Here is a 72,089-nt window from a genome sequence, read left to right on the forward strand (position 1 = left end):
ATTCATATAAGAGAATACAAGAGATCCATGTAACCTGACTTTCTAAAATTTAGGTGCCTGTATTTATTGTGTTTGTCTTTCATTTCTAAAGATCTTTTACAATTTAGTATATTATAAAAGTAACTCTCAGAGCAGTGCATAAAAGTGACGTAGTGTTTAACTCCCTAGAAAATATATGCAGTATTTTGCATTACATGACTTAAGAGTCAGAAAATGTTTTGTTGTGGTGGTTTTTACTGTTTTTTTCTGTGAAGGGCCAAATAGTAAATATTTTTGGTTTTGCAGGTTTCTATCACTATTCAATTCTGCTGTTACAGTGTGAAAGCAGCTGTAGACAGCATGAATAATTGATTTGGCTAGATTTGGCTCATTGTGAACCATGTTTGGCTCATGGGGTATAGTTTTCTAACCCCTTCCTTGGACCATAAAAATTTCAAGAAATATCAAAGATTTAAATGTAAAGTAATAAAACCATAAAATTATTGAAAAGTAAACTATACAGAAAAACCTTCTAATCTGGATGTCAAAATGTACTTTTCAATATTATCCCAAACCCAGAATTTAAAAAGAGTAATAAACTTGACCACATAAAATTAAAGAAAGACAATAAACATGGCAAAACCCGAAAAAAGATGACAAGTAATGGTCCATAGAAAAACATATTTGCAACTCATGTCAGACAATAGACTAATATCTTACTATATAAAAATTCTTCCTCTAAAAACAAAAAGGGCAAAAGATGAGGAGACAGCACACACAGAATATAAATATAAATGAATCGTAAACATATACCTCATATGCTCAGTATAATTCATATTAAGAAAGTTTGAAGTTAAAATGGTCAAGAGTTACCATTTTTCAGGTCTATGATTGGCAAAGATCAAGACATTTGATAAAACATTATGTTCAGGGGAATGTGTAGAAATAGGACCACTGAAACATTGCTGGAATTGATGGATATCAATCTATTTTCTATGGAGGGCAATCAATGTTGTACTTAATTTTACATGACAAGGTTTCAAAATAATGAAAAGTTGACTTTTCCATTGATATTTTAAAGTTTGTTTTGATTGAAGTTTAACATTTGTTGAATAAAAATCTAATGAAGCCTTAAAAGTCTTTACACTGATTAGTGCATCAAGCAGCTGCAAGCAATGAAACTATCCTCATTTTAATTCTTCAAAAGTCATTACAGTTTCATGCAGATAAAGATTTTTAAAGTATTGTAAAACTCATTATTTGGACGTCTTCCAGCCTGGATTGTAAATGACAGCTTTGCAGAACTCTTTGACATCACCTAAAGACATCACCTGTTTCATGTAGTTGTCAGTTAATTCATAAAGAATTCCTAATTTTCAAAGTATGTTTGATTATGAAATGCTCTGGTGACAGGTTTCTATATTTGAATTTCATGGCCCTTCAACTTTTTTTCAATAAGTCTTAATTTTTGATAATCCTGCTGTGACTCACTACCTATAAAAAGTCCCCTTAACCACTTTTACCTCAGAGTGATCATCCAGCCTTGGGTGGTGTTCCTCAGGAGTATTGGTACACTTAACCTTTACCTACTACCTTCATATTGTTGGAGGAATCGTGAAGTGAAGAAAATTACCTTCAGAATCTTTAGATACTGAAGACTGGAGAAGGCTGGAGCTAAAAATAAGGGTTCTTGATTTTCGTATAAAAAAAAACGTGGGATCGTATCAGGCAATCAAGCCTCCACAGGAAGTGTTTAGCACTGAAACGATCAGATAAGATACATGACTCAGAAACAACTCAGATGTGTGGAAGCTGGATTTAATGACAGAAATCACAGGTAGAACATTCAATTGGATGGCTGTTATACTAGCCCATGTAAAAGGAAGGAAGATGATGATTGAAAACAGAAACTGACAATCGGGAAATTGTTAAATTAACTTTTAAGTACATGTGTGTGTTTTGGAAGGAGTATTTCCTTATGTGGGGTTTCATTTTGCCCACTCACTCTAATACCTGTGATAAAACGGCATACTTACTGCTGCTAGGTAACTATTCGCTTTCTGGAGAAGAGATTTAAGAAAAGACACATTCTCCATTCAGTTTGAATAACATAGCTGCCATCTGCTTGGCATCAAGGCCCTTTTCTAGGATTAAGAAAAAGCGTTACTGGCACATGCTTCTCTACAGATAGCACCACATTCCCGTTAATTCATAAGTTACCTCATATTTCAGATAGGTTTTGAAACCTTATCATTTATTCTTTCCCTACGAAAATCAGAGTTTTCACCTAGTCTTTTAACCAAGGTATTGTTTCCCATGGCACAAATACCACTTGGAGCACATGGGAGCATTGTGCAGCCTTGGAGAATAAAGTTTTCAGCAAATAATGAAACAAAACCTTTCAGCTGGATGAGAAGTGCTGCATGAATGCAGCCATTTAATTGGATAGCACGTTGCTGGAATCTTTCACTTCATTTAAAAGAACAGACACCAGCTACCAGTCCACTGGTAAAAATTTTTTCCACTTAAAATTTAAGTCCACTTAAAATTTTTTTCCAAGTCTAAAATGTCCAGATTTACAAGACAATGGATATGTCATCTCTGGAGATGCTGTATGCTTAGTGGGATTAATGCAGACATAATTCAAGCACTAGTTAGCATATTGACATTGATGATTTATACATTTCTATGATTCTTCGCCCTGATTATCATATTCAGTCTGATCAAACAGAGCTATCGCCACAGAGAAGTTACAGGTGAGGACTCTGGGCTAGGCTCCCAGGCTTGTATCTAACTTCATCACTTAGGATTTCATTAACTGCGGATAAATTATTTAGTCTCTCAATACCTCAGTTTTCCCATATGTAAATTGTAGATGACAATATTAGTTATTTCATATGGTGTTTTGTGAGTATTCAGTAAGTAAATACATGTAATGCGCTCAAATATGTCATAGCACATAGTAAGTGTTTAATAAATGTAGTAATTATTGTTTTTAGTTCTTCCATATGTGGACAGAATTGGCTCAGGCCATTAGACAGATTGCTGACTTTTGAGATGAATCTAAATTGCTTTAAGAAAAATGCCAGTCTCTGAAAATTTCTAATTCAGATAGCCTAAGAAGTTGATCTTATTAGGACATCTTGGTTAAAACTTAAAACTTCCCTCTAGGAATAGTACAGACAGGTTTATAAGGTAAGGACCACCTTGGGAGAAAAAGCATCTGCTTCAGGAACAATGACGTCCACACCCTCTAAGGTATTTTTCATTCTACTTGACAAAAGCTTTTTGTTCTTATTTTGTTACGTGAACCCTAAAGAAAGAATTTTCCCTGTGTTATAACTGTACTCAGCTGGTCATGCCACCAGCTCAAACCAAAGGGGGATTCTGACTGGTCAGGAAAGCACAGAAGACATGTCACAAAGACTGAAACTAATAGGATTAAATAGGGAGAGCAGAAACCAAATTATATTTTGGCCCTTTCCCTCACATAATTCACTGTAATAAGAAGCTCATTCGTTTCTTGAAAAACTTCCACAAATCTTGCCCTTCTCATTTGGTCAGAAGGGAAAAGAAACTTCTATTTCAATACCTTTTTTGTAGGTCAAACGGCACCATAAAGAATAGAAGGAAGTTTAGGAAATAATTTAATAACGAACAGAAAAAGTGCTCTCTGCACAGAGCATCTATAGGAATCCCCAGAGGTCACTCAAGGGACCACAGTTGCCTGACATATATTTTTTCTTTAGAAGATTTCTCATTTCCCAATAAGAATATTGGTATTCATTATTCCATGAACTTTGCTACTGTTCTGTCTTTTGTAACTTCAAGTACATTCCTTTTGTGAGTTCATGAGTTTTACAGTTAACTTTGAATAGCCATGCTAGTTGAGAGAGAAGAGAATATGGAAAATGAGTATCTTCAAATCTCATTGCAGATACTGAAGTCTTCTTCCACCATGAGCAAGTGCTGCAGCTAGTTCATTTGATAACTTTTTGGGAATTAAAAATGGAACCTCTCCGGGTATAGCCCTGCACTAAGACAAATGGCAGAGCAAACAGAATTAACACTTGACTCTCGGGTGACCTTGTGCAGTGCACGATCTATGCAACCACATGTGGCATCTTGAACTTTGAAGAAAATAAAATTTCACTTGACAGTTCTATTTTGTAAATTGACAGTAAGGTCAAACATTGTGCTGGTAGGAAACTAATCAGCATTTTAATTTAATCAATTAAATTATTCATATATAAATTAATTGAACATCTAGTATCCATAATCCTAGCTAGCATCTTTTCATAATTATAACTGTTTTATACATTAAATATTTATCATACTTATTTATACTTTCTACCAAGTACATATATTCGTTTTATTTTCCTTGACATTATCCATAAATATGTGCATACCTCATTTTATTGTGGTTTGCTTTCTTGTAGTTTTCAGATATTACATTTTTTACAAATTGAACTTTTGTGTCAACCCCACCTTAAGCAAGTCTATCAGCACCATTTTTCCAACATTTGCTCACTTCATGTCTATATGTCACATTTTGGTATTGTCTGCAATATTTCAGACTTCTTCATTATTATATTTGTAATGGTAATCTGTGATCAGTGATTATGAGTCACTTAAAGCTCAGAGGATGATTAGCATTTTCAGCATAAAATGTTTTTTAATTATGTACATATTTTAGACATATGCTATTGAGCACTTAATGGACTACAGGTTAGTGTAAACACAATTTTTATATGCTCTGGAAAACTAAAACATTAATTTGACTCACTTTATTGTGATATTCACTTTATTGCAGTGGTCTGGAACAAAAACCTGTAATAACTGCCAGGTATGTCTGTATGTCTATTTCATATAAACTTTTTAATTATCCATTTGATTAATTAATAACATTTCATTTTAGGTAATTTTGGTATTTTTTTACTTTATTCTTTCTTAGTTTTTTATCATCTCATTTCTCAACAATCACCTTTTATGCTGTGATAAATTGTTGGTATTTCAGTACAATTATCAAGATTTCTGTCTCTGAAATATTACGTGTTATTCGGTCTGAAAATTTTTTCCTCATTTTGTCCCTTTGATCCCCATATTTTTCTAGCTAATCCTAATCAGCCACCATGGCTTAGCTTATAGGTTATTTCTTATGGTAGATACTGTCAATTACCCACTCGCCAAATCCTACTTGATCTTGGTTAAGGGTGGACGTTCCCTGGTCTCAGAACGGATATGGCTCCTCCACCAGTACCAGACTATGAATCATTATGAAATTAATTATGGAAATCCCATTCTCTTGCATCAGAGCCTCACTTTATGACCTTCTCACTAATGAGGCCTATGACATCATTTTGGCAAATTCTCTAGTCTATACTCCTGATGAAAAGGCAGAACTTCTTGAGGAGGAAACCTATGGGTCTACTCCATTGCTTTTTCCTCGAATGTGATGGCATTGACCTGTAGGAAACATCCTTACCCAGGATTGAAAGGCCAGCATGCTGAAGGTAGCAGAGCAGGAGAAAGAGAATGACACATGTGATGATATCACTGGGTCCTTGATGATAAAATTGAGCTTTTGTTCCAAATCTAGTATTGCTTAGCTCTTATTTTGTGATTAAATTGTTGTTGATCTAATAACGATTTTTATTTGTAAACCACTACTAATAAGATATGTAGTTATTTATAGTCAACTCTAGTTGGATCTCTTCATTTGTATAAACTACTCTGGACTCAGGTCTGGGCTCAGTGCCAGTACTATGTGACTCAATGGCAAAGTGTTCATCCCTTATCAAGGAACTTATCATAGAACATCCCTGATCTAGGAAGTTATCATAAAGCATCTCTGTTTTCAATTTTTTAAAATTTTTATAAGCTTTTTTATTTGTTTTGAGAGACTGAGAGAGTGAGCAGTGGAGGGGCAGAGAGAGTGGGAGAGAGAAAATCCCAAGCAGGCTCTGCACTGTCAGCACAGAGCCTGATTCGGGGCTCAAACTCACAAACTGTGAGATCATGTCCTGAGCCAAAACCAAGAGTCAGACACTTAACCAACAGAGCCACCCAGGTGCCCCATCATAGAACATCTCTTATCAAGGAAGTTATCATAGAATATTAAAATTTTCTATCCATCTAAATGAATAAACTACTATTCCATATATTATTGTTACACAATAGGGTAGTATGTCTATCTTTTTCAATATTTTATCTTTGGTATCTAACCCAGTGGCCAAGTCATAATAAATACCATATAAAATGTTGATGAGAGAAAGAGTTGAACTATTCAGTTATTTTTGTCATTATTTTATTATTGTATTTTATTTTATAACTATGGTTATATACCACTACCCTAGGACAAATTTTTAACATTAACATTACTGTATAAAAGGTTATGTATATTTTTTGTGCATTTTTATTAGAGGAATGTTATTTTGATAAGATTTGCTACACAGAGTTAGACCAAACTCAAGATTAAGGGTACAGTCCTCCAGACTGCCAAGTCTACCCAAGAATTTAGACATCATTCACAAGTTTAGGGGTTTCAAGCATGAATTCAGATCAGCTGGCTAAAAACGTGGGGGTTCCTATGACCATCCTCACATTTAATAATTTCCCTCACAGTACTCAGGAAAGCACTATCTTACTCTTAGTTTCATTATAGGAAAAAGACATGATGTAGAAACACCCATGAGGCACAGTGTAAGACTGGGAAGAGGGTTTCAAATACAAAGTTTCTGTGTCCCAAGGGTATGTTACCCTCCTGGCACTGAAGTGTAACAATATGTGCATGAAATACTGCCAAACTAGGATGCTCACTCCAGCTTTGCTGTCCCAAGATTTTATGGAGGCTTCATTAGGTTGACAAGAATGATTTACTGCCTGCATGTTGAATTCAGTCTCTAGTCCCAGCCCTGGAAATCTGACTGATTTCACATAGCCTAACTCTGATCACAGGGTTGGTATTTCTGGATCTTGGTCAGCCCCTACAGTGGGGTCATCTCTTTAGCAAAATAATCAGTTGGGGTCTGAGGAGCTTAGCCTACTACCAATTATCTTGTTAGCATAAACTATCAGCTGTGGTCCCAGAGGTCCACTATGAATAACAAAGACATTCCATTCTCTGGGGAATTCCATGGGTTTAGAAATTACCTCCCAGGAGCCAGAACTAAGGCTAAACCTCTCTGGGTAAAGTTCTTTCTTCACTACATATCTGCCTAAAAATTCTTTTCTTTCTCTCTCTCTCTCTCTCTCTCTTCCTTCCTTCCTTCTGTCTGTCTTTTCTTTCTGTCTTCTTTCTTTCTTTCTTTCTTTCTTTCTATTGGATGCTGGACCTGTGTAAGTTAAAATTTCTCATTCTAATAGTGATAGAGAAACACTGAAGACTTGTCAAAAACATCATTCAAAAAAGAGCAGAAACAAAAGAAACAGGAAATTTAGATAACCCACAAGTTGAATCCAAGCTGGTAACCATTTCTTTCTTTCTGTCTGATGACATGTTCAATGAATAGACGTCCTGTCCATGCCCAACAACATTACACATACCTGTGGATGAGAAAACAGCTTACTAATGCTGCAAGAAGAAATGTATTCCCTTTGTGACTGAGAGGTCATAATGCAGGAAGTTTCTTGGCTTCACAGCTTGACTTCACAGCTTGACTCAGAGCACAGAGTTTGGGTCCAGAAGTATGAGTGTCTCTTTCCAGCTGGCTTAAAGTTTGTAAGTGCATCAGCTTGCTGTGGGCTGATCCAACCATGCTAATGCCTTGCCATTGGGACAATAAACCAGGACATTAGAATCTGGGTACCCTGAGATGATATTGAGAGAAAGGTCAGCCATCTGGCTGCTACATCAGGTCTTACTAGTTTTAATTGACCCTTTTTTCTGTCCTATCTGTTTTCCTATTCATAAGCCCACAACTGACATTTCAACTGGTATAATGTGAACTAAATGTCTGAGAACTCACTGTCCCAAGAGCTGAAGTGGGGATTGACAAAGGCTTAGTTCTTTCAGAGGCATATTTTGTTTCTCATTAACACATTTATTTTATAGTCAATATTCTTCGCATGCCTGAATAATACAGAAAACAGATTTTATTTCATCTAAAAGATTAATAGGGATGGTATGAAAAAAATGGTAAAGATCTTGGGCTTGTCAGAAGAACTAGTTCTAAATATTTCTCTGAATATCTTCTAAAATTTTTATTTATTTTTGAGAGAGAGAGAGAGAGAGAGAGATCACGTGTGAGAGCAAGTGGGGGAGGGGCAGAGACCTGGAGACACAGAATTCAAAGCAGGCTCCAGGCTCTGAGCTGTCATCACAGAGCCCAACGCGGTGCTCAAATTCACAAACCGTGAGATCATGACCTGAGCTGAATTTGGATACTTAACTGACTGAGCCACCCAGGCACCCCTCTCTGAATATCTTTAATTCCCAGATTTACCAGTTATAAAACAGTAACAAGAAAAGGCTATATCTCAAAAGATCATTATAAGAATTGTTAGAGAGTACAGATAAATTGTTTAGGTATGCACCTATTTGACTCATAGTAAATGCAGAATAAATAATAGTGCTATTTTATGGGCATCACATTTTTACTGGGTAATGTTCAGATACGGGAAGAATATGATAACCTTTACTCAGTTTTTTTTTTCCTTTTACATAGAACAGGAGAACCTCACCAACTGGTAGTCAAATGAAGCCCACAGATCTTCAGTCAACTTCTAAACTGTAAATCCACCTGTGTTGGTGAAAGTAGGGAGGTCGTCATATTAAACAAAGAAATCGAGGAGAAAAGTGACTTGTTAACACCACTTTACTTCCCTCATTACCAAACCAAAGAACAGATACACTCTAAAGAGTAATATAGACTACCAGTATCTCAACGATTGCTGTAATCCTTATGTAATAACTGCATTAAAGCACATTATCTCCTTTACAACGTGCAGTGATAAACTCTGTTAATCAATTATCTTGGTTCTTATATACTTAGACCCTTTGAGGCAATTTGTTTTTACTGGAATGGTTAGCAGTTTGTCTTTTATCCCATACAAGTGTGTGTATGTGGTGCCCAGGTGGCATAGTCAGTTAAGTTTCCAACTCTTGATTTTGGCTGTGGTCATGATCTTATAGTTTCTGAGATCAATAAATAAATAAATAAACATTTAAAAACACAACTGATGCATTACACTGATGGCAGGATGAGTGAGCATGGCTGAGAATGGAACGAGTGGAAAGCATAGGCTTTCAGCTTGTGTAATCATGTAAAGGGCTGTAGATGAACTCGTGGATCACTAGCTTAAATAAAATCATTGTTGGGACAATCAACATTGAAGTCCTTAGATATCAGTGAATGGGGTTATTTGGAGTCATTTCCAAGGTCAGAGATAATCTTAGGCCATTCCACCAAGCAATAGGTGTAATAAAAAATGACTACCTCGACTACTTGGAAAGGATCATATTTTGGTATATTCTCACCGGTAGCAATAAAAAATAGAATCTGTCAGAAACTTGATGCAGAGATTATTCAGTGAATAGAAGGTTTAAGAATAGTTAACCTTTCTTCTTGGTCCTTATTCATTAGTTAATAAGGTCCATAGCTAATATGGATTTATTTGGGCACTTCCCAAAGTGGAACAACTCAACATAGTGTTGGTTTTCTGGAATAAAGCACCGCCACAATCTATTCCGCTGTATCTTTTAAAAGGAAAGTAATGACCTCTCCTTCGTCTCTGATAAGGTATGAGAGTCTGACTATGTCACTGTAGAAACTTAGACTCAGAGCTCGAAATTGAAGCCAATCACCTATTTGTTCTAACACCCTTTCATGTGCATATTGTTTATGCCTTTGTCTTTTGCCCTACAATTACAAAGTTGAGTATAGTGACCAAGGTCATATGTATCACATAGTCTAAAATATTTACTATCTTGCTCATCATAGAAATGTTTGTCAACTCCTTGTCTGAATGAAGCAAACCCCTCATTACAAGTTCTGAGAAGGATCCATAGAGACTATTTTGTCTATCAGAAAGACTACCAAAATGAGAATACATAGAAGAGATGGAGTTTATGCACAGTTCAGGCACCATGGGAAGCTGTGAAGGAAATACCTTTTTCACCATAGGTTGAAAACCATAGGTTTTCAATTTTTGTTTGTTTGTTTTGTTAATATTTGCTTATTTTGAGACAAAGCAGGAGAGGGACGGAGAGAGAGTGAGAGAGAATCCCAAGCAGGCTCCACACCGCCCACACAGAGCCCAATACAGGGCTTGCAAATTGTGAGATCATGACCTGAGCCAAACTCAAGAGCCAGATGCTTAACTGACCGAACCACCCAGGCACCCTTCAGTTCTTGTTTTGAATGTCCTATGCTATTTGTTTTTTGTTTTTCTTTTTGATGGAACAATGATCTTTCTACAGCCAATGCTCTGTACTTATCAAAATATTTATATTAATTTACATGTGTAAATATTTTAGTAATGGGATTATTGCATATTTATCTTGTAAAATCAATTCATAACACATATGGACTAGGTCTAACTATTACCAAAAAAAGACTTGCATAATTAAGTGAAACTGTAGTTTTAAGAGCTATAGAAGCTTTTGCTAAAAATTGAATAATGAAGGGAATTAAAAATAAGAGCCTGGGAAATGCAGAGTTCTTTGTGAAAAAGTAAATTAACACTATAATCTATTTAATTACCAAGTATCTCAAGCATTAATAAAAAGATAGAGAATAGTCCAGCAATGCTTATATACACTTGTACATCATTTTCTTTAGGTCTATTTTTTAATAAAATAAAATATTCCAATTACAGATGAATTCCCATGCATGATTTTTTACTTTCATAATACATGAACATATTTCCTAAGTATTTACAGTGTTGTTTTCAAGTTTTAGTTTTATGTAAATGGTATTATGCTTTATGTATCCTTTAAAAATGTCTTAAATGCAATTTGATGAAATCCATTCACATTGATAGATACAGTTTATTCATTTTATCTGTTGTGCGGTCTATTGTCATATGACTAATATTAATAATAACTGATCAAAATTACTATATGCTATGTCTCTTACTCTACTCTGAAGTCTATTTATATAAAACATCCTACAAAAAATAAGAAGCTGGCATAATTTTTACCTCCATTTTACAAATGAAGAAGCTGAAGCATAGAGCTACATTTTGCCCAAAGTTGATAGAGCTGGATTCCACACACTGGCAGTGTGACTCAAAAAAAAAAAAAATCATTCTAAATCACTATGCCAAAACTGCCTGGCTTAAGCACAATTTAAATATTTGTTCTGCTTTTAGTGGGAATTTTGGTTGATTATGATATTTGCTATTATAGACAATGCTATAATAAACATGTTGGAGCTGGTCTTCTTATGCTACTGTGAAAATTTCTCTATGTATATATAAGAAAATATATTTGGTCTTTGTAGACTTAAATATTTTTCACCAAATCAGATAAATTTAAAGGGATATCTGGCTTTGCAAATAGTTATTCCTTTAAATACTAGTATGTTTCAGCCATTCTTCTTATGTTTATTGATAATTCATATTTATGCTTCTAAGAATTCTTTGGTCTCTTCATTTGCACATGTTCCTATTTCTTTTTCTATTTATTTGTTTTTTAGTAATCTGTACACCCAACGTGGGGCTCAAACTCACAACCTCAAGATCAAGAATCATATGCTCTTCTGAGTGGGCCAGCCAGGCACCTCTCCTATTACTTTTTCTTAAACTTTCGAAATTGTGGGGCTTTAAAAATACACTATAAGGGGCGCCTGGGTGGCGCAGTCGGTTAAGCGTCCGACTTCAGCCAGGTCACGATCTCACGGTCCCTGAGTTCGAGCCCCGCATCAGGCTCTGGGCTGATGGCTCAGAGCCTGGAGCCTGTTTCCGATTCTGTGTCTCCCTCTCTCTCTGCCCCTCCCCCGTTCATGCTCTGTCTCTCTCTGTCCCAAAAATAAATAAACGTTGAAAAAAAATTAAAAAAAAATACACTATAAATAGTTTTTAGCTTGTCAAATTTATAAATGGTTTCTCTGTTATTTGCTTTTAGTTTTATTGCATGTTTAGTTCAACAGAAGTTTGTAATTTCAGTGTAGTCAAATTTATCTACTTTTTATGGCTATGTTGTTTTTCTCATGTAAAAAAAAATAGTTCTTCCTTCCAATCATAAGATATTATTTTGTATTTTCTTCAAAAACTTCAAACTGATATTTTCCATGTTAGATTTTCATCCTCCTGTATTTGATTTTTCCATTTTATTGAAAAATAACTGACACACATCACTGTATAGGTTTAAGCATTATGGTTTGAATTACATTATTATGAAATGATTATAACAGTTCAGTTAACGTTCATCTCATCTAGTTACAATGAAGAAAGGAAAAAATGCCCTTGTGATCTTAGGCTTTACCCTTTTACACTTCTCTATGTATCATACAGCAGTGTTATCTATAGTCATCATATTGTACATTCATCCCTATGCTTATTTGTTATATAACTGGAAGATTGTTGCTTTTGATCACCTTTTTCAAGTTCTCCCTCCCATCACCCCATTGCCTTCTGCTAACTTGGGGTTCAGTTTGTTATTCTTTCTCTAGTTCCTTAAGACATAAAGTGAGGTTGTTTATTTGGGATCTTTCTTGCTTCTTGATGTAGATATTCATTGCTATGAATTTCTCTCTTAAAACTGCTTTCACCGTAGCCCATGAGGTCTGGTATGTTGTGTTTCCATTTTTGTTTGTCTCAATTTTTTTCTTAATTTCCCCTGTAATTTCTTCTTTGATCTATTGGTTATTCAGGGAAATGTTTATCTCCCATGTGTTCATGAATTTTTTAGTTTTCTTCTTTTATTGATTTCTAGACTTATGCCATTGTTGTCAGAGAAGATGCTTGGTATAATTTCAATTTTGAATTTGCTATGACATGTCTTGTGGCCTAACATATGATCTATCGTAGAAAATGTTCCTGGGGCGCCTGGGTGGCGCAGTCGGTTAAGCGTCCGACTTCAGCCAGGTCACGATCTCGTGGTCCGGGAGTTCGAGCCCCGCGTCGGGCTCTGGGCTGATGGCTCAGAGCCTGGAGCTTGTTTCTGATTCTGTGTCTCCCTCTCTCTCTGCCCTTCCCCCGTTCATGCTCTGTCTCTCTCTGTCCCAAAAATAAATAAACGTTGAAAAAAATTAAAAAAAAAAAAAAGAAAATGTTCCATGGGCACTGGAGAAGAACACATATTCTGCTGTTGCTGGCTCGAATGCTCTGGATATGTCTGTTAGGTCCTTTGGTCTACAGTGTTGTTCAAATCCACAGTTTCCTTATTGTTTAACTTACTGGTTATGGTCTATCCATTGTTGAGACTGAGGTACTAAAGTTCCCAATTCTCATTGTATTTTTTTATTTCTCCTTTTAACTTTGTTAACTTTGCTTTAAATATTTAGGTGCTCCAGTGTTGAGAATATAGATATTGACAATTATTATAGCTTCTTGTTATTGACCCTCCTATCATTATACTTTGGTTTTCTTTGCCTCTTTTTTCCATTTTAGTTTAAAGTATATTTTGTCTGGGGGCGCCTGGGTGGCTCAGTTGGTTAAACATCTGACTTTGGCTCAGGTCATGATCTCACAGTTCATGAGTTCAAGCCTCACATCAGGCTCTGTGTTGACAGCTCAGAGCCTGGAGCCTGCTTTGGATTCTGTGTCTCTCTCACTCTCTGCCCCTCCCCGGCTCACACTCTGTCTCTCTGTCTCTCAAAAATGAATAAATGTTAAAAAAAAATTTTAGCATATTTTGTCTGATATAAACTTACCACAGATTCCCCTGCAATGTCTGTGGTGCAAGATCCAGTAGAAACTCCCACAAAGTGACCCACATGCTTGGGAAGGCTAGCTGTTCCCCCTGGGTTGTCATTTCCCACCAGAGGAACTAAAGACTCCTTTGAGTTCACTGCATGGTCTGCATAGGCTGGGGAAAGGGCAATGTGGTCAAAGTGTAGCCTCTTCTCCTTCCCTTCTAGTGCAATCCGTCTTGTCTCTGAGGTGTGGGGGATGCTTCAGCCTCACCCCTGTGATTTAGGATTGTCTCGGCAGTGTCTTGTTCCTCAGTAGATATTAACTCTTCTTCTTGTGAGAGAGATCAAAGTCAGGAACAGCCAAGATGTAGCCATCTTGGTGATGTCACTTGTATTTGATTTTTAAGTATGGTATAGAATATGGCTCCATTTCCTTCCTAAAACTATATGCAATGAAATCACTTATCTGGTAACACTAAATGATGAAACCATCCTTTACACATTTATTTATTAAGATATGATAGATTGATAGGTTTATTTTTAAGTTCTTCAGTGTATTACTTTCTTTTTTTTTGATATTAATGTTTTATTGAAAAAGGTACATGAAAACCACCCATGTATACAATCCCAGGTGAACATAATAAGCAAGCCTCCTTACACCTTCTTTTGTCTTCTAAAAGCTTAACTTCTTTGGAGTAATGTTTTGCACATTTCAGCAATAGTATCCCAGTTAACTTGGTTCCTTTTTCTCCAGGTTCAAAATAAAATCAAACTCCTCTAGAGTCAGGGGATGAATTGAGAGTCTCTGGCGAGTAAAGAGAGCCATACATATATTTTTTTAATGTTTCGGGTTTTTATTTAAATTCCAGTTAGTTAACATATAGTGTAATATTAGTTTCAGGAGTGGAATTTAGTGATTCATCACATACATACGACATCCAGTGCTCATCACAAGTGCGCTCCTTAATCCCCATCACCCAGTTAGCCCATCCCACACCCACCTCCCCTCCAGCAACTCTTAGTTTGTTCTGTGTAGTTAAGAGTCTCTTTTATGGTTTGCCTCTCTAAGAGAGCCATATTTTTTAAGGGCTTGGTGATGAGTTTTGAGCTCAGCCAGGGTAATGAAATGCTTCATCATTGGAACAAACTGTACATCTACCAAGGACCATTTGGGATTGTCTTCTTTGCTGTATGGGTCATAATGGGGATTGTTTTTCTCAAAATATGTGTGGTCTGGGCAAGCCTCCTTCATAAGCTTCACAAGTTCTGTGATGCCTGGCTTTTTGCAGTTGCTATGGTAGAAGACATCTTCTCCCTCCAGCTTCATGGCTGGAAGGAAGTTCCAGACCTGTCTTGGTAGTTTCAAACACCATCCCAGCATCCCAGTCTGCTTGGACTGTGCTTTAAGATCCTCAGTACTGAACTTTACATCTAGGCCTCTGTCTGATTGGCTTTCTGACTCTGACTTGCATTAGCCAGGAACTGATTCCTCCCACAATTTTTAAGGGCTGGTCTTCCTAGGGCTAGAGTTACCCACTTTAGCTGATGTCTCTGCTAGAATCTTGTTTTTCCTGCTGGCCTCTTACTGTCTGGCCCAGTAGGCTCAGCAGCCCAGCCAGCCTCTTCCGGGTCTCCCTGTGGGGATGTTTTCTCGAAGCACTGACCCTACCACCTAGCAGACCTATGACTTTTATCTTTTTTATTTATTACAGCTTTATAATAAGCCTTGATATTTGGTAGGATAAGCCTCCTCATTTTGTTAATCTTTCTCATGAATGTCTTGGATATCTTAAGATCTTATATTTCGTAAATATTTTAAAAAATCTTTCTAAGCTATCAACTAGAATTTCATTGACGATGTAGAGTAATTATTTATATGGACTATTGTCATCCATAATCATTGTATACTTCTGAATTTAGTTATTCTATTATTATTTCCATAGTTTTATGTTTTTTTTTCTTAAATTCTTACAGGACTTTATTGTCATTATTACATATAATGTTTGTTGTTATTATGAATGGCATTTTTAAAAATCTGGTATTTACTAATGTGGAATCAATAAATGTGTACCTCTCAGAAATACCTTTAAGAACGAACCTGTTGGGGACGCCTAGGTGGCTCAGTGGGTTGAGTGTCTGACTTCGGCTCAGGTCATCATATCACCACTCGTGGCTTTGAGCCCCCACATCAGGCTCTGTGCTGACAGCTCAGAGCCTGAAGCCTGCTTCAGATTCTGTGTCTCCCTCTCTTTCTGCCCCTCCCCCTGCCCACACTCTGTCTCTCTCTCGAAAATAAACATTAAAAATATGTTTTTAAATAAAAAAAGAATGAACCTGTTGCATAGTGTTCAGTCAGATAACAGCCTAAGTTGTCTACCTCTGGGATCCATTACAGTATTTGAGTCAGATACACACTCTCCCTAGGCAGCCCCCAGCCAATGACTGAGCATGATTAGCATATTAGGGCCTCGTGTTGATTTCTCTACACAATACTTCTCTATAGGCAATTTTTGCCCTACAGCTCTCTGCTGGGCTGCCTACAGCTTTTTTAGAGCTGCATTGGTCTTTTGCAGTTCTTTGTCCTGTTTTTTTTTTTATATTTGTGAAGGAACAACAAATTTCATAAAAATAGGGCTTAGTTTAAAATATTTCCATAAATTTATAATCTGAAAAGCTCTCATTGTGCTAATTAAATAATCTGTAACCTCTTTGTCATCAGCATTCTATCAACAGAATTCATAATGTGATGGGACTTTCCATGTCCCAAGATTCAATTTATCATGCTGGGTTTTCACCAGAGGGAATGAAGGTTTCATGAACCATGGTCAAAAATCATCTGATTACATCTCAGTCCCAAACCCAACTTGCCTTTCCCAACCCAGAACACATTTTTATTTCCAGTTGGAACAAATGTGATCTGCCAAAGAATTTGAGTTCATATTGTTACTGAAATATAGGAAACTTATAGGAAAGTACATGAGAAATCATTAAAATGCACTCATAAATTTTCATATTGTCAAATTTAGAGAAATATAATACAGGTTAATTAAGCCAGGGGATATGAATACTGCACCAAAAATTCAGTTTACATCCAGGTTACTGATGCAAACATTTGTTACCACATATGGCTTTAAATATTTCAAGACATTGGGTTTGATGTTTATACCCCACAGTGTGTGAATCTTCCATATGGTGGCTTCCTATTATACATATTATTTGAGTTATATGGTTGAGTGATAGAAGTTTTTATTTCAAATGCTAGTGGATGTATTCATGTATACACACACACACACACACACACACGCCTATGCCCACAAATTTACACAAGCTTTAGAGCTTATCATGAGCCTTTGAGACCAACAAAATAGCCCTAGCTATCAGTCTAAATAGATGTTGGAGATATGTTTTAGCAAAGTATAGAATTCTTTTTGTAGGCTATTTTATTTAAGGGATACAATTCCAACTCAACATTGTCTTCAATGTTAATGGCAGTAAGTAATTTAAACTTTGCCTTGTTGCTTAAAAAACAGCTATATACCCAAGCTATATACCCAACTTCATCATCTTCTTCTTGCTTTCTATATATTGAAGAAGCAAATATAATTAATGACTCATTTAGATTATCCAGTGAGTAAGAAGCTCTAGTTTGAGTGGGAAGTCTACAAAAATGGTAAAACAAAGAAGAGACTTGGGATTGCTTGCTCAGGGCCTATAGATAAATGCTTCACCTTACCAACAGAGTAGCATTTTCTGTGTTTCTTTTCTTGTTGACATGCCCTGAGACCAGAAGCCTGACAGTGTTTGACCATGCAGCAGTGGTAAGAAAAGTATGGTGTTATTTTAAAAGGACTTTTCAATTATAATGAACCTTTTCAATTAATAGAAACATGACTAAAGGATTAAACAAAAACCAATGTCTTAAAGACTTAATACAAAATTCATCCAATAATCTGAAATGATGTATTTTGAATACTCATCACACAAATACTCAAAAAATCGATTTTTAATATTTATTTATTTATTATTATTATTTTTTTTACATAAAGTGCTCAGCCTAGAATGCAAGCATCCATTTCTCTTTGTGCTTAGTAATGGTGGACCTTTGTAATCAGGGATTCTTAAAAATAAAAGATTGGGGAAGTGCCTCCGCAGGGGTATCATATATGAGGAGAGATGATAGACAGATAGATAGATAGATAGATAGATCTCTGTTTCTGCAATGATAAGTGTAACTTCTACTCACCAAGACCTCTTAGGAAACAAAAATTCTCAGAGTTCAGACATCTCAGTTTACCATAATGTTAACCACTCTTCCTTGCTTACTAGCAGTTGCAGAAACAATTGTACCACATGCAAGACAAAGAATAAATAACCAAGAATTTGGTTACTTAAGGGGCACTTGCTCTTACAGAAACTCACACAAACAAATTGATTGGAGTTGATCTACATAAGGATATGGGTTGACATTGCACAGGTCAAGACCAACTGCAAATTTTATGTCACCTGTAAAGCATTAGCTCCTGTTTCCCTTTCTCAGAGCCCCAGCTTTTCTATGGTGACAGAAGAGGTAGATCTTGGGATGACCAGATTGCTTTGTCTAACAAATGGGGCATTTATGCTGCAACAAATATCCCTTCACTTAATAATGGTAGTCATTCACCTCTGGTGCAAGTGACAGTAGCTGAGATTTTTTTTTCCAGCAAACCGATAATGGAGAAAATTTAATCCAAATGAGAAATGGGCAAAGATCATAACTGAAGTAGAAATTTTTTACAGATGAGGGAGAGTTAGAAGAGAAGGGCATGTTTACATGTAGTCTGCCTCTGAATAAATATAAATAATAACATAAATTGAGTTTAAACTTATGTGGATAATAACTATGGAAAAGAAAATTGCCTCTTAGGTTAATTGTTGCCAGATGCTCCTATTTGTAAGTAGTATGACCCAATGCTACCAAATTTGCTACTGTAATCTGACTGATGTTTTAATGGATTACATAAAACTAATTAGTCAAATCAGGATATATGAGAGACACTACTTTTTATAATTTGTTTTCATATTAAATTTCCATTCTTGGAAATATATTATCTTCTAAACAGTCATTTAAGTACTTTTTGTGTGATATATGACACAAAGGTCTAGCTTTAAACATAACATTCTATTGTCCCATTTGTTAATATTACTGAAAAAAATATTAGCAATATTTATTTTTCCTAGGTATATTTTCCAACATTTTCTCCATTAGTATGAGCTTTATAGTGTTTGCCTTATACTAGTATATAGGAAAAGACACACTTTATTCACAGTTACATTTCTAACGACACACACAATGTTTGGCTTTGTACCTATTACATACTAAGAAGATAGGTTATCATTTAGCTATGTTAAAATTATAATACTGCCAAAAAATTTAAAATATTCCATCTTTAACATTCTTTCACTTTATACTTTAAAAAATCAGATGGCTTATCTGAATATATTGTACATTTTTTATAGCTAACAAAATTATAGAGACTATTTCAGCCTATAACTTGTAAGCACAGCACCATAAGTAACACTTTAATTGTGTACATTGGCTTTATTTCCAACCCATGAAAAAATATTTACTAGTTTTACTATACTGTTACACTCACACTTGATGTCGCTATCTTCATTTGTATAGTAAACCCTGTCTCTTACTCAGCCCAAGCTCATTGCTCCAGAAATAATCACTTCTTTACCTTACATCATCACTTTCCCACTCTACTGGATCATTCCCATCAACATGTACATAGACTGTTATCTCTTTTAAAAAAATGGTTTTCAGACTTCACTTTCTCTGTGAAATATTTTCCTATTATTCTGCTCCCCTTTGTAGTAAAACACTGAAAATATGTGTTGTTTTCCCCCTTCTCACATGTTCTCACTTCATTATGTTTTTCCTCATCACCTATTAAAAATGGTGTCATCAAAATCACTATCAAAGTAACTAAAGCCAATTTACTTGACCCGTAGGTAGCATTTGAAATAGATTACCATACCCTTCTTCTTTATCTACTTTCCCACATTTCTTCCAAGAATTTACTCTCCAGGGATTTACCCTACCTCAGTGGTCATTCCATCTCAGCCCCCCCTTGCTGGTTCTTCTTCTTCTCCCCAGTCTCTAAATTAGAACATTTCCAGTCTCAGTCTTTGGTCTTCTTCTTTTCTTTATGCTCATTCTGACGGATATCTCATCTATTTTCATGGCTTTAAAAATTAGTATATGCAGAAGACTTCTAAAGTTACACCTCTTATCCACAGTGCTCCAACAGACTGCAGACCTATAAATCTAGTTGTCTACTTGACATCTCTACTGGATGTCTAGTTGACATCTCAAACTGAACATACTTCAGAATGAATCCAGTCTCAATTACCCCTCCCCATATCAGCCCCACATACAGGTCATGCCCACTGTTTTCCAGCACTTACACCAACATAAGTGGAGACATCCTTGAATTCCCATTTTCTCTTACAAACGACACTCAATATATCAGAACATTTGTTGTCTTTAACTTCAAAATATATTCAAAATCCAAATATTTCTCATCACCTGTGATCACAATTGATTTCCCAGATTACAACAGTCTCCCAACTAATTTCTGCATTTTTGTCCATTAGAGTCTATTATCAACACAAGCGCCAGAGTTTTTTGGGAAACACTCTTAGAATTGGCACCTTTAGGGGCAAGGGATGGTGAGACCATCTTTAGGCAAAAGGAAACGTTGCACTGTGATACAGTCTCAGGAAAGGTCACTCAGTCCCACAAGAACCTCTGAAACTTGAGTGGCCCTTCTGAGCGGTCTCAAGGTGGATGAGAAGTGGCAGAGCCTTTAGCTCCCCATTAACCACTAATGAATGTAGGCTGCCCTCAGAGCAGAGTGAGACTTGGGTGAACGGGCCCCCTCCAGCTGAGGGCAAGCAGAGGAAAGTGTCATAGTTGGAAGCTATCAGGCAGCAGCACAAACAAAAAGTGCAGAATGAGTCCTCCAGTTCTGAAGGGACATGTGATTGGAGCATCACAGTACCTACCATACGATCCGTTGAAAACCACTGGTCTTAAGAAAACAATTAGGAGAGGAAGCAAGTGGAATTGGGCCAAGTTGAAATTTTAGAAGAGAATATTGCTAGGTTAGCTGACAAAATATAAATTCCATCTGTTCCTATGAACTTCAACTGTACTGTTTACAAAAACTGTGAATTGTGAGGTACTTTCAAATGGGCACATGATTAATGATTCAAGAGAGAGTAAGTCTGAAGGTGTCAACTATGTGATAGGAATTTAATCATTCAGTGGCTTCAGGAAGGTTCCTTTATTACCAGATATCTTTCTACTTTGTTTCTTTCTGCATGAAATCAGTTCCAAAAGTAGTCATTCGTTCCTTCAGCTTATATTTTTCTTTTGTTTAAAAATATATGCACTCTACAAAGGAAAACTCATTAAACCCTTTTGGTCACTACTATTCATTTTTTATCAAAACTGCCAACATTCAATAAGACTATTGACCCTTTATGTACTAGATGCTGTGTGAGGTTGTGAGCTTACGGAGGTGAATGAATTTCTAAATGATTTCAAGGAACTCTGCAACTCAGTAATGGAAAAAAAGAGAAGGTAAAGGCACATTATTTCAATGCAGCTTGATATGTGCATCGACAGAGATTTGCCCAGGATCCTGATCAAAGGTCACCAGAGAGGAATCCTGGAGGACAAGTAGGGTTAATCAGTTGGAGACTAGAGGTGGAAGTAATATTTCAGGCAGAAAAAGCTGTCTCTGTAAAGGTTAGGAGGTCACAGAGGATACACAGCACACTGGAACTTACACGGATCCGTAGCCCTGGGACAGAGAGCCTGAGGAAGGCAAGCTGTGGTGGGAGGGAGGCTGGAACCACAGGCGGGAAGAAATGCAATCATACACAATTGGTTTTCAAACTCAGCATTTCTTTAGCAGAATAGGGAGCATTCTTGGAAGGAAAAATGAGTTGGAACATGACAATCAGAAATTGTAGATTTTTTTCCTTTATTAATTTACAACATATTTAAAGCATACACATCTTCCTTTCCCAAATTCTCAAGAGATTCACAAAAAGTGATAGTCTTTTTCTTGCATTTGTGACTGTTGCCTATACAGGGAATCCAGTGCAAGATACAGATATTCTTACCCTATAAAAATGCCACATATGTATGCATATAAAACTGTGTATGCTTGGGGCACCTGGATGGCTCAGTGGGTTAAGCGTTGACCTGAGCTGAAGTCGGATGCTTAACCAACTGAGCCACTGAGGCGCCCCTTAATGTCTTTATTTATTTTTGAAAGAGAGAGGGGTGGGGAGAGAGGGGAAGACACAGAATCCGAAGCAGGCTCCAGGCTCCCAGCTGTCAGTGGCAGAGCCTGATGCAGGGCCTGAACTCACGAACCATGAGATCATGACCTGAGCTGAAGTCGGATGCTTAACCAACTGAGCCACTGAGGCGCCCCTTAATGTCTTTATTTATTTTTAAAAGAGAGAGGGGTGGGGAGAGAGGGAAGACACAGAATCTGAAGCAGGCTCCAGGCTCTGCTCTGTTAGCATAGAGCCACATGTGGGGCTCGAACCCATGAGCCCCGAGTTCGTGACCCAAGCCGGAGTCAGATGCTTAATCGACTGAGACCCATCTTTGGCTCCAGTCATGATCTCATGGTTTGTGAGTTGGATCCCTGCATTGAACTCCTAGCAGTCAGCACAGAGCCCACTTCGGATCCTCTGCTAACTTCTCTCTCTGACCTGCTCGCGCTCTCACACACTCTCTCTCTCAAAAATAAATAAGCATTTAAAAAAAATGTTTAGGGGCGCCTGGGTGGCTCAGTAGGTTAAGCGTATGACTTCAGCTCGTCATGATTTCACATGACCTCAAGTCCCATGATGGGCTCTGTGCTGACAGCTCAGAGCCTGGAGCCTGCTTTGGATTCCTTGTCTCCCTCTCTCTCTGCCTCTCCCCTGATCATGCTCTGTCTTTCTGTCTCTCAAAAATAAATAAACATTTAAAAAATTTTAAAAATAAATAAAAATGTTTAAAAGAAAGCATGATATATAATTGTACAACTTCTAGATAACATAAAAGTGAAGACATCTTTTTATTTACTGTCTATTTATTTATTTTGAGAGAGAGAACATGAGTGGGGAAGGGGGAAGAGAGAAGGAGAAAGAGAATCCCAAGCAGGTTCCGTGCTGTCAGCATACAGCCCTGTGCAAGTTTCCATTTCACAAACTGAGATTGTGACCTGATCCAAAAATCAATGGTTGGATACTTAATGGATTGAGACACCCAAGCACCCCAAGTCACACTTTTCATATACCAGAGACATTACTTTCAGTTAGAAACAATCTTCAGAAGTCACTAGAGGACTGTAACATGTAAACCTACTTATTAACCACATTGAAATCAATTTATTAGTCTGTTTCATCCAGCACGATTCTGAGGGCATATGACCCAAGAGTCAGGCACACTCTTTTACCTAAACAAATACCCAAGGTGAGTTTCCTGACCTTTCAAAAGGAAAGTAAAACAAGAAGTAAAGGAAAACTTGGCTTATACCATTCATATATTTTTTTCCTATTGGGTCACATCTTTGATATATGTATACTTTTGTATTTATTCACCCAATCCTATTTGACACCCAGAAACCTTCTTAGGTGTTAAGGATGCAGTCATTCTCACTATTGTCATGGAGTTTACAATTGGGTGGTAAAGGACGTAATCACACATTATTGTATGTCATAACCAGAATATCACAATTCTGACTCAGTCATTTAAAAGTGTATATTTACATTAAATATCATATGTTAAGTTAACTTTCAAACCCAGAATTGATACATAAATTGACTAGCAATATCCAGGTATCAAGCCATATATCATCATTGTGTTGTAAAAATTACAAACTCATAAGTTTCAGATATTACACTAAGTGAATGAATTAAATATTAGTAAATCCACAACCCTGGAATACAAAAATAAAATTTTGTTTTTATACAAATTAATAATGTATAAAAAAAAACCCAGAATCTTAAACACAGGCAATTTTGGATCTTTTTGCCACCTCCCCCACCCCCACCCCCACCCCACCCCTGCCCCAGGAGCTTGCCTAAATTCTGAATGATGGAATCTTACGTGGTACCAAAACATTGATTAGAAGAGAAGTCAACTGAGGCATAGGATGTTGGCTAAAACACCCCTCATTTGTTCAACTTCAGCCACTCTTTCATGAGTTATGTGCCATTTATTAGCTTGCATGCCATTCTAGAGCACAGAAGTCTTTGGGAGGTTATCTTTGGTCCTATCAGCCATATGTCCCTACACTGCTATTTTCTCTTGACTCTAAATGGGAAGGGAAACAAAATTTCCCACTGATTTCCAAATCTTTAAATCTATTTTGAGATTTCTACCTACAACGCTTCAGCTCAGGTCATGATCTCATGGTCCGTGAGTTCAGGCCCTGCATCAGGCTCTGCCACTGACAGCTGGGAGCCTGGAGCCGGCTTCGGATTCTGTGTCTCCCTTTCCTTCTGCTCTTCCCCCACTTGAACTCTCTCTCTCTCTCTCTCTCTCTCTCAAATAAATAAAACACTTAAATTTTTGTTTTTAATTTAAGATGTAAGCATTTAATCCAATGAGTATGCATCTACTGGTATAAATTAAGCCTACACTGAAAGGTATAAAGAAGTGGCAAAGGAGAAATAAATGAAGACAAAGAAAAACCCTTTAACTTTCTCACTATAACAAAAGATTTCCACTGTGATCCAGAACAAAAGGATAGCTTTTTCAAGTGCCAACTAGAGAAAAAGTCAAAAGAGTAAGTGTAATTATTTAATACAGTTCCATCAGTGACATTGATTAAATCTGTCTCCCCAATAAAGTCATTGTGACATCTCATAACTATAAAAGATGGCCCTCCTGTTTTAAGCAGCTATACTTACAACAGGTAAATGACTTTTTAAGCTGTTTTCACATTTGCTTCCAAATCCAGTGAGGACAAAACAGAAGGAAATAGGGCTATAATACCATCTGAGTGATTTACACTAGGCATAAGGAAAGGCACTATTCCCTGAAAGTTTATACACTCACAGAGAAAGGGGTTGCATGACCAGGGTGATATACACCTGGCCCTGCCCAGAAGCTGAGTGGTGTAATAAATCATTATTACGGGTGTCACCAAATGAATGAATTGGCAACTAGAATTAACATCATGTACTCTGGGAAAAGATTTGTGGCAGGAGGGGGAGGAGAAGAACAAATATACTGGCCCTATTCTTACCAAATCGATACATAAATGCTACATCTGGGTTTCTTAACTTAGCATCCTAAAGCAACAATGTATGAGCTTTAGGAAATCTATAAATGCTTTGAAATTGAGTATAAACAATTTTAATGATTTTCTTTTTTTTTTAATCTTTATTTATTTTTGGGAGAGAGACATAGAGAATGAGCCAGGGAGGGCAGAGAGAGAGAGAGAGAGAGAGAGAGGGAGGGAGAGAGAGAGAGAGAGAGAGAGAATCCTAAGCAGGCTCTGTACTATCAGCACACCGCCCGATGGGGGGCTGAAATTCACAAACAGTGAGATCATGATCTTCCACACCTGCTCCCCACCCCCAGAATCTTCCCTTCTTTTCCACACAGGATCCTGACTTGCTTTTCCATTATGCATTAACGTTTATTTATTTTTGAGACAGAGAGAGACAGAGCATGAACAGGGGAGAGTCAGAGAGAGGGAGACACAGAATCTGAAACAGGCTCCAGGCTCTGAGCTGTCAGCACAGAGCCTGACACGGGGCTCGAACTCACGGACCACAAAATCATGACCTGAGCCGAAGTTGGCCGCTTAACTGACTGAGCCACCCAGGTGCCCTGCTTTTCCAGTATGCATTAGAAAAATGAGAGAAAAAAAGGGAAATCCCTGTTTTCTAATACTAGACAATGGCAGAAACAGGATGGTGATCCGTACAAGAAGGGAAACAAATAAGGCCAACCCAAATCACTCCAATTTTTCCACTATTATTCATGATTGTAAATGAATTGTTTAGCTCTAATCTTCAGTTTATTTACTTGTAAAATAAGGATAAGATTAGTATCTACTGCATCAGATTGCATAAGACTTTAATGAGATAACTAAAAACCTAAGCTTTGTACCTAGCACATAAAAAACTTAGTTTGGTGCCTAGCACAAAACAACAGTTTAATGGATGCCATGTGTTATATCATTTTCACTATTCTAGTATAAAAATAGAAACCATATTTATATAAATTATAATATTTTGGGGGGCGACTGGGTGGCTCAGTCGGTTGAGTGTCTGACTTCAGCTCGGGTCATGATCACACAGCTCATGAGTTCAAGCCCCGCGTAGGGCTCTGTGCTGACAGCTCAGATTCTGTGTCTCCCTCTCTCTCACTGCCCCACCTCCCACTCGCGTTCTCTCTCTCAAAATAAATAAATAAACATTACAAAAAAATGTTTAATATTTTGGAATAAAAATTTCATAATTATTATAATTTTTAATAGATGTTTGTTCAGTGTTGCTGTACCTTAGTGATATCTAGAGATAAGTTTCTTAACAGTAACAGTTCCTTTTCCATCCAGTCTCACTTGGGACATTCTCACATTTGCATTTTGGAATTGTTTTTTGTGAGCTAAATTAGTAAATCTTCTCAGGGGTAAAACAGAAGGGTTAAAAGATTTAAATTCCAATATCATCTGAATACATTGATCATTAAATTTGTAATGATACAATTAAATGATAAAATCATAAAAGTTGGGGGGCATTTGGCTGGCTCAGTCGGTAGAACATGTGATTCTTGATCTCAGGGTTGTGAGTTCGAGCCCCACATTGGGCACAGAGATCAGTTAAAAAAAATCATAAAGCTTAGAAGAACTTTGAATAGTTGTGGGTTTTTTTTCTTTTTCTTTTTTTTTTTTTTTAGTCTATTGCATTATCTTTGTGTAGGGCATAATGAAGTGAAAACACTTTGCAGACAAAAGATGATCAAATATTTAAATGCCTTTAGAAAAGGAGATAAAAAGTCTGCCTCCTCAAGCCATTCTAGGGTCTAAAAACAAAATGCCTAAACTAAGGAGCCTCTGCTGCTGTTCAAAGACTGTTTTATGCCCCCCCCCCCCCCGCAAAGGCCAGGGAAAACAGTTCCTACTCTGAATGCAAGAAGATATGAAAACAAAATTGTTGCTTCCATTGTTAAGCACACTTTCTAAATTCTACCTAAACATTTGCAACTAATAGCAGATATTGTAAGACCTATGATTTGAATAATTACCTTTAATAGTAGTAAATGTTAGGTCTCTTCAATTTCTCAGCTGTGAAATTTTGTGAGTCACTCACTGCATGCAACTTCACACATTTATATCCTTTATTTTTATAGATTTTCTGAAACCCAACTTCTTCAATTATCCCTTTTTTTCTGATTTATGTTTAATATAATTAAAGTAGATATTGTTCTTCTCTTCAATGTGACATTTTCCTGCCATACTTGACTCAAAAATGGACTGCTTTTAACAGAGCCAGCGATATGTTGGAAACAAAATCAACTAGACCATTACAAACACAAATACTTAAATGCTCAGTTTTATTTTCTTCTTGTAAGCCACTAACAAAAAGGATAATTACAGAGACAACCAATCTAAATTAAAAAAGAAGTATTTTGTTGGGGAAAAAAAGACCCAAGATTGAGACATATCCCCATAATTAATGAGCGGTCTGACCTCATTAACATCTTCTAATTTCAATTTATTTATCCTCAAAATAGCATATATGTTTCACTTGTGTTACCCTTTCATAAGATTTTAAGGTGACTTTCAGTTTAGACAATAGGAAACATTCACAACTCTGATCTTTACTATGATTGGTGTTACTACATAAGTACTCTACTTTACCAAATCAAATGTATATGCTATATACAAGTTGTCTTTATTAAAATTCCAACAATAGCCTATTCTAATTTCGAAGATTAAAAATAATACTTTCTCTGACAATTTCATGAAGTAACGAAGAAGATGCTTTCTATGAGTGATGACGCTTCCTCTGCAAATAACATGGCACACAAATCAAAATGGCTTAAGCTATATGAAAAATTCATTATCTCATTTACTGGAAGTCTCAAGGTCATGCAGGAGCATCCTTGCTCTGCCGTGGTATTATTATTCGTGGTATGAAAAGGTTAGTGTCCCGGTTCCATGCAACAATGCTGGGAAAGGCATTGTCTAATGGGGGCAGTAACAATATCATTTGCCAACAACACTCTCTTCCCATCTGTTGGCCAACATTTTGCCAAATGTCTTATGTCAATCCAGTTAGTGGCAATGGCAATGGGATTATCATAATTGGTTATGCTAGGGTGTCCAATGCAATAGCTGGTAGCCACATGTGTCTATTAAAGTGAAATTCATAGTAATTTTTAAAATGAATGAATGGATGAATGAATTGACAGTAATTAAATTAAATTAAATTTAAAGTTTAGTTTTGCGGTCTTACTTGCCACACTGCAAATACTCAATAGCCCCATGAGGCTAACGGCTACTATATTGGGCAGCGTAGAAACAGAATATTTCTCTCATCACAGAAATTCCCATTGGACAGTGTGGGAACTTTAGATAAATCAGGATTCACCTCTGAGCTAGAACAAGGATCAACTTTGCTGAAAGCTGGATATCTGAACAAATTGTGTTTCTATCTACCAAGGAATAAATAAACATTGTATTTGGGCATATGACATGCTATATCTACTACATAATTTTTTGAGGAACACATTGTCACATCACACAAGCCTTACTATCAGGACTTCATATCCTGTATACCTCTCCCCTGCACTATATTTTAGATGGCACATGGACAAGTGGCAGGGAGATTTACATAATAATAATATCTGTCAATTAGAGTTGGCTCAATAAATTGGACATAAGACAACTACTTAAAACTAAAAATTAAAAAAAAGTCTGAGAAGGTAGCATAGAAAAATATATGAATGAATTATACCACTCTCCATAGCAAAATAAATGTGTCCATATTTTAATTTCTGCATGGTTTTTCTTTCATTTTGCCAGATATCAAATGAAAACGTATTTTATATTTAGGAAGTATAGCCTATTGTTTAAAACTAATGGTTGGCTTTATCTATAGGGAGAAATTTATAAGAGTCCAATGGAAAATTGATTCCTACATAGTTTACTTCCTGTCTTCAAGGCAAATTAACTATCTAACATGAAGAAATGTGATTCCCAAGGCATTCCAGTTTGCATGTAGCAGTCTCGATAGCTTCTCTTGCTGCTTCACTATGCCCTCTCCATCAAAGGGAAGATACCAACTAGGAATACTGGAATAGTCCCAAAATTCTACTGAACTACTCGTGTTATTACAAAGTCTAAGATGAAGAATAATGGTTTGATAATTATTGAAGACGTTCTAATATAAATGGAACAATAGATGTTGGTTATGTTCGAGTTATAAAAAAAAAATTGAATGGAAAAAAAATTGAATGGAGATTCCAGGAGAAAATGTTAGAATGCTTTCTGGTAGCTGAGATAAAGGATGTTCTCTCTTACACAGGAAAGAAAAGCAGGGCAAATATACTTCTCAGGTCACAAAGCACTAAGGCAATTTACTCCTGTCCGTATTTTTATCAACGGTCCTTCATCTATAATCCCTGACCTCCGAGAAATTTGGGGCTTGGCGCATTCTCTCCCCAGCCTGAAGGTCATGCTCTGTTCTATTTGCTGTGACTGAAATAGCTGTGTGCTTTCATCCTAAATTCATGCTTTGGTTCCAGGACCATCTAAGCATCTGATTAGCTCCATCTTTTATCTCCCATCTCAGTGGCTTTAGACCTTCGGCCTCCCGTTTCTGATGTTCCCTACGCACTCAGATTGATACAGAGCAGCAAAACTGGCTTTAGAGCCCTGGGTGGGACAAACCTGGCTTCCTCGCAGTCTACTTAATACCTTGCCAAAAGAAGTCTAGTCTCTGGAGCATGATCAACCTTTTTTTAAATAGTGAGTTTAAGCTTTTCACTTATTTTGTGTCTCTCATCCATGCTTTATCACTAATTGAAATTAAAAAAAATAACTAAACAAAAAGGCTTGAGAGCATTTTAAAGGTCATAAGAGTGAAGGGGTGCCTGAGTAGCTCCATGGGCTAAAGGACCAACTCTTGATTTCAGCTCAGCTCATGATCTCGTGATGGTTCATGGGATTGATCCCGGTCTCATGCTCTGTGCTGACAGCATGGAGCCTGCTTGGGACTCTCTCTCTGACAATTCCCCACTCACTCTCCATCAAAATAAATAAATAAACTTAAAAACAGGTCACGAGAGTGAACTAATTTCTTTTTTTGTTTTTAATTTGTTTTCCAATGTTTATTTATTTTTGAGAGAGAGACAGAGCACTGGCAGGGGAGGGACAGAGAGAGAAGAAGATACAGAACATGAAGCAGGTTTCAGGCTCTGAGCTGTCAGCACACAGAGCCCGACGGACGCGGGGCTCAAACCCACGAACCATGAGATCATGACCTGAGCCGAAGTCGGACACTCAACCAACTGAGTCACCCAGGTGCCCCGCCCTTTTTTAAAAATAGGTTTCATGCCCAGTGCAAAGTCCAATGCAGGGCTTGAATTCATGATCCTGAGATTAAGACCTGAGCTGAGATGAAGAGTCAGATGCTTAAGTGACTGAACCACCCAGGCGCCCCAAGAGTGAACTAATTTCTAACATTTCATATTACATACATTATAGCATAAATTGGTCTCCCCTGTTATTTTATGTTGTCAGATATTTTAAATTGTATTTAGGTTGGGCTCATTAAAATCCATTTATGATTTGCATTTTCTTTGGTAATTATCTCTACCCCAAATGGTCTCAAACTACATATTTTACATATTTGATGGATCTAGATGTTTTATATGTATTCATTTAATTCCTTAATTAAAGCTGAAACATTGTTTTTAAGTCAAAATACATGCTCATAATTTTAAAGTTTTTAAGATAGCCTCAGGTGGTCATCATTATTTTAATATGACAAATGATCCTCCTAATTCCAGTCAGCTATCTTAAAAACCTTTGTTGGTTTTATGATGTGGCATACAGAAGATTATAGCTAAGGACAGCTTGAACACATAGGGGACAGGACACCATTTTTGAGCCCCAGGTACAATAATAACTGGGTGAACTTAGGTCATGTCTTATAGCTTCCCATTGTCTTAGTCTCATCATTTACAAGACTAGGGCTCCCATGGCTGCTGCAGGAGCAAGGCCTGTGTGAAAGGAGCCATGCTCCTTCCTGCCGCCCACTGCTGAAGGCAGAATGCTTTCATCACATATGGATCACACTTAGACTTGAGGGGATTGTGGGAGGAGAGTCAGGATGTGTCAGTCTTCTGTGGTAAAGGGCTTGGACTGGGAAGTACTGCTTTTCCATTTAGTGTGTAAATATCAAGTCTTGGTGTCTTAGTAGCTCCCATTTCTTGACCCCATGTTCATCTTGTCTTAAAAGCCCACAGTTTGGAGTGACCTGTTCTTGGCCAGCATGTGGAGTTTCCACTAAAAACACTGGAGAATTGTCAAGATGACTTCAAATTTACTTTCATTGTTCAAAGTTGTATGGAACAGCAACAAAAATACAAAAAATTCAACTGAAAATACAGGCAAAGGACTTAAATAGACACTTGTCTAAAGGCAATATCCACATGGATAATAAGCATGTTAAAAGATTTTTAGCACCATTAGCTATTAGGATAAGGCAAGTCAAAACCACACTGAGATAACACTTCACACCCAGTTAGATGATCATAATAAAAAAATAACAAGTCTTGGTGAAAATATGGAGAAATTAGAACTCTCATGCATTGCAGGTAGGAATGTGGAAAACAGCTTAGTAGTTTCTTAATACACTAAACATAGAGTTATCACATTAGCTAGCAATTCTACTCCTAGCTTTTTATTCCAGAGAATTCAAAACAGGTACTCAAACAAAAACTGGTACACAAATATTCATAATCATTCTATTCACAATAGCCATAAGATGGAAATAATCCAAATGTCTGTCGATGGATGAATGGATAAACAAATGTGTATATCCACACAATGCAATGTTATTCAGCCAAAAAAAGGAATGGAGTACCGATCTGTAATACAACATAGGTGAACTTTAAAAACATTATGCTAAGTGAAACTAGATGGGCACAAAGGCACATATTTTGTAAGATTCCATTTATATGAAATATCCTGAAAAGACAAACCCATAAGTACAGAAAGTAGATTAGTAGTTGTCATGGGCTGGAGGCAGGGGACTGGGGAATAATTGCTTACAGGGTGTGAGGTTCCCCTTTGCAACATTGAAAAAGTTCAGAACCAGATAGAGATGATGGTTGTACTACATCGCAAATTTATTTGATGCCATTGAATTGTATACTTTAAAATAATAATTTTTATGTTATGCGTATTTTAACACAATAAAACAAAGTATGACTCAATTTACACAAAGTAGAAATTTACATTTCCACTAAAGCAAGAAGGCCTACCGTATGTGGGAAGAGAAATTCCATTCTTATCAGCTACTTGCAGCAGTGGAAAAGGGAATTTTTTTGTTTATATAGTTTTGTGATTTAAGAAACAGCATTTCAAGGCATAATAAAAAATAATACTCTGGGGTGTTAATTTTCAAAGTTTTAGGCATGATCTTCAGCCAATCAAATTTTTACTTGTAGTTCCATGCTGCTTTGTTCTAACTGCTAAATTACCCTCTTTCTCTTTTTTTCTTTCTCTTTTCTTTCATTAGCATCATCTCTGTTCTGAGGTATAAGCTGGGCTTTCTTACAGTTTAGTGCAAAACCAATTATCTCTCAGTTATAGTGGGGTTTTTGTTTTCGTTTGTGGCCAGTGTTTCTCACACACTGTTGAGCATCAGAATAAAAAAAAAAATCTCCAAATTAAAATATTTGGCAGATAGTGATACAATAATGGGTTTTGGCTTCCTCTTGGCATTCTCATGTTTTTGAAAAGTATCACACATACAGTGTTGGCTATAATGAAGTAAGCAGCTGAACTAGAATTTAGGTTTTATTTCATCTACTTTAATGTGTAGTACACATGAACAGATAGATATTTAATAGTTATAACCCCAGTGGCAAACTGGGGTGTGAAAAAAGAAAGCATTATTCTTTATTTCTTTTTTTTTAATTTTTAAAAAATGTTTATTTATTTCTGAGACAGAGAGAGACAGAGCATGAACGGGGGAGGGTCAGAGAGAGAGGGAGACACAGAATCTGAAGCAGGGTCCAGGCTCTGAGCTGTCAGCACAGAGCCCGACGCGGGGCTCAAACCCACGGACCTGAGATCATGACCTGAGCTGAAGTCGGACGCTTAACCGACTGAGCCACCCAGGTGCCCCTTATTCTTTATTTCTTAAAGTCTGATTCAGAACTATCTTCTCACTAACTGTTAAATTGCTAATTTAAACTGGTCCTTTCTGGGTTTAATTTCTATACAATGCAGTGATCAATTTCTCATTTAATTCAGGTCTGTGGTTCAGTCAGAGGATGGTGCAGATTACTCAGTTTGAAGGAGCAGGAGACACTTGCAAAGGCTCACAAACAAATGGGATGATCCCTGCACCCCCACCCCATCCAGCCCCAGCTAAATAAAAGCACCGAGTGCTTTCTTTCCTTCTCTCCCTTCCCTTCTTTCCTTTCTTCCTTTGTTTGCAAGAAAAACTCAAAGTTTAGGGCACCAGAGAATAACAATAGATTCGTAGTAGGATTGCATATGTATTTCAGTACGTTCAACTACATGAAAAAACACAGATTAATTTCCCTAGCTATCTGATTTTTATCACATGTATCCACCCAAATAAGCCTGGACAGAAAGAAAAGCAACAAAGAACAAAACAAAAACCTCTCATCCAGTAAAATTAGTTCGAATCATATTTAAATCATTTTAAGTGATCGGTCAGACAATATTGGATAAAATTTCAGAAATCTACTCCACTCGCCTGCTCTCTTCTGGATGGTATCTGGGTGCATGCAGGAGGGTTAACGCTTCAAGGGCTTGGTCTTTGGGAAAGAAAAGAATGTCTCTGAGCCGTGCAGTATCCTAACCTACCTTCATCCCACCCCTCCATCCCTGGCTTTCCCTCTGAAGTATCAGCTGCTGTCATGTGCGTGGTCTTAGCCTCTCCCCTCCAAGCCACCCGCTGCTAACTTTCTCATCTTAGGGTGCTGACAGCTGTCCTTGAAAATCTTGTCTCTCAAGATTTGTTTGTGGAGCCTGCTGGAATCTGAGTTTGAGTCCCAAACTGCCCCAGGCCCAGGTACAGTTACAGAAATTTCTTACCTGCATGTGAGAACTTCCACATCCTACTACTGGCCACAACAATTGTAAGGCAGCTTACTGAATGAGAAGAATACAGACCCTCTCTGTGCCTGTGTATACAGTACAGCCGAGTTCTTTTCTATATGGCCACCTTGGGGACGTTTGAGATACCCTACCATGCTGACTCCATCAGGACACCTGAAGAGAAATTAGCAGAAACTTCTGGGGTCTTGGTATTCCTCTCAATGAAAGCAATTCATCCCCCATTCCATACACCTGGCTATCTGCCTCTTCTGCTCTGTCTCCTGTCACCCCATTAATCTACCAGGGCTGTAGGTTGTGGTGGATATTACTCCATTTCTCTTTGTTGGAATGTTCCTTGGGCGACATTCAACAATCACATTCTGCAGACCTCTCCTTGATAAGTTAAGTGGATAGATAAAAGAATTTCTCTGGAAACAGCCTTGCTTTTAAACTGTTTGCCATGTTACCATCTCAAAAATACTATATTAGGTGTCAAAACTTGAATATTAACTCTTTCTGTCTTTTGGTGGAATATTCCTGATGCTGCCTTGCCTTCAACTGCCCCAACCTGTATGCTCACACAAGCATAGACACTTTTAAGAAAAATTATCCAAGACATGGACATACGATGCAGAGATTGATGGACGTCCTACCAGTGTAATGCTGAGTACTGAATAGGACACATAACGTGACTGAGGATTAGCTAATTTTCTAGGAGTGGTTGTCTTCATTAAACTATCTTTTCACTATTGATTAGCATACTTTACAGCTCTGTAAGGATATGGGTTAACTTGTAGAAAACTGGTATTTGTGAAATCATTTCTTGACTGGGATCACTACAGCGGATTCTTGTTCAACAGTAATGTAAAAATTATATCCATCTAAAAGAAAAAGTAACTGCAAATATTAGGGTTGATTGCCATACATGACATTAATCAGTTTTATATCTAGTTGCAAATGATTTTCAGCGTTACTGTGACTGACAGACTACATAAATCTTCATTTCTTGAAGTCTGTTTTGAACTAGGTTTAACATCTTACTGGTTCCCTTATTAATGAACTGAGTAAAATTTTTGACACTTCTTTGTTTATAACCTTTTGAAAAGTAGAAGTAGTGAAAGAGGCTTTTAAAGATGTATCTTCACAGTTTTGGGGGGTGCATGTTTATCTTTCACTCAAATTACCCTTGGAAATATGTTACAGAACAGAAAAAAAAAACATCTTTAGGGCAACATACAGGCTAAACACTAGACTTCTTTGAAGTAGGTGGAAATCGGTCGTATTCACCATGGTACTAAAGAATCCTAAAAAATATTGACTTTTCCATCACTCTTGTTTGGCATAAAATTCAAAGCAAAACCTTTTTTGTTCATCCAAACATAAGGTACAAGTTCTGTTTTATCCTTTATGATACTTTCTAGCTAGAAGTCGTGTTGAAGAAATTGGTGAGTGCATCTCTGCTTGAAACCAACATCTCAATATATGATTTCCTTTAGAATATCTGTGTACTATGTTGGAGGAGGGGGTGTAAAAAATGTTTTATTCTTCAACCAAAAAAAGTCCTTTTCTCAAAAGTTGTATAGATTTTTAAAAATTATTCTGGCAAAAAAAAAAGATAATTGAACAGTCATGTGAGATAGGTTTATGTATGGAAATCAAGTTAAGAGTAAATATATAGATATAGCTATAGATAGATGTAGTGCAGAAACAGATGTAGATATAGAGGTAGATATAATATTGACCTTGTAACAAAATCAAACATTCATTTATCTACCTATCTTTTATTTATTTATTTATTTATTTATTTATTTATTTATTTATACATACATACATACATACAAGCTGGATATTTTGGTTTTGAAAATTTCCAATAATCTATTTGGTTTATTTTTGCCCAGTGCAGTAAATAGGTTACTTTCAAACTAATTGGAACTAATTGAGTAAAAATAAGGCAGAGTCTTATAGAGAATACATAGCTTCTTCCCCTACAATACAGCCCTCCCAAATTCTTTGTATTTACACTTACTTAGATGTCATTGTAAAATCAAAACAACTTTAAAGGAGAAGGGAAACATGCGGGGTAAAATGCTTGGGTAGGCCACCAACCACAGAGAGTGTTTAGGATGTTAATTTCAACCATGGTTGATCAGCGAGCAAGAGGACATTTTGGGGTTTATACTTGACATTACTTACGAATGTGTTCATTATGTATAAAATATTTTATCTTAAGCCTGTTTAACTAGTATCTTTATCTCCTCATTTGAGTGACATGGTTTAGGGTGTTGTGAGGTGGATGGTGAGTGTGCCATACCCATCACATACCCATACGCTCATCTGTCCCACAGCACCCCTTTTCCTGTCATTGCTGTGCTCCAAGTCACTTGCCTTAACTCAAGATTTCTGTTTATTACTACAGAGAATTTCTCTGCATACTTATTTGCTCCTCAGCTTGCCATTTTGACTTTATATCTACCTATTTGATTACCATGGTTGCAAGATGATGGATTGAACACATTTCAGCTTGCCTCTCTTATGTTCCTGGTCCCTAAAAATGGCTTAGAAATGGCAATAAATCCAAAATTACAGCAAAAAAGATAAAGGTGCCTTTTTTGGGCTCATTGGCCCACACACTGTGAGAATCCTTTGAAGCCCAAAATAGTTGAAGGAGAATTTAAGTGGCTACTGAGAATGCCTGAGGATTATTGATGCAAAATGAGAATGGGCCACATCTGGAAGTGTTTGTAGTTACCAGGAGCCTGGAGGGCTCAAAGGCCAGCTCTGGACTACTTTGTTGGTTGTGCCATTGCAGGAGCATCTGTCTCTCTCCTTGCTCATTAACTCCTACCTCATGATTGTCCAGGCTGGGAGGGGCTCTAGACACAGAAAGTGCCAGAGTTTGAGTTAGATATACACATATGCAACTCCTTTTTAAAAATTAGGTTATCATACATTATATGTGCAGAGTTTAGATCTATATGACCTAGTGAATTTATATTAGATAGCATAGGAAGCTCAATTGTATTCAAACCTTTCCCTCCTAACATAGGGCAAAGACAGATGAAGTGTAAAAAAGAAAAAAAATAAAACATGGCCCAGAAGTGTTGAACAGTGAGTAGCAATAAAGTTCTCCCCTTTTTACTGCTCCTTGTTTGAGGCTTGGCTGTAGTAAAATAAAGAGGATCTAAAGTTAATTCTGCTTCTGTTTTGAAATTTGTATTTCATTATGTTTACTATTACCATTTATGGTGATGTAGAAGGTAAGTGTCCTTTACCTTAAAATTTTACAAGAGCATTTTATATCAATGCAATGTCATTTTCATCTGAGCCATACCTGAGAGTCAGAATAATATTCGGAGTTAATCAACTCTTCCCCTCGATCCCCAATTATTACCACTTTTGAAAATAAGTATCTTTCTGTAATAGATTATGTTCACTGAGTTGGAGCTAAGAGAGAGAGTAACTAATCTGAAGAATTAATCAACAGTCCCTCCCTGGTTCCTAAATAATCATCATGATTTCAATAAATTCTTCAGTTTGCTCTTGGCAAATGAGTCTTCCTATGTTGTCTAGAGTGTTTTAAAAACTCATGCTATAAAATGCTTATTGTAGACACTTTAGGCAGGTGTACAGAAATAACTATGATAAACCAGCAATGTGTGATGAATGACCTTTCAGACTTAGCACAGATGACTGGCAAATGCATGTGAGAAAACAGACTTTTCTAAGCAGTTCACATGGGAGATGGTGTACAACTTAGAATCATCTATCAGAGAAGACTGAGCTGGCATTAATTCTAAAAACCCGTTAGTATAATTCTTCAATTAATGGATAAGTAAACTGAAAATTAGGGTAATTAAGTGATATATGGAGTCCTGCAGTCCATTAGTGCCAGAATCAAGACTAACACCAAGGTTTTCTCACTATCAATTCAGTACTTTCTCACAACATTACACTAAACAACAATAGAACAGTGATTGATGAACTATGATTATTTAATCCAATCTACCTTGGTTTGAAAACACCAATTCAATATTTTATTTAAGCCAACTGAAACCGAAAGGAGCAAATCCAAACTTAAAGATATTGAAGGCAATTACTATTCAATCCGTTATGCAGTTAATAAATACATCTAGAAAGTATGCTACATATTACCGAGTAATTCATCTTCCCCAAAGACATGAATTCTGCATGTCATACTTTCCGTTTAATAGCACAAACTGTAGCAAGTAGATAGGTATGTGCATATTTTTCTGACATGTTTATTAAAGCTGTACAACAGCTACTAAATAGATATTCTGAGAGCAAGGAGTTCTAATTTCAAAGGAGGCTTATTGACTTCTATTCAGTTTCTTATAGGAAAGCCTTGGGGAAGGGGTCTTTAAGAATTTGGTGGATGAGGAAAATGGTATAACTGGAACAGAGGTGAAAATTCAAGAAGTTGAGGACAACATAAGATTACAAAGTTACTTCAAGAAGTGGTAGAACTTTATACTTTCTTGAAAAGTTTGCCCAGGGCTGGCCATGTTAATCACAATTGACAATCACTTTTAAACTGTCTATTGCTCTTACTGGATCAAAAGAGGCAAATCTAACTCTTTTGACATTACTTTTGTGAGTCTAGTGAGGACTGAGATAACCTGCAGCCCCAAAACCTAACTCTTAGGACTAAATATGAAGGCTGCCTCCATCAACATTCCAGTATTATTTATTCTGGAAAATTATTTCCCAGAAAGATAAAGATATAAAACAGTAAATAACTTCATTGTTTGCTTCAGGATCTTCTCCAAAATGCAATAATCTAAAAGGAATGTGCTCAATCAGACTTTTTCTAGAACAACAGTTTTATTTAGGTAGGCAGCCTTCTGAGGACAATAGATGGTTCAAATAGGCAAAGAGATCACTCATCCCAATATTAGTAACTCAGGAACACTTATCTAAGATCCTTACCTTCATCTGTCCACAGAACCTAAACCATGATATCAAAAACTGTACCCAGTCCAAATCAGATTCAAGCCCTAAACACCTAACTTCAACCACCGAAGCCTTAAACCCTAGAAATAACTATTTCCCATCTTCCCCTTTTAAGAAACTGAATGTCTCTTAAGGTGATGCTCTCCCTTACTCTAACAAGTTAATCAACTGAGCTTTCTTTGATCAACATTTTAATTTGGTGGTCTGTTTGGGGAGTTGTCAGCTGACATTACTAATAGCAAAAAGGGTTTTTGGCCAAAAGAGTTGCAACTACTGTATTATTCAGAAGATGTATCTTAAAGTTTTTGCTAGGACGTTGATGTATTTATTTTTCCATTATCACTTCTTTGTTAGATAAGAGGTTATGGGAAGTATTTGTGTCAGAAATTATTGTAGTCAGTATTTTATGTCCTTTTTCCTGACGGTCACTCCACAAGCACCTGTAAAATACAGCTGCTAGATTCTTCCCACTACTGACCTGCTGGGAGACAGCGCAGCTTTGCCTGGCTTTCTCTTCCTTCACTCTCTCCTTTGCACAGGAGTATGCAGATATAGCTGATGTCTTGGCCACCATGCTGACTCTCAACTCAGCTAATTTCTTTGCTCCCCGTGGAGGCATGAAGAGGTCCTGTTAACACCAAAAGAAAAGCTAGGAGTTTTCCTAAAGGCTACTCTGCCTGACTGAGCTGTGAGCTGAGTTTCCCTTCATGTGACCTCCCTTCATTTTGTTGAGGAGCCAGGTGAGGAACATTTCTATCCCTAATTCCAAAAGTGAATGTATGTAGGGGAAGATAATCCCCTGAGACTAGGAATTTCCCTGAACCTACAAAACAAGCACTGTACTTTGAGGCAGAGAGAAGAGATGGTGGCACACCTGTGACCAACTGCCTCTGTATATTTAATGTTCCTTCTGTCTGCAATCCAACAAGGTCAGAAAAGGCAGAATCAAGGCTGGCTTCATGGGCATGTGACCTGTGCAGTTGTACAGGGTCACATACTTGGTTTAATACCCGGTTGTCACTGTCTTGATATTGTCATGATATTTGATCAAGGGACCTGCTTTTTCATTATGAAAATTACATAGGTGGCCCTGGGCAGGCTTTGTTTTTAGCTTTTTTTCTAGACACCGTGGTCCTTTATGTAGAGCCTTAAAGTCCAGTGTCAAATAGAAGATGATAAATTCTCTAAAATTCTCTCTTGACAATCTTGCCTTTCTTGCTGCAAAATATTGCTGCCTATCTTGAAGAATCAAAAATCCAAGTTTAGGTAATGAAATTTGAACTCTCCCTTTTGAAGCTACTTTTTAATAATTTTAACCTCTAGCTGGCCCAAGGCAGAAGAAATCTGGAGAATGCCATGTAAACAGAATTTTATATATAATTAATAAAAACATAAAAGCAAAATACAAGCAGCACTAGTTAAAAAATAAATAATTGGGTTAAATATTGGTAATAAATATGAAAAAGTTTCCTCTTTTGTAACAAATACAGATTAATAAAAATAAGATAAATGCCACAGTGGAAAAATATGAAAACATACACAAATACCACATTAATATGTAAAATAGCAGTCATGCTTGATTAAAAAAAAAAGAAATGCAAATACAAGGAAGTATTTTATCTCCCAATCAATTGTAAAATAATTTTAAGGGTTAAAAATTCCTTCAAGATTGCCAATATCCATTCTTATCTGTTGCTGACAGTAGAACAGACTACACTATGCATAACCGAAATTTTCATGTTATTTATTCATTTCATCCAGTAATTTTACCTGAAGTAATTTACCATAAAGAAAGGCGCTGTCAAACAGTTATGTATAAAAAATTCACAGCAATGTTATCCATAGTGTAGACAGTATGACACTAGACATGTAGAAATAATCAGAGATGCAGTCCAGAATTTATATGTAAAGATGTTCACTGTAGTGTTATTCATAATAGAGACAGTTCCCACCTTTGTATACAATGTTTTCTTGAAAATATGTATGTATTCAGAATGCCAGTAGGATGAAAAACAGACTTACATAAAATAAAGATGTTTCTATTCCATGAGAACCAGAAATATCATAAATCTCTAATAAAACCTTGCCAAAATTACAATTTCAGTGAAATACTCCCAGATATCCTACTTTATATTCTACTTTGTTTCAGTTTTATCTTGAGAATGATACTTTTTCTTATTAGTATCTGTGGTTGTTTCATTCTTATATTATCACATAATAAAAAAAGAATTCTGAAAAAAACAAGTCCTCAATTAATTGCACAAACTTGAAGAACCAAAATCAAATAGGCTAATGTTTTTGTTCATTATCTGATTTACTCACATTAAGGATTCTATTCAGCATGTGAGATTTGTTTTAGGGAGAGTAGCACATATTTCATGAGAATTTGGATTTTGAAAATGAAATACATAAGTCAAAACCACTATGGTTAGAAAAAATTAAAAGTACCCAAAGTACTCAACATAAGTCTTCAAATAGGAGAATTATAAATACTTTACAGGAAAGCCTTTCAATTCCTTGGAATACTAGAGGAGCTATTCCAGGTGGAGAAAATTTTAGTTCATGGGCTTTCTGGACAACATACACAAACTTAGCTGTTTTAGGAGTAATTCAACTGTGGGTAAGGAAAAAATTTTCCTCAACCCTCTTAGGATTCCTCATTGGGTCTGAAAATTAAACTGACAAAAACAGATTCACAAGTGAAGAGAATATACATTCACTTAATACAGCTTAATGTGACACAAGAGACTTCATAAGGCAATTAAAACCCGGAGAAACAGACTTGAGGTTTTTTATGAGCAGTGAGATGAAAAGTGGGCTATCCTATAGAAATATGATAGGTAAGACAGTGTGAGGTTAGTGGAGTAAACTGGGAAACTTAGCAAGACTTGTTTGTTCAGATTCTTGATATCTCTTTGTCTTCACACATAAGGATTGTCCTTTCCTTGGGGTATCCTGAGGGAACATCTCACATGAGGGTTTTATAACTTGTTTCAGGAAATAAGGGGGAGGAGAAAAGGTCAGAATGAGCTTTCTGCTTCTGCTATTTTCTAAAACTTCTTCAGCTTAAAATATTTAATATTTCCAGTTGCCATATTTTGGGATAGTGTGCCCTGAAGTGCATCAGAACATCATCCCAATGATGAATGGGCCTGGCAGGTCATGATCATGGAGGAGACAACATTCCTGCAGACATCACATTCTACACTTTTCCTTCTTTACTCCTTTGAATAGAGTTGCAGGTTAGGTTTGTGATAGAGCTGGCCTTCCCATGATTCAAGGTATTGGGCCAGAGTTAAGGGAAATTCTTTCTCCAGGATCTGGTAAAAAGAATATATCACTTTGTATTAATATCACACACTAATAAGTCTTAGATACATATAAGAAGACAAATAATAAATATGTTGTAAATTACTGTAAGTTTTTCTTGACATCTCTATTTCCAGGATGTTAACATAAATGTCAAGCTCTTATATATTCCCTTAACACCTCCTGTTGTAAACAATACTAGCAACTTTCTATAAATGTTTATAGCTCTCCTGATTTACTGTAAGCTCCCTAAGGACGGAGAATTTGTCTGTGATACTTTGTTTTATTCTTAGCACCTAAAAGAGTGAGAGGCACATACAATGTGCTTAATAAATATATATTAAATACACAGAAGCAAGTAAATATTTGTTGAGCAAATGAATGATTAAGCTCCAGTTGAGAACTTCTGGAAATCTGCTTAAGACCAAACGCTATCATCTCAGGTTTTCCATGATTCATCTCATGGATTTGCCATAATTAGCCCTGATATTCCATGTACTGTATTTCAGTCAGTCCGAATTAGCCTTGACAGTTACATCATTCTCAAAATGAACCATCTATGTTCAGATTTTTTTTATGTACTCCTACAGCTGATAAAACAATATAATAGAAAATTATTGCTTAATAAATGTTGAGCTGCATGTAAATGTAGCAGGAAAAGCTTTTCCTCTACCCTGTTCTGTTTACTTGTTTGTTTGTTTTTTACCAATGGTGTGTGTGAATGAATTAAAAAAAAAAAAGCAGGTTAACAAATTATATCTGATGTTGGTATTTAAAAAAATTTTTTTAACGTTTTATTTATTTTTAAGACAGGGAGAGACAGAGCATGAACAGGGGAGGGTCAGAGAGAGGGAGACACAGAATCCGAAACAGGCTCCAGGCTCTGAGCTGTCAGCACAGAGCCCGACACGGGGCTTGAACTCACGGACCGCAAGATCATGACCTGAGCCGAAGTCGGCCGCTTAACTGACTGAGCCACCCAGGTGCCCCATGATGTTAGTATTTTTTTTTAATTAATTAATTAATTTTTTTGATGTTAGTATTTTTTATAAAGAGAGGGGATTTACAGAAAAGAAGTGAAAAGCTCAAAGAAGTGGTTAGACTAGAAGACTTGTATACCACCTTAACAAAGATATAAATTGTGGTAAGGTAACTAGGAAATAAGGGCTTCTTAGTAAGGTTTGTTATGAAGACACATCTCTAGGTCATCTTCAGTCTTATCGGCATGGAAAAGGCATGATCTTGACACAAGGGAAATGTATGCTCTACTTTTAGGCTGAAATGAATAAGGCAGAGGGTTCTTTTTATGCATACTATTTCTCAGTTGCCTTCCATGCAAAATAATTCTTATGCCAAAGTAGCAACATTTTGGAGTGGCTTATTCTGACTTCCATTTAAAATCTCCCTTTTTTTGAACATTCTAGCATTTGACCTTGTGCTGGTGTTGTATTTGCACTAGATTGGTGTATGTTCCACATCTTTCAAAAGAAATTACAACTACAGGGACCTGTTATATTTTAGATTCCAAAACCTTTCTTTTGTCTCTTTAGTACACTTGTTTACACTTTCTCTCCATAATCCAAGAGAAAATAGTAGATATTAACTCTTCCCAAAGCCTATTCTAGAAAAGTTCTGTGGATCAATAATATGCTTTGTATTGGGAAAAAAATGTATAAATCACTTTCGTGGATATGTGAAGTGAGAAATGATTCAAAAAGAGGAAAATAAAATTCTACCTCTAAGCTATACTGGTTTATTTTTCTCTAAGCCTTACTATCTCAGTGTGCTGCATTTATTTCTTTAAAATTAAATTTCTTGAAGGAGAATGTCATTCCAGCCCTTCTTTAGTTGGCCTCGGATATTTGCATATAACTACCATTCCAGTGAATATGGGTTTTGCTTAGCAATTAATCAGTGTCGGATGCCTGCCATTGTAGAAAGTAATTCACATGCAGATAGTTTTCTTAACTTTCCTCATTGAATTCCAAAAAAAAAATGTATGAAGCATCTGGATTTTTGACATACCTCTGTCTCAAAAGCTGAAGTGATAATGTTTTCATTGAAGAGATGTAAAACACCTGGGGTGTTAACATTTAATTGAAGCTTGTTTTTTTTGAAAGAACAGAAATGAATTTGTACTTTGTCATAATTCATTTCCCAGAAGATGCAGTTGCTCCACAGAAATCAGACAATAGAACTGTTACCTCATTTGATTTTTAGCCAGATAATCAGATTGAACAATATCTAACAAATATTAATGATATTGTAATGAAAGCATTAAAAATACAAATAAATACTATTGTGATAAATGTATATTTCATTCAACAAAAGCAAATACCGTAAATATAATTTTTACTTTTACTTTTTTCAATCTGTAATACCACCTGGCAATATTCAAAGACAAGTGTGCCCAGAATAATCTTGTCTCATTGAATTTAGAAGAATGTGAATTGTGCTATTTAACTCTTACATATAAACAAAACTTATAATAGAAAAGAAGATTTTAATAGGTTAAATGTAAAAAACTTCAGGACAGTAGTCTTGGTAAATCATACCATTTTAGAGAGGGAATCTTTCACATTTTAAATTGAAAAAAAAAACCCTGAAATTGTCAATCTTCTTTTCTATCTTCCTTGTCCATGACACTAAATAGAAGCCACAAAATTGAAGGATCTTTATACACAAAAATTTAAAATCACATGTTCATGAAATGATATAATTTTTTTCATCTTTATTTCTGATGAGGACTTAGAAAATTAGTGAAGAATTCTTTAAAGGTAAAATCATTGTTGCAAGATTTTTCTTTTTTTTACTTCAATACCCAGGATTTGTTGTCTCGCCTTTGAAGGATAAAGAGGTAGACACAAAATAAAATGAGCAGCAGGCAAAATATTAGAGTATAAGATTAGAAAGTAAGAGTAGTATCAAAGCTCTCTTTATAGAGAGAGGGCACTGGAAAGTGAATGTGCCGGACTATAAGCAAGGGTCTTTGTTTTATAAGGTTCTAGTCAGCACTCCCTACTTTTCCCCCTTGTTCCTTCTCAGGTTCTACCTTTATTGGCTAGGTAATCCTAAATGCCTACTCATTCCCTTTTGACTGGCTCATTTCCATTGTATGAGGGGTGGTCTATGGCCATACCGTTCCTTTATGGTCTACTACTTATTTTTAGTTAGGTCTTTTGTTAAATTCCTGAGAAGAACCTGAAGGGGAGTTGGTGCTGTCTGTTACATTCTTAAGAGGAACCTTATGCCCAGAGAGGGTTTGCTGTGGTCAGATGCTCCCAGCTCTGTTTATCCCCATCCAGGATCCTCAGGTCTTAATCTTTCTCTCTCTGCCTATTTTATCCTATCTTTCCCTATCGAATTATGACATAGAAATATAAAATGAATACATTTCACAGGTTTTATTTAGCACAATAATTAATGAGGGAACCAACAATGTATTAAAAACTAGTTCAAAGAATTTGAGGAACACACATGTAAAGACAAATAGAAATACTGAAGTGAATGTGCAAATACATACAAATTTGGTCACTATCCATTGGGCAATGAACAATTACATCTCCACTGGACAAAATTCATTTGCATTTCTAACAAAAATATTTATTTACATTACTATCAGTTTTCTACAACTTACAGAATTATAAAATACATTTAAGACCATGAAAAGCTAAAATAATCTGAGTGTTCTGGACAAGCCACCAGTAATCAACTTTGCTCATTTGAAAGTCTTTTACATTTTTTCTTGATTTACAAAATTTGAATACTTGCTATTTGTTTATATGTTAGGGAGCAAGAATTCCTATCCTCTCAAAGTCCTTCTAGCTGGACTAAGAATCAAATTGACATGAGACAGATTAACAGGAGAGAATCAAATTTAATAGAGTACATACAGGGAATCCACACAGACATGGAAATTACAAAGGCAGTCAGGCAAAATGAGGTACACATATCATCCTGAATTAAGGAGAAAGGGGTAGGGATATGGGACTCTCGGGGCGGGGGGGGGGGCGGGAAAAGGACCTCACAGGACAATAAGAAGAAGAACAAATGTTTGGTAATTAGATATTTGTCCTGCCATACAGATGGGTCACTCATATAAAATTTATCTTTGCTAATAGAAAGATCCCAAAATTAGACTCTTCTATATATTTAAGGGAGGGGCAAAAGTGTCTCTTGAGCCTGTAAGATCTTGATTGCCTTCAGCTCAGAACAATCTTCACATCAAAGTAGACCATCTTGGGATGGCCTGACATCAGCCCCTACAATACAAGTAACTGCAATTAATCTTTACCAAGGATAACTTTAACCTTATATCCCATTTCACATGAGCATTTATGTAGATGTTTCATCTTCTTTTGTAATAATTTTTAATGCAATATGAGAGAATACAATGAGTTATTTTAGGGATAAATTAAATTAAGGGTTTCTTAACATGATAAAGCATGGGACTCTACAATATAAGAACAAATTTGTTTTGTAATTTATGGTGTCATTCTATACATAGTTGAGTTTATATGTAAACTATCATGTGAATGTGGTAGACTTGGTATATTTGTCTAAATGCATATTTCAGGGATAATATCTAAATCTTTCATCAGATTCTTAATGGGACCCCACAGTTTCTAAAAAGGTTAAGAACTTCTTCTCCAGAACAAAATTATTCTGACCTACTTGTCTGCCCGCTATTATTTCATTCAATCGTTTGGACTATTTATAGCAGGAAAGTCAGCTGGACTATCACAGACACTCAAACATGCTGGCACGACAAGCAGATTTATCTAAAAATCACCCTGGGAGCTCACACTGGGTTGTCTGGACAGTGAGCTATTTGGGGGAACCTTGATCTTCCCACTCACTTACACCTTATTTCATCAAAACTGAGTGCAACACAATTGAGTTTCTCATAAGACTGATGGCTTCCTTCTCCCAGTAGGAGGCACCAAATTGACCCTTACTAGACAACTCCTGAGAAGTCTTGGTACCTTGACCCCATCTTCCCTTCATGCTAGAAGTCTGATTATTTGCCAATTACCACATAAGGGAATAGAGCAATGGGCAGATGAAGTGCCTTTCTTAGAATGGTGACACATGCTACCCAAGCCATAGAGAGCTCTGGCATGATGCCAGTCTATGTGATGCTAAAGAGGATCAGAGGACCTGTGCCTTCTATTCTTGATGAACTTTGGTTGCCAAGTTCCTCAATAAAATCTATTCCTATTTCTCAACCCATGCCATAAGATGCTCTGGAATGTATGCCCAGGGTTAGGGAATACAGTTGGTGATGCAAAAGGGACATAATTTTATAACAGGTGTTGACTGTAAAGAGATCAAAAATATGCCTCAATCACCATCATAATATGTATGTATTCTTTGGTTTTCAGAGTATTTATGAGCTTGCTGGAAAAAAAAATGTATGCATTCTAGGGGTTCAGGGAGACATAAACAAGTTTGGTGAACTTGTGGGGAGCGCAGTGGAAACTAAGTGGTAGGCAAGACTCCAGGGCCCTTCAGGCATGATCCACTATTAGGAAAGGAGACAAGTATGGACATCAGGATTCAGCAACAGGGGTGAATTTAGAGAGGAGGATATTATGGCATCATCATTTGGATACATTCCTGACTCAGTCAATTTGGCAGCATGTGCACATCACGGGCAAGAAAAACTTACAAAACAAACATACAAAAAATAGTTTTCCTTAAGCTTTGGGACCCTAGTAACTGTTGGGGAGCTAAAATGTCCTGTCTCCTTCAAGGTCCTTTAAGCCAGACTAAGAATCAAATTGACATGAGAGAGATTAACGGGAGAGAATAAAAGTTAATAGCAAACATATGGGGAATCCAAACAAACATGGAAGTTCCCAAGATAAACGTATTATTTTGAGGCAAAATAAGGTATACATGTCATTCTCAACTAAGGAGAAAAGGGTAAGGAAGAAATGCAATTTAAAGACAGATGAAAAATATTAAATATTTGGTAAATAAATGTTTGCTAGACCACTTAAAAACAATGACACATAGAGGACTTCGATCAAATAGGACTTGTTAGGTTCCTCCCTATCTACCATACCTAGCTTATACCAAAATGTAGTTCTCATGGTGATGGCCTCTTTCTGGAGCAGGCCCAATATCTATTTTTTTTAAAGTGTTTGATGAGGAGGTAGAGATTTTCCTGCATCTACTGGGTTTTGATTGCTTTTTAACTCAAAATAATCTTAATGCCAAAGAACCTCATCTTGGGGCAGCCCGCCCTTCACCCCCAACATAATTCTGATGTAGTGACCCTATAAAAAATGGATCATAAAGTGATAAGAGAAATTTTTCTTCCAATGCTAGAAAAATATGCACAGGTTGTCCAGAACATTAGAAAGCATTTGTCAAATGCCTGAAATGAGAGACATTTGTGAGAACAGCAGACTGAGGGAGATTAGTCACAAGATGAAAAGACTAAAAGTGAGCTCTGAGCCATCACCTGGAGCAGCCCAGGAGCAGTGAGGGGAGCAAGTATCTGAGCTGCATTCAATAACAAAATACCAGCAGTTCAAGCTGGTGATGTCAAGAATTTCAACAGCAATAACATAATTTGAACTGCCTATCCAGAAATGTTTGCATGCATTGCCATATAAACATAGGTATAGATTTTGACATAAAATTACTTATTACAACACAAATGGCATAATCTGTATTGTGTACAACTAGCTCTTTCACTTCTTGGATGTATCTTAGATACCTTTACAAATCAGACTCTAGACTCACAGAGCTTTAGTTTAAAGCCTGGGTTCTCAACATACTGAGAACACCCCCACTTTGTTTGGGCTTTACACTTGTGGCTTCCTTGGCCTTTCTCCATCTACATAATTTGTATCATTCTTTGATACATATATCTTCTCAAATATCCCCAAGCCCCCCTTTTAATGCAGTTCCCTGTTCTTCTCTGCCACACTTTTTTTCCCATCACTCTGTAGCAACTGGCCCTACTTCATTTTTCTTGATAGCACTTATCACGACTCACCTTGACATTTTGTATTTATCTGTTTATTGTCTACCTTTCTTACTGAAATGTGAGCTCCAGGGGGATAAGGACTTTGCAGGTTTTATTACCACCATATTCTCCAAGGCCTAATATAAAGTAGGTTCTTGATAATATTGTTAAAAGGATGAATGCCTCAATTATTTATCATTCACCAATAACTGGTGATTATTAGTGGTATGGGTTTATGATAACCAACTTGTCCTTCATATATAAAAATGTGGGTAATAATGCTACCTAGTACATATGGTAGATGTAAAGATGAAAGATTATTTTACTAATTATAATAATGGTTAATACTTACTGAGTATGCACTGAGCTAACCTCTCTTTTACTTGCTCTCCAACCTATACTATAGAGACTACAGTTAAACCCACTGATGAGTAACCTAAGGCCAACAGAGTTCAGAAATGACAGTATATGATTTTTATCCCAAACAGCCATATTCCAGAATGCTATCCTCAAAACTACATTCATGCCACTTCCTTGACACATATAGCATGGGCCCAACTAATGATGACTAATGTTGTTGGTAACATTATTATTGTTGTCATTGTCTTGTGCTTTTCATGACCATATATGTTCTATCACATGGATATACTATATTTTATTTAACAAATTCCCTGTTGCTATATTCTTAAGCTGCTTCCAGGGCACTGGGTGGCTCAGTTGGTGAAGCGTCCAACTCTTGATTTTGGCTCAGGTCATGATCTCAAGGTTTGTGATTTAGAGCCCTGCATCAGGCTCTGCACTGACAGTGCGGAGCCTGCTTGGGTCTCTCTCTCTCTCTCTCTCTCTCTCTTTCTCACTCTTTCTCTGTCTGCTCCTCCCCCACTCTTGCACACATACTCTCTCTCTCACACAAAAAAAGCTACACCCATTTTTATAAATCACTACAAGCAATGTCTCAGTGCAATACATGTACATCTGTGTACTTATATACAATAAATTTTCATAATTGTAATAGGCATGTCATTTTGATATATCTTACCAATTTATACTTTCAAGACATTATACTTTTATGCTTTGAGGCCCGTAAAGCATCTCACATATTTGTTGGTCCCTTAAGCTTTTGTTTTCGTCATCCCTACTACATTTTACATGAATTCAGTAGTTACTGTTAAAAATTCACAGACTCATAATCTCCTTTGCAAAACCAAAACAAATTTGTCCAATTTATGTCAATACCCAAACCATTTTGTTTGGCTTTGCTGTTTTCCTTAAGAATCTGTTTTATCTTTGTTTGAACCATTTGATTCTAAAAGAAAGTTTCCAAATTTATGTATATTTTAATGAAGATGGTGCTAACATTTTGTTTATTTGATCTTCAAATTTCTAAGTGATCATAAGAACTTCTAAAAAATTATGAGCTACTCATATCTGTAAATATTTTGGGGAGCTTAGCCTAAAGTGTCCTGAGCAAAGGGACCTCTAGAGTACTTACTAAACTGCCATAAAGGTGCTCTCTGACTTAACATTATTTCAGAAAATATTTAGGCAAAATTAGAAAAAGAATTTAAATAGTATACATCATCTTAAAGACCAAAGATCACCCAAGAAATAAGCATATTTTAAAGTCAAGATATACAAATCATGTTTATGGTCTCTAGCTCGTTAAAGAGGGCAGCACAAGTCGCTGTAATCCTTTCTTGAAAACATGCCTTAACAATGCCACTACAGAGATTTCTGAATGCTTATATAAATACTGAAAACATCCGAAGCAGTTATGGCTCAAGATTACAATTAGCATTTCTTAATGGAATAGAGTACCTGTAAGATGCTAACTTGTATAAACAAAGTGTGAAATGTGGCTACAATAATTTTAATTGCTATCACTTTTCCAGTGAACCTTTTCAAAAGATGCTTGAAGAGGTTTGCCAACTTAAATCGTCCAATTATTTGGAAAGCATTGCAAAGTACTACTTACAAAAAGCATGTAAAATAAGGGAAGTACAGATTGCATATATTTGATTGCTTCCCCCACTTTTGTACAGGCAAGCTAGGAGTGTATGTGTGTGCGTGTGTGTGTGTGTGTGTGTGTGTGTTCCTCTGTGGGATATTGTTTAAAATTCAGAATGGACTCTTATAGTAGTCCTCCTATTCATTATCAATTAGATCTATTTTACTTCAAATAAACATAAGATACTGTTTTCTTGCTGAAGGTTTAAAAATAATATTTAATAAAATTGAGTGCATAGAAAAAGCCATGACAATTGCAGGCAAATTCCCATCTGAATACATTTGTCAATTTTTTTTCCTGTGTATGTAATACAAGCTTACCTCAATATGGAGCCAAGAACAAGGAAGAAAACAACTTACTTCATCCTTTTCCTTTTTACCCTCAGTGCCATCCTCTTAGTTCAAGCCCTGATTATTTGTGCTAAGCTGGTTGTAGCAGCCTCTTCTCTCTACAGAGAACTACAAATTGGTTGGATTTGGCAGTAAGTCAGCTTTACCTCCAGTAAAAGGTAAGCCAGTTCAGTAAGCAAAAACAATTTTATCTGAGCCACAATCCAAAAGGAACAACTATCATATTTTTTAGGTACCCTCATTATATCTAAAGCATTATCAAGAGTGATTTTAGGCATTCGTTTCCTGAGAACTTCATTTGATAAATTTATATACTTTTCACTTTTCTGATATATATTACTTTGATGTTTCTGACACATAACACTTTGTTGTTGTTTTTTTAACTGTGTGATTTAAGAAGCCTAAGGGAATACATCCTAAAAATTTAGAGAAAAATGAAATGAATTTTCATTTGTAAACCTACACATTTATCATCATATTCAATTAACTCGGAAACCTGTAGCTAGTAGGAAACACCTACTAAGTGAAAGATATTGTAGGGTGTTTCAAAGAAGGTGTAATGATTTAGGAGTTGTGATCTCTGATCTCTGTAACAGAGAGCTCACAATTTCTTTAAAGGAATACTATAGAGTCACATAAAGATAAAATTCAAGGGAGTGTGTAATTTGGCAGGATATGAGAGATGTAGACAATGAGTACTATGTAAATTCACAGGATGAAGAGAATATAGAGTACTTTGCTGGTGAAAAGCCCTTTGATTTACTCATCTTCAACAGAATCACTCTGCTTTTATCTGTTTTATTTGTTTATGCTCCTGGCTAAGATTTCATCTAAAGAGAGGGTTCTGTGTGGGAAAAAGTTAGTTTGAAAATCACCATTCCCATAATGAAGTGGAGCAGAGGCAAAGATTTTTTTAAAACAATATTGGGTAATCTAACTTATATACATATGCTTGTTTTTGTGATGCATCGTGTGGTGCTTTGGGAGCATGTTGATTTACTTCCTAACCTGCCAACCTGCCATGAATTTCAAAGTAAATGTGGATGCCAGTGTCTTTTCAAATCTTTCAGTCACCTGCTATTGCCTAAAGAACAAAACCCAAACTTTTTAGCAGAGCACATTCCCTATTGTGTTTCCAACTTCCTTTTCTCTTTATTTTTTAAAATTACAACCTTATACCTGATAGCACAACCATACCACCCTTGAGATGTCTATTTACAATGTTCATTATTCAAATGAGAAAACTGAGGTTCAGTATGGTCATGCCCCAGTGGATGAGAGGCTGTTCCATAAATTTAGGTTTATATGCTTCTAACTGTGTGCTCTTTCTTTAACATGCTATTTCCCATGAGACATTCACCTCTACAGTGCCAGTGTTAAATCCATAATACCTACTCAATATATGTTTGCTAGATGAATAACAATCAGGAAATTGGATATAAAAGAGAAATGTAAGATAAAATTCCACCCTCAAGCTTACCTCCCCACGACTGGGAACACAGCATAAAATTATCAAAGCATTTCCTAGTCTCTCTGTATAGTTTCTTCTTTAGAGGAGGATGGTTTTCCAGTCCCTGATGGTGCCCAAAAACTAATTGTCCATTAATCTCAGAGGCAGACTATTAAAGTGTGAGAGAAACATTTTGAGAATTTCTGATACCTCTTTTAAAAAGTGAAATTGCTACAGTGTCACAGCTTTCTATATATTCCATGGATGCTGTGGGCAAGTGACGATGAGAGAAGTAAAGACAGGGTACATAAATTATCATCTCATCAAAAGGGTTAGAGTGATTTCTACTTCTTTTGTAGCTAAGTACCTTTCTTTACTTTGAGAATAGGTTTTTCAAACAAAAATAACAGATGAAGTGTCAGGTTTATACAGTTCACATATTTGAAAATACTTCCAAAGAGATACACTTTATCCAGTCAAGTTAATATCACACACGCGCGGGCACACACACACACACCTTCCTGCCGTTGATTTATTGGATTTTTAGATAGTGTTTGACAAGCTCATTTAATATCTCCCAACTTCCCAGGTAGGGTTTAAGAAATGATGCTTGTTTCATCTGCCAACTCAGGAAAACACAAGTCTTTGTAGAGAACTTACTGCTCATAGTAACAAAATTTAGAGAAAATGTACATAGCATTTAAAAATACATAAGGCAGAATTGAAGAGTTTCACCTTTTCCGTAATAGTACTTAATAAAATGATAGCAAAAATAAAAATAAAAAAAATAAAATAAAATGATAGCAATCTATTTCTAGTACCAAGAGAAAATGAATTAGATCCATGTAAAACTTTTCTCCTGAAGAATGAGTGTGTATCTGTGTGTGTGTGTGTGTGTGTGTGTGTGTGTGTGATTCCCATAGAATTAGCGGCTTTTGAGGAAATGAAGGAGAATATTATTAAACTGTATAAGTCAGCACAATAAAATGTAATAGGAAGTAATATTAAATAAATTCTCTTATTCATTTGACTTTAGAAAAAAATGGCATACACCTTAATTTGTCCCAGATTAATACAATGTTCTCAAATCTTCCCTGGTATCTTCTATTAAGTACAATATGTCTATGCATTTTATCTTTAATAAGCAACTTGGGGTAGGAAAGGTTTCGCTTTGTTATGAGAACTAAAGAGTTATTTTATCCCTGGTGCAAACCTTTGCTTCTGGATGGGGGGCTGTTGCACCTTAGTAAAACTGGCAATGCTTCAAAAGGGTTCTGAAAGCAACTATGATATTTGAAGATAAAAGCATGGAGACATTGCCTGCATTCTGTCCTATAAACCTTAGGGGTAAATCCTTTGATGTTCAAATGAGAGGACCTTAAATTCCTTTATCTTTCTACTTTTAAAATACTGTCCGTGGATTTTTTAATAAACACTACATTCAATTTTCTACACAGAATGACTGCTATTTTGTATGCAGCCTAGATAAGTACATTCTATTTTAATGTCAATGTCTCATTACATTTATTTTTCATATCTTCACTAAGACAGACTATTTCAAAGTAAGTAGAAATCTTAGGTATCATTAATTATATTATAAAATTAAAGTAATCTAGAAAATTCAATACCAAGGAAATATTTACTGTCCCATTCATTAACCTGTTATCAATCAGCATTTTATTATATTTAAAAATTAGCAAAACTTAAAATTCTAGTTTCATGCTTCTCCATGGCTATTATTAAGCATCTCAAAATGAATCTGAAAGAAATTATATGTAACTTGAATTGCCCTTTGTTGCAAACCTATTTACTCATAGAGAATGTCCAGTCTTCTGCAAATCCCCACATGTACATTACAACTATTTTGGGGATTTTCTAGGAAAGTCTCATACATACTCCAAAACTTTAGCCTGTTCCCTGAGGACACAGATCTGTGGCACACAGGGCTGCTGTGACTCATTAATGAGGTGCAGCCTTCCTGCGCTGCCTTCCTCAGCTTCTCTGTCTCTCCAAGGGCTCTCCCTGGGCAAAGCCCTTAGTATGTAACATTGCTAGACAGCACTCTGAAGCACCTATTTTCATTGACCTTTTGAAGTTAGAGAAATTTTATTTTAATATGATCAAATATGCAAAACGGTAGAAAAGACATTATAATCTCTGTATATCACCCAGTCTGGTAAAGAACATATTACTAAATACATTTGAAGACTCCTGTATAACCTACCCCTATAACATCCCACTGTTTCTCCTATCATTTAAATGTATTCATTTATATTTTCGTATGCGTATATACCATTAATATATAATTTTATATGATGTAAATATATAAACGGTATCACAATATATATACTTCTGTCTTTGCCTTTGCCCTTTCAACATTATGATTATTTTGTTCAATATTTATTTTTCAGTGTTAATTTCCTTACCTTTTTCTCTAGTTTAAGCATTTTCGTTACCATATAGTTTTTTTTTTTGTATATCTTACCAGATTATTAAAATCCAGAGTAATTACCAGAGTAATTAGACATTGTGCCATTGACACAGAGGAAGAGAATTGGAAGAAATAAACCCAAAGAATGAATCATATAAATATATATATATATATATATATATATATATATATAGGAGCTCACGTGAGGGAAAAATTCTGATAAAGGAGTTTGGAAAAACTAATTATACTCATGGTAAAAAATAGGATTTTTACCTCATAATGTGTATGTATACACACACACACACACACACACACAAATCAATTTTTTTTGAGAGAGAGAGATGGCACAAGTGACTGAGGGCAGAGAGAGACAGAGAGGGAGAGGGAATAGAAGAGAGAGAGAGAATCCCATGAGGGGCAGAGAGAGAGAGAGAGAGAGAGAAAGAGAGGGAGAGAGAGAAGCAGGGATCACCCGGACTGGGGGCTCAATCTCACCTGATGCAGGACTCAAACTCGTGAACCATGAGATCATGATATGAGCCGAAGTCAGTCAGATGCTTAACAGACTGACCCACCCAGGCGCCCCCCCCCCCCCAATAAATTTCAAGTGAAGTAAATCCATGGTACTCTTCATATAACTTTGGGATCATGTGATGGCTTTGTAATGTGTCAGCTTGCCAGGCTGAGCTTCATTTCCCCAAAGTCTGTTCCTTGTATGCTTCCTGTTAGAAAAGGCTGCTGGAGAGATTCTCTGCTCATTCACAGGGAGGAGCAGCCAAACCTACAGTTGCTTTGTCTTCCCTGGATTTTTTTTCTTCAGTTTTTCTGACTACTGGGCTAAGTGTGTGCTTACTACCATGACTAAGAATCCTAGCCTCTGTTGGATAGCCAATAGATGCCTGGTCACTGATGACAGAGGCAATAGAAAAGATACGAGTTTTAGCCCATCTTTGTGGGATTCCAGCCCATGTTCCTGACATGCTGGACTATGTTATCTTCCTTTCCTGACTGCCTACCCAGCAGGCTTCAAGTTCTAGCATCAGACGCAGAGACAGTCTTCCCGGAGACTGCTTAGGCCACACGTGTCAACCCCAACTACAATCATAGTTGCATTATTCTCTGGAAGGTTCCTCGGCTCCAAATAAAACAGATTTTGTTGGATCTTGTGCCAACATTTCACTGGGTGTGTGTAAACTCACTAAGGTTTTACAACTGCCATAGGAATACTCTACACAAATATATGAATACATTTTCTCCATTCTTGAGGCATAATCTTAATTCTATGTTAAGTTGCAAATATATATTTTTTAATGTTTATTCGTGAGGGAGAGAGAGACAGAACATGAGTGGGGGAGGGGCAGAGAGAGAGGGAGACACAGAATCCGAAGCAGACTCTAGTCTCTGAGCTGTCAGCACAGAGCCTGATGCAGGGCTTGAACTCACGAGCTGTGAGATCATGACCTGAGCTGAAGTCGGACACTTAATTGACTGAGACACCCAGGTGCACCAATTGCAAATATTTTTTAAAAGATGAATTTTGGGGGCACCTGAGTGGTTCAGTCAGTACACGTTCGACTTTGTCTCAGGTCATGATCTCACAGTTCATGGATTTGAGCCCCATGTCAGGCTCTTTTCTGACAGCTCAGATTCCGGAGCCTACTTCAGATTCTGTGTCTCCCTCTCTCTGTCTGCCCCTCCCCTGCTCACACTGTCTCTTTCTCTCTCAAAAATAAATAAACATTAAAAAGACATCAAAAAAATAATTTTGAATTTATGGTTGTTAAAGTTATGGGTGTCTAAAAATATCAATCATATATATTTCTTTTATATTTTCTAAGTCTAAAATATGAACTCAATTAAAAAATAATTTTTGTTTTGTGATTCATATGTTATCAAATACATAAAATTGTATTTCTATACCTTTTTTAAATGGAACACACAATTAAGTGGCATACTACTTAAACATTCAAATTTGTTACTTAGGCAATCAAATCTGCTATCTGAATATATTCAGAAAATTCTGGATCCTAAAGCAATTTTTAATACCTAGGGAAATTAAGAGGTGTTCTAAGTTAGATCATTATCTCTTTCCATCTGTTGGAGCTGTAGACTTCTTTTTTTAAATTTTTTTTATATTTATTTATTTTTGAGAAACAGAGTGAGACAAAGTGTTAGTGGGGGAGGGGCAGAGAGAGAAGGAGACACAGAATCTGAAGCAGGCTCCAGGCTCTGAGCAAGCGGTCAGCACAGAGCTTGATGCGGGGCTCGAACCCACGAACTGTGAGATCATGACCTGAGCCGAAGTCGGACGCTCAAACCACTGAGCCACCCAGGTGCCCCTGGAGCTGTAGACTTCTTAAAATTTAACTTTCAAGGGGAACCAGGGTGGCTCAGTTGGTTAAACATCCAACTCTCGATATCAGCTCAGGTCATGATCTCATGATTCGTGAGTTTGAGCCCAGGTCAGGCTCTGCTCTAATAGCACAAAGCCTGTTTGGGATTCTCTCTCTCCCCCCTCTCTCTCCCTCCCTCGCTTGTGCTCTTGCTCCCTCTCTCTCAAAATAAATAAACATGAAACAAAATTTAACTTTCAAACTTTGAAGATGAAAGGAAGGTTAGCATGGTTGAGAACAGATTCTAATATCCCTTTCTTCCCACACTTATCAAAGTCTTTCTCCCTGGATCAGACATATTGTACTCTTTCTACTGTGAGTGATGATGTAAATATTGATGCAAGCCAGGGTTATATCTCACATTTTGTAACTCTGTACTCTATCATACTTCTCAAGCACATCAAATTTATTTTAATTACTGGAATGGGCTCTCATTTTCTTTCTCACCCCACCAACTCTGAGATTTTGTATATGCTATTTCTTCTGTCAGAGACATTTCCTCCATACTTTTCCAAACTTCAGGACAGGGATCGTGTCTAACTTCATCACTATATGTCCACAACTCCACAACTACAGCATGTGTGGCACATAATAAGCACATAATGAAACCTTCTTTGATCAATTCCTGATAGAATTTCATGCTATTCTGTATTTTCCCTGTAATCAGCCACTTTCACCTTTTAAGCCCTTTTCCAATGAAACTTTGTGAGAGTGTCTCAAATCTTCCGTTGTAACTTACAACACCCAACAGAAAATATCTCATGAAATAATTTCCAGCTTTTCTCCCTTTATCATCTCCAGTAAAGAAAGATAGTATTTTTCTGCTTTCATAACCGTTATCTATAAATTCATTACTACTGTGATCAGGAGTAACTATATCAACCAGACTCTGGTTGCAAATTGCATAATTTGATTAGAGTTTAATAAACAGACTATTTACAAAACTATAGGCAGGATTTAGAAGAAAAAAAAACAGAATACAGTGCAATTCTCGAGGGAAAGCAGCATTCTTAACACACGTAAGTGGGGAGGAGGTTATAGGAACTTTGTAGAAAAGAGTTATGTGGAGAGTGCCATCTTGAAATAGTTGTAGCCTTTAGTCTAAGGAAGCCACCAGGCCTAGGCACTCACATAAGAGGGAAGGGAATGACATTCTGGCATTCTCTCCTCTGTCTCTCTGTTTTCTTGCTGATAAGTCCCTTGGGCCATAGCCCAGAAGTAAGAGAGCCTTGTCGCCATACAGGTCAGCCTCCATGGACAGAGAGCAAGATGAAGAAGTTTAAAGCATAGATATTAAAGACAAATGAAAAATATCCAGCAAAATAATTAGTACTATTCCTATAAATAAGAAAATAATGTATTTGCTTAATGTTCAAAATGCCAACTACTATATATATGCATCTAACCATAAAAATTCTCGAAAAATATCAATGATATATTAAAACAGTATTAAAATCATGGATTGAAACTGATGAAATTTGTTTTGGATCAAGACTAAATTAGAAAACATGTCACGTAGGGCACTGGGTGGCTTAGTCGGTTAAGCATCTGACTTTGGCTCAGGTCGTGAGCTCATGGTTAGTGAGTTGGAAGCCCCGCATTGGTGAGCTTGAGCCCCACTTTGGGTGAGTTTTAGCCCAGCTCTGGGCTCTGCACTCTCTCTCCCTTTCTCTCTTCCTCTCTCTCTCTGCAACTTGTAGAGGTGTGTGCCCAATCTTCTTTATATAACTGTGCTCTCAATTTGATCTTTAATATGAAGAAACTGATTTAATATTTCAAGTTCAGTCTGGTACATATAGCATATGGGCTATACTATTCTGTATTCCTACTTATATCTCCTTGTGTTTTTATGTTTTTATTTGTGACTTTTCAATCAGATTAGTTGTTGTGCTTTTTCTCAGGCAATGCTTTTCAAACTTCAGGATGCATTCACCAACTACTTGGGGAGCCTACCAAAATCCATTTGGTTGGACCTCATCCCAGACTTCCCATTCAGTCAGTTTGGAGGTAAGGGAGTACAAATCTGCATTTCAAACAAGTTCCTAGATGATGCTGATGGTACTGGGGTACGGACCACACTTCAAGGAGCATTAATTTATGGGATTATACAAACCATTATCTCTTAATGTAATTCTTAAAAAAAATTACATAATCTAGAAATTTTAGTTTTTGAAAAAATACAGTTTTTCTTCATATTTTATATACATTTCTATATATTTTATGTGGGTTCACAGAAGTTTTGGAATCTAATTACATGAAGAGCTTTAAATTGTTACGTTATAATTTAAAATAATTCAAGGACTGTTGGGGGAAAATGATTATACTAAGAATGATGAAGACACGTGATGGATTTGGTTTTAGAATAGTGAAACCTACTGAATTTGGTCAAGTTTTGATTTCTTTATTTCTTTCTTCATTTATTTTTTAATTTTTTTTAGAGAGAGAGAGAGGGAGGGCATGAGTGAGGGAGAGGGGCAGAGAGAGAGAGACAGAGACAGAGAGAGAGAGATTTAAGCATGCTCCATGCTCAGCATGGAGCCGAATATGGGGTTCCATCTCATGACCCTGGGATCATGACACAAGCAGAAATCGAGAGTCAGACCCTCAACCAACTGAGCCACTCAGGCACCCTTGGTCAAATTTTGATTTCTGATTGATATTTAAAATTTAGGAATTCCAACGTAACAACAGTAGCACCTCAGTCAAGTTATTACATTGCTTAATTAGACTCACACTATTATATAAGCAGATATAATACCATAAGTGGATCTAGTTTTGAATGTCAGAGGCAAGTATTTTAGTCACTAATACACTAAAAGCATATTTCTCATTGGTAAAATTAATAAGACAACTTTCAAATCATTGAAGTCCACTTCCATTTTGAATTTAAAGCTATGAATTTAATGACTAAATTTTAGATTAAAAATGGAAAGACATAATTCATGTTTATACTTGCTTATCTTTTCTATTTCATTAAGGTATATTCATTAGGAATTTATCTTATTTTAAATCATGTTATGCTTGACAAAAATATCTTGATATTTTTGGACAGGCCTTATTTGTCTTTCTTTTCCAACAATTACCAGGGTACTTGGCATAGAGTAGAATCAGGATACACATATTTTGATGAGTTCATACGTAAAAAGGGCATAAAGTGCTGTACACAATATAATGGAAGTATGTACTGGTGACAAAAAGCCCAAAAGAAGTGGTCAATTCAAACACTGCAGAACCACTGTTCCATGGGAATTTCTGCAATGATGAGAAAATGTTCTGTATCTATACTATTCAATATGGTAGCTACTAGTCATTCATGGCTATTAATCATTTTAAAGTTTATTCATTTAATTTATTTAGAAAGAGAGTGTGAGCTGGGGGTGGAGGGGTATGGGAAGAGAGAAAGAATCCCAAGCAGGGTCCTCGCTGACAACACGGAACCCATTGCTGGGCTCAAACCCACAAACCATGAGATCATGACCCGAGTCAAAACCAAGAATCAGACACTTCACCAAATAAGCCACCCAGTCGCCCCTATTAATCATTTTAAATATGGTTGGTGAGCTTGAAATGAGAAACTGAATTTTAAATTAAATTTTAATTAATTAAAATATAAGTGGCTAGTTGATGGGGGTGGGAGGGAGGGGAGGGTGGGTGATGGGTATTGAGGAGGGCACCTTTTGGAATGAGCACTGGGTGTTGTATGGAAACCAATTTGACAATAAACTTCATATATTGAAAAAAATAAAAAAATTTAAAAAATTAAAAAAAATAAAAACATAAGTGGCTAGAGGCTACTATATCATAATGATAGTGCAGTCCTAGAGAGAGAAGAGTGGTCTGAAAAGCCTTCATAGAAAAGGCAAACCATAACGTGATCTAAGTCTTTCAAAAAGAGTTGGTATTTACTAGGTAATTGCCATTGAGTAGGTTTGGAGTGAGGCTCCAGAAGCCACACTGTTTGCACACTGCTCACCCCATAACCCCAGCAGCAATTCTAATATTCTATATGCTTCAGTGAGTAAAGTTTGAGACATACAAGCCTACTCAAGGTATAAGATGAAGGCTGAAGGTAGTGGCCTAGGAAATGTAAATATTTAAGAAGTAAAGACAGAGAAAAAGACTAAGTGGACCTGCCAGCTCTGTGGAATGAGACAAGGAGATGTTTCTTGAGAATCAAGCAGAGAGTGGTGGGAGATGAATGGAGTGGTCAGCAGTTTATTGCCAGAATTCAATTAAGAGGCGGACTGAGGCAACAACAATGGATTTGACAATTAGGCAGCTGTTGGCCGTGCTCTTTGCGATTCAGTGGAGTGGTGCTAACTGCCAGAGGCTTCGTGGTATTGATACATGTGTTAACTTTAAGCAGAGCAAAAAGCAATTTTATGTAAGTAAAAAAATGAGTTTCTTCGGGAAGAGCAGAGGAATTGCCATTTGGGACAAGCAAACTATGGCGAACCACAGTGAAATCCGAAGAGACAAAGGGAAGGTCAACTTTTATTAGGTTTTAGGAGGAAACTGGGGAAGGCTATTTTGAACAAAAGTTTATTGGAAAATAACAAGAGTTCGAGGTTGTGGCAGTTTCTCAATGGCTGCAAACAATGGTTACTGTGTTCTTGCTGCAGCAGAGAGGGATGCTCCTTCCTTTTCTTGAAAGCAGGAGATAAAAAATAAATTAAAAAGGTGGGGGGCAACTGGGTGGCTCAGCCAGTTAAGCATCTGACTTTGGCTCAGGCCACAGTCTCCCAGTTCATGAGTTCAATCCCTGCATCAGGCTCTGTGCTGACAGCTCAGGGCCTGGGGCTTGCTTCAGAGTCTGTGTCTCCCTCTCTCTCTGCCCCTCCCTTGTTAGCGCTCTGACTCTCTCTCTCTCTCAGAAATAAACATCAAAAAAAAATTTAAAGCAGGAGATAAATTATTATGTGAAAAGAGCCCTTCTTTGTGAAAATAATTCTTATCTGCCTTCTTCCTACTGGTCATGCAGGTTACAACTAGCAGTACGTGCATGACAGCTCCCCCTTCATTGCTTCCCAACTCCATTTTAAATGAAGTTTCCTTAATATATTTTTACACATGGGAGTTGAAGGAGTGAATAATTATTGTGAGGATTATGCTATGGAAAGAAATGATAAGGCAACAAATAAGGAAAGTAGGTTTAAGCATAACTTTTTTTTTTAAATAGGGAATATTCAAGTTTATAGTGTAGGGGTTCAGTATAAGTCACCCAAAAATGTAACACTTTGACATATTGATTATTTTGAATTAAAGGTGTTTGAGAAATGGCTGGTGCAAGAAAGACATTCTGACCTTTTTCCCCCCATGAAAATAGGAGATAAATCTATATGAAAGGTATCCTGCCTGTACCAAGGGGAAGAAGACATCCTTATTGCTGGAGACAAGGAATTTAGCAAACCTTGTTACTTTTTCACCATTTTACTACCCTGGTCCACACCCCCTTGCTTTGTCAATTCTTCATAAGTTTATTGTTTCTTTGTGTAACAGGTCTAAAAGCTTTGTGCCCTGATTACTTCTTTCAGTCCTATCTTTCTGGGGCTCCTGTAGATATACACATAATCAAATTTATTTATTTTTCTGTAATCTGTCTTTTCGTTAAAGGGAGATTTCAGCCAAGAATCTGGAGGGGTAGGCAAAATTATTTTTCCTCCCCTATAGTATCCTTTCAGGAAAGACTAAGAATATGTAACAGAAACAGAAACGAGCCCCAAATATACCACTTGGAATATTCTCTAAATCAACTTCCCTTTGCCACCTGACCCTTCTTTTTCATGACAAGCATAGCCTAATTTGGTGGCTCTGGGTGAAACAAACCCCCTGCCCTGGCAATAGGCCTCATCACCCATTCTTTATCTCCACCTGCCAGGACAGTGCCTGATACCTTAGCCAATGGTATTTCACTCTCCTCTACGTGCCTAGTATTTTTTTTTTCTTGAGAGAGAGGGAGGGCACAAGTGAGGGAGGGCTGAGAGAGGGAGAGAGAATGAATCCTATGAGGGGCAGAGAAAAGGAGGCGGGGGGGGGGAGAGAGAGAGAGAAGTGGGGCTCAGCCAAAGCATGGCTCATGTTCACCTGAAGTGGGGCTCGAGCTCACCTGATGTGGGACTTGAACCCATGAAACCATGAGATCATGACCTGAGCAGAAGTCAGATACTTAATCTACTGAGCCACCCAGGCGCCCTATGTGCCTAGTATTAATACAATCACAATCTCGTTCTCTCAGTTCCATTTTCTAAAACAAATATTAAAGTAACTTAAACATCATAAATTATATTAAAACACCACATAACTCTATTATCCCTTGTACTAAATAATGATGTCAGGTCAGCTGCAAAGAACTCAAGAGAAAAATTTGTGAAATCAAAAGTTCTGAGTATGAGTCCCAACTGCCCATTAATAATTATAAATGGTGGATCATGGAAATATAGTTTACCTATCCAAGCTCCTTCAACATGCCTCATAGGATTTCTCGGAGGATTGTCAAAATCCAGAAAATGGAAATCCTATAGTAGGTGAAGTACATTTAACATAATACCTCCTTCTAAGTGTGTTTTCTTTCAGTTTTCTTTTTGAGATAGAACTCACATACCCGACCACTCACCCATTTAAAGTGTACAATTCAGTTGTTTTTAGTGTATGAACAGAGTTGTTCCACAACCACAGCAATCAACTTTAGACTATTTCATTACCCCAGAAAGAAACCCCACATATTTTAGCTGAACTTTCCAATACCCTTATTTCCCCACCCAACCAGCACTAGGCAATGACTAACCAATCTACTCTCTGTCCCTGTAGATTCCCATATAGATTCTAGTGTCATATAATATGTGGTCTTTTGTAACTGACTTATTTTTTTTTAATTTTTTTTACGTTTATTTATTTTTTGAGAGACATAGAGAGACACAGCACAAGTTGGGGAGGGGCAGAGAGAACAGGAGACACAGAATCTGAAGCAGGCTCCAGGCTCCGAGCCATCAGCACAGAGCCCGATGTGGGGCTTGAACTCACAAACCACAAGATCATGACCCTAGCCGAAGTCAGACACTTAACTGACTGAGCCATCCAGGTGCCCCATGACTTATTTTAATGTTTTCAATGTGCATCCATATTGTTGCATGCATCAGTACTTCACTAATTTCTACAGGCAAACAATATTTTCTTGTATGGATAGACCACATTTTATTTTTCCATTCACCATTTGATAAACACTTGGGTGTTCCACTTTTTGGCTACTGTGAATAATACTATTGATGAACATTCATGTGGAAGTTTTTGTATGGACATTTTCTTTTTCTCTTGGGAATATACCCAGGAGTGGAATTGCTAGGTCCTATAATAACTCTATCTTTTACCTTTTGAGAAACTGCCAGATTGGTTTTAATTGTTTTTAATGTACCTGCTTACACGTGTTTAAAGAAGTTCAGTTTTCCTCTACCAATTTCTGTTTTTACCTCTGGGTCTAAGCTTGGATGTGGCTGAATCAGAAAGCATTCTGAGTTAGGTTTCCTTCGTTGTGCTTCCATGTATCCTGTGATTATCATAATAGCACATTATGTTATATGCTAATTGAACATTCATTTTACTGACATCTCTTTGAGAGCCTTCTGCACTGCTGGTTGCCCACTGCTAAAAGCCTAGCAGGTGCACCATCAATATTTGTGGACCAAATCAAAGTTTCAGAGTTATAAGGAATTTTTATGTTCTTTATATTTCTCTGAAATTTCTATTTTTTAATAATTAGTATGTGTTCCTTTTTTACATTACTTCATAGACAAAGCTATGTGATTATAATTTGTAACTGTAATTATATGTAGCTATATAATTATATATGTAAATTATATAATTTACTTCTAATTACTTCTACTGAGCATGCTTAATTATATTATCAGTTAAAAATCAACTTATAACAGGGGCGCCTGGGTGGCGCAGTCGGTTGAGCGTCCGACCTCAGCCAGGTCATGATCTTGCGGTCCGTGAGTTCGAGCCCCGTGTCAGGCTCTGGGCTGATAGCTCAGAGCCTGGAGCCTGTTTCCGATTCTGTGTCTCCCTCTCTCTCTGCCCCTTCCCCCGTTCATGCTCTGTCTCTCTCTGTCCCAAAAATAAATAAAAACGTTGAAAAAAAAATTAAAAAAAAAATCAACTTATAACCTTCTTTAAAACGTGTGTCAACTATTTGTCTTTACTCTAGAAAAAATACTTTAAAATGTTTACAGTAGCCCTTTTGAGTAGTAGGGTTTTAGTGAGGTATATTTTTGTATATTCCATTTCTCTATAGTAAAAATTATTTGTGTTATATTTAAAAAATAGTCTTATTTTGGAAAGTAGCATTCAGTTTCCTCTGCACAGAGTCCATGTTCAACAAGAAATCTCGTAAGTTGATTTAGTTTCCAAAGAGTACTGAAAATTCCCTAAGCAGAAGACATGAATATTGCAATCTTTCAAAAGGTAAACATAGCCCTTAATATACAATGAATACATTGTCATTCTGGAACTTTATTTAATAAATCAGTCTCCAATAACTTGTTCAACTCTGAATGCACTAACACAATTGAGCTTTAATATGTGTAAAATTAAGAACCTGAGTATATGTGGTGACAACTTCAAGATATGGCCATTGTATATGGTCTAAAGTTGGCAGCTGGTTTTCTTGTATGACACATCCATTTTATTACTGTGAACTTCTGTCAAATACACAATGATATCAAAATATTTGCAGCTCAGATAATCTCCATCTTTCATAGTACAGAAGACTGCATTTTGAAGAGAGAGAACGTTAGTTGGTAAGTTGATATGTGATTGCTTCTATGCAGTGTGTACTTTTTAACCCAAAATAAAAGAGTGGTTAAGATGTGCACTTTGTAGCCAGACAGCCTAAGTAGGAACTCTAGCTCTGAATCTTAGCAGCTGTGGGAATTTGGATATACTGTTCGCCTGCCTGTCCCTCTATTTTCTCATTTGTGAAACGGATACACAGGTACCTACCTCACACAAGGATTTTATGTATTAGTACTTATATAACCATTATATATGCAGAGAAGATACTTAACACAATGTAAATTTTAGCTAAGAGTACTGTAGCTTTTCATTTTAGCCTGTGACTAGATGAGTTTGAATGCCTGGCTACATTTCCTTTATAACAGCCTCTAGTTTAGACATTGTATGAATTCAGGCTATCACATCCTCAAGTGGTTCAAAATATTGAGCCTTTATATACTTTTCAATGTCTCCTCTACTCACATTTTAAACCAAATAGTTGAACAATGCATGTAAATATAAATTGAAAACACATTGGGCTTTTTTGATCCATTATATTAAGTAAAATTCAACCAGTGAAAAGCTTAGCTATAAAACCTTAACCCTACTGGAGTTGAAAAATGTTTCATTACTTGTGGAAATTAGTGTGCTGGACATACCTTCACATGTTTAGTGAAGGGAATATAATTAGAGAAAAATTTTTAAATGTACTTCTTTTTTGAATTAAATGTTGAAAGCACTGTAACCTCAGATTAAATACGAGCAGCCTCTGGTAAAGTGAATGAAAAAGGTGCTTTAAAAATCACCACTGGGGAATTTAAGGAAATAACTTTCACATTAATAAGTTAAAGCTATCAGTGTAGAGTTTTGTCCATTCTCCCTTGAGCTGTTATTACTTGCCCAGTGAAGGGAATAGTTATATTAAAAGCCAACTTTGGATTTTTCTTTCCTTTTTTTTTTTCCTATAAATGCTATGCATTGATCATCCCTTTAATCATTCTTTTTGCAGTGACTATTGCCTTTAAGGGGGAACCAAATTTAGTGCTCTGAAAAAAAGAAATGACACAACGTAGGGCAACAAAGTCAAGGCAAAAAGAGCCTGTGCTGTACCTGAGGATTTATTGCATTGCCTCCATAGGAGAATGTCCTCTTTGGGCTACTTTGTGCTTGTAATCCTCTGCCTCTACTCCAGTGATTCTCGGCCTTGACTGCACATTAGGATCAATTTGGAAACTTTTAAAAAATCCTAGTGTCCAGGCTGCACCACAGGCCAATTAAATCAGAATCCCTAGGAGTGGGACCCAGGCTTCAGTATTTTTTAAAACTCCTTAAGTAATATCAATGTGTAGTCAATGTAGAGAGCCACTGCTCTGTAAAATCTCTTCTACCTCCCTGGGAAAACACATTAGGGCCATTTCACACAACCAGTACTCTGCTCATCCGTAACCACGTCAAATTGCTCACCCAAGAAGTGGGGGAGCTTTGGGTGATGGTATTTTCTTTGTTGTGACCCAGAAGCACTTCATTTCAGATGACATGTTAGAGATGGAGAAACTCAACTCATTGGATCCTACTAGCATGATCTCAGATGCTTCAGATGATCTGGGAAAATGAGGATTTTAAAAGATACATTTAAAGAAAGAAGGAAATCTCTAAACCATTGGCTACTTACCTTAAAATGTGACTAAAAGCTACTTTTTTAAAGAATAATAAAATGTCAAGTATAACATCTGTTTTACTCTGGTTTGACTCGATTTATTATGTAGTCTAAATGACAGTATTCCTCCTCCACAAAATAATAACAGTAATGAAAATAAACATTTTCCATATACAGTTAGGTTGGGGAGAGAAACTTTCACGTATGTGGTCTCTCTTCTTCTTGAAATATATTTTAATTGTCCTAATAGTACCAAATTCTTTCAGTTTTTCTCCTGTTCCTACAACCACTTCTCAGAGTGTGGCTGGCTCTTCCTCCTCTGTCCCTGCCTCCAAATGGTGGAGTCCCCCAGGCCTTGGTACTAAACCCTCTGTAGTATTCTATCTAAATTCTCTCCTTGCATGATTTCATGAGTCACATAATTTTAAATGCCATGTATAAGATAATACAGCCCACATTTATATTTCAGGCCACAACCTCTCCACTGACTCATCTATTTACACAACTTTTCCTCTTTCATATCTACTACACGTTTTGAACTTCACCAATACCTAAATAGTCCACCTGACTTTATCCTCAGACCCGCTATGCTACTTCCCAGAACATCAGTGTTCTCATCGGGACTACAACAGGAACACCTTAACACTCTCTGCTTCGACTCCCATCTCCCTGTTGACCATTTCTCTCCACAGAAACCAGAGACATCTTTTAAAGTTATGCTTTAGACCACAGCACTCCCTTGCTCAGTATGCTCCAAATTCCTCATCATAAGTTGTATATCCATGTACAATCTGATTTCTATCTCCCTCTTTTACCAATCCGTTCACTCAAAAATATTTATTATTCACCTATCATATGCTCCAAAGGATCCATCATACATTTGCTCATGTGGAACTGACATACTGGTTGGAAAGGAACAACTAAAGGTGAAGACGGGGTGTGTGTGTGTGTGTGTGTGTGTAGTTGAATATTTGTTTAAAATAGGATGGTCAGGAAAAGCCTCTCTCTGTCTCTGATGGGATGACATTTGGCAGATACTTAAATGAGATCAGGCAGGGACCGGCTGGAATGAGGCATGCTAAAATTCTTTATCACCCATACATTGTCCATATCTTACAGATATATATAGTAGCCTTTTGTCTGTACCTATAACACTTCTAGTTTATTCCTGCCCTGGCATCTTTGTACTTAGTCTTCCCTTTGCTTGGAGATCTTACCAGATGTTTGCCTGTCCGTGTTCATATCATCATTTGGATTTCAGCCAAACATCACATCCTCAAATAGCTGCTCTTTGAGCACCCTAATTACCTCCACATCCCCTACTACTTTCACTGTCTATTCCACTTACCAATGTCTCATTATTACTTTTTAACTTCATTTATCACAATTGGAAATATTTTACTTTTGGGTAGAGCAGCGTTATTGTTTTTGGTCTAGCTATTTCCATGAGCGCAAAACCTTAAGAGCCTTATTCACTACTATGTACTCAGCATAGAATAGTGTCTATAGTCTGATCTTTTTTTTTTTTTATATGTAAGACTGGACTTGAACCTGGATATTCAGAATCCATGCTTTTCCCCCTGTTCCAAAGTAGTCAATTGCTTATTATTATAAGTTGTCCAGTATTTCCTAATCTGAACTTGCTTTGGCTATGTTTACTCTGTCATTAAGTAAAGGATCCAATAGGCCGCCATCACCAGCTTTAGGTTGTTCACATCAAGCGATCAGTTAAGCTAATCTGGTTAGCTAGGTTAGCTGTTAGCCCAGGAAAAAATATGTTGATTCCCTTTAGAATAGTGATTTTCTACCCTGCCGCCATATTCGAATCTCAAGGGGAGGGGATTTTATAATTTAACTATGCCTGCACCTGACCTCTAGAGGTTGTGGTATGCTCCATTTAGAGTGCAGCCAGGGTATGGTGTTTAAAAATTCTCCTCCAGTGATTTTAATGTGTAACTCAGACTGAGAAACAGCACTGTAGGAAAAAGTAGCCCACCCAAAATGAAGTGACAAAATAAGAAAAGCAATAACCAACTGTTTACACAAAGCACTGCTCTGAAAAGTGCTTTGAGGATTACATACAACTCTTTTTAAATTACCTCGATAAAATCGGAATGGCATATACAATGTATGGGGCATATTACAGGAAAGCATATGAGTATCACTATCAGGAAACAGGTTTACGTACCCTAATAGGATGAGAGAGATTTTGAGCTGCTTCTCTGCAGGAGAATAATGCTTTTCTCTCCTGGTATCCTTTCCTCATGGCCCTGAATTATGGCAAAGGAAAATAAAATGGAACCCTGGAGGAGCCCCTGTAGGCAATCCATGTGAGAAAAATACCACACTTTCTAAGTGTATGCTGAATAGGTGGGGGTACAGAATCATTCCTGCACTTGACTTCTATACTTCCAACATTTCTGATCTCAGGCAATAATTATTTAGTATATCAGCAAAACATTGTTAAATAACTATCATCAAACAATAAATATAATGTGTTAAGGGACCATTATTTAATGCAACACTGAAGTACATACATCACATAGATTAGCACATTTTATTCTCCTAAAATCCTTTCAAGTAGGTGTTTTTTAAAAAAAAAATTAACATTTATTTATTATTGAGAGGCACAGAGAGACAGAGCAGGAGCATGGGAGGGGCAGAGAGAGGGGGAGACACAGAATCCGAAGCAGGCTCTAGGACGGCACAGAGCCGAATGCGGGGCTTGAACTCACAAATTGCGAGATCATGACCTGAGCCAAAGAAGTTGGACACTTAACCGACTGAGCCACCCAGGCGCCCCTAAGTAGGTATTTTTAATTACTATTTTTCAAATGAAGAAATAGGTGCATAAAAAAGGAGACAATGTGTTCAAAATTGCACAACTAAAAAGTGATGGAGTGAACATCCAGAGTCAAGTTTTTTTGGACTACAAATCCATGCCCTTTGACAACAGTACTCCATATTACTAACTCTGATAGGTCAAATGTTATGTCAGGTGCTGTGGAACAACACTCATAGAGGGAAAATTGTAACTGACAAAGATTTCAAGTAACATTTCTGGTGTGAGAAAATGTTCCTGAAGGCTACCAGTGTTCTTTCTCTTTTCTTTCCATCTGTTTCCAACTAAATCAACAGATTGTCTTGAAATATATCTTTCTTGAGGATTATAACACAAGGATGAACCACCTGCCTTAGAAGAGGAATACATTTATCTCAAAGCCAAATACAGAGATCATAATGGATGTGGGGTCTTGGCATGGAGTTAAGGAACAGAGAAGGGTCATGGCATTGAAGTTCTCAACTAGAGCCAGAGAAGGTGAATTGCCTAGCTGGCAGAGTCCAACCCACATTTCAGCCACCACCACAGAGCAGAACTTTGGCAGGGATGCTGGGGAATTTATCTCATCAAGCTTTGGGATTCCCATGTCCAGATTGAGAAAAACTAAAACTACAGCTTCTGATAAGAAGATGATGAGACCCTTATAAATGAAAATGTGAAGATTATACAGAACTAGGTGACACCTTTCATTTGCATGCCTTTTGTGGAGCCACCTGAAGAGAAATGCCAGTGATTCGTTTCACTTCTGACATCACCTGGTAAGCAAAAGCC

The 72,089-nt window shown here is 36.7% G+C and overlaps 1 protein-coding gene across 1 annotated transcript; it reads right to left on the reverse strand.

Annotated features, from left to right (window-relative positions):
* Nucleotides 1-14,508: 14,508 nt before the first annotated feature.
* On the reverse strand, nucleotides 14,509-55,676 carry LOC122479475 (thymocyte nuclear protein 1-like). The gene is made up of 4 exons (XM_043573364.1): nucleotides 55,656-55,676; nucleotides 39,609-39,758; nucleotides 14,837-15,243; nucleotides 14,509-14,605 (listed from the first exon to the last, which is right to left on the reverse strand). Exons 1-4 carry the CDS (start codon nucleotides 55,674-55,676, stop codon nucleotides 14,509-14,511), a joined length of 675 nt encoding a protein of 224 aa, XP_043429299.1.
* Nucleotides 55,677-72,089: the final 16,413 nt, after the last annotated feature.

Source organism: Prionailurus bengalensis, chromosome C1 (genome assembly GCF_016509475.1).
Source record: "Prionailurus bengalensis isolate Pbe53 chromosome C1, Fcat_Pben_1.1_paternal_pri, whole genome shotgun sequence".
NCBI lineage: Eukaryota > Metazoa > Chordata > Mammalia > Carnivora > Felidae > Prionailurus > Prionailurus bengalensis.

What these genes read in the sequence shown, in the direction of transcription:
- LOC122479475 (XM_043573364.1), bottom strand. Translation starts at nt 55,676, where the DNA reads ATGCTTAAACTAGAGAAAAAG. An exon ending in GCTGCGCTGTCTCCCAGCAG is followed by an intron (nt 15,244 to 39,608) that starts GTCAGTAGTGGG and finishes GGCTAATGCAAG; the next exon opens with TCAGAGTCAGAAAGCCAATC. An exon ending in TATGGCTCTCTTAGAGAGGC is followed by an intron (nt 14,606 to 14,836) that starts AAACCATAAAAG and finishes AAAAAATATATG; the next exon opens with TATGGCTCTCTTTACTCGCC.